Source organism: Sphaeramia orbicularis, chromosome 12 (assembly GCF_902148855.1).
Source record: "Sphaeramia orbicularis chromosome 12, fSphaOr1.1, whole genome shotgun sequence".
Lineage (NCBI taxonomy): Eukaryota > Metazoa > Chordata > Actinopteri > Kurtiformes > Apogonidae > Sphaeramia > Sphaeramia orbicularis.
The window spans coordinates 17499774-17562000 of record NC_043968.1 but is presented as its reverse complement, the minus strand read 5'-3'; the positions used below and the strand labels follow the sequence as shown (position 1 = coordinate 17562000).

Genomic DNA, 62227 nt, shown 5'->3' with positions numbered 1-62227 from the left:
TTCCCCTCAATCTCTTTGTCTAGACTCTGTACTACCAAACAATGCACATCAATAAGACTTCCACCTTTTGTTCAATGGCCACATGAATGTGTCACAGTACGGTTACAACTCTGCCATTTTGGACTGAAAGTGGTAGTTAAAGTGGAGTTATGCCTCTTTGCTTACACCCCTACAAATATTTACGTGGTAACTTCCAAATAAATATTTTTCTATATTTAATCTTTTATCATCATTTATTACAAAATTATCCTCTACATTTTGCATTTTTCATTGAAAATCAGGTATTATCCCATATTTAATTTACCAACCATGTAGATGTTAGTAAAAGCTCAGAGTAAATTCAAAGCTTATTATATCAAAACAGAGAAAATTTAAGAGAAAGTGACTTCTTCAGCTAAATATTTCATTGACTGAAAATAAAATAAGCATCCCCAACCGCTATCATTTATCAAACTACATGGCTCAGTGCTGCAGAACATGTAGGAGTTTCCGTGTTCACTACAGAGCCTCTGAACGCCCAAATAAGACATATACGATTAAAAAATGATAACATTTTAGATTAGTATGTGCCTTTGGTGATGATGATGTTTAGGTCTTTGAAGCTTAACCGTTAGCTTTTTCCTGTTAAAGTCTTTTTTATTCTTTGAATCAACTTTAACTGCAACAAAGCTGGCTACCAACAAGCACAAAGGGACATCAGGCTATAGTATTAAATTACGAGTTAATTCACAAGTTTATTGTACATAAAATGGACTTGACTTAAATGGACTTGACTTATTGATTTGCTTTGTTCATTCAATCACTTGGACACACATACACACAAACACTGTTTCACTATATACACAAGGGTGTTCACTGACACAGGTCATTCTTTAACCCCTAATAGTAAACTAATTCTAACCCTAAAACCACGTGGTAATCTACAAATAGCCTGCTCCGTCATTGGAGTCCCTGTGGGTCAGTGTGTATCCAGGTTAAAGAACCTACCAGGACATACAGATTACACTCAAATACCACATGTGAAATCTGCGCACCAGTTTTCATACATTGTTGTACAGTGACTCCTCTGGAGGACGTTCTGAATGTCGTTCTCATAATGTATGAATCTAAGTCATTTGATGTTGTATTGTGTCATTAATTAATGTGTGTCTCTGTGTTTTTGTCAATTGCTTTCTTTGTATTAGCACTTTCTTGCCCTCCATCCCTCATCACCACCTTGTTCCCCTCCTCCTTCACCACCATCATGAAGAATGGCTTCATGTGGACTACATAAATCAACAGCCACAGAAAAGCATGTACCTCCAAATGAGAAAGGTTTACAAAGACACAACTAAAGGTGAAAGAGATGAAAAAAAAGCTTTGGTTGTAATTGTTACTTTAGTGTTAACAGTGAGGCGTTTCGCCTGTTTTCACCTGACAGCGAAGTGCGACCAGTGCAAAAGATCTGGCTATGATCGTCTCTCTCCGGAGGTCTGCATCACACTGAGGAAAGGGAAGTGAATAGGCAGGCAATAAGAGGCTTCTTTTTGGGACCATTAGTCAAAGGCGGGGTCACTATCAAGGCTTTGATTACAATGGTGTGGAGTATTCCCTCGGGGTCTTCTCTACTTCATTCATATTCTGCTCCTTAAACATCCCATTCATCAATTACCACCTCTGCAGCCACGTGGTCGCTATTGTTCATGTGCATTTAGACTCCACACACACTAAGCAGAGTGCTGCTGTTTATGCAGGTATGTACCCAGCGTATATGTCCATAATTACACGCATGTACGCAAAAACATGCTGTATAAAACTGGAGCATTTATCTATTTGCTAGACGTGGATGCATTATGTTTGTGATGACAGGATTTTCTGTTCCTGGTGTCTGAGACTGGCTACTGTTTAAAAATGGAGGTAATGGAAATAATCCTATGCAGGAGTCTGTAAAGATGAGAGATGAGGTGAAACTCTGATTATCTGATTAATAAACAATCAATATAAATGACTTATTTAATATTTACATTTATTACTTACATCATATTTAGCGATATAATACTCAGGGCTTGTTTCTATTCAGAAAGCACCAAACTAAGTATCACTGAGTTACTGAGTTTTTAGCCAAGAGCTGTAAACACAACACCAACATTTCGTCATCTTATTAAACTGATAATGCAAATATAAGCAAGCATATTTATCCATTTCAACATCATGAATGTATGCCAAAAACACGTTCCAGTCTTCATTCTTATTTTGCCTTATGTTACTGCAGGTGTACATTCAGTTCATCAGAGCTTTAATACCATAAAAAGCTGAAAACAACACTGATGAAATAAAAATCAAAAGAAGAAAATGCAGATCCTAAGAGCTAAACAATGAAGTGAAAAACAGCATTGAGCTGAAGTAAAATGCTGAATGCAATTTGACATTTAAAGCTTCAGGGTGTAAAATGAATGTGACTGAATGTGGAAGTCTTTCTTTGGAGCCAATATTTGTTTTGTTCACTTTAGACTAGAGGAAATTCACTCTAGTCCACAATAAAACACAGTGGGTGACTGTAATGTACCTTAATGCTGGATGCCACCTACTATAAAACACAAAAAACTCCATTCAGCACTTTTGTAAAAACATGGAGGTAAAAGTACAGTAAATCAGTATATAAATAGACAAACCCTCTGTGACATCACACCTTGGTTTGTGAAATGCAATATGTGTGAAGCTGTCACTGGGCTGGTTTTATGGAAACATGAGGGTGGAGTTGGAGGAGATCGAGGGATGAAATGGAAGTCACTGAAAACACAAACCACATCCTCTATCAGTGTCATGATAAATTCAGAACAATTAATGTCAGCAGCTTAATTAATTCAAACACATATGTTGTGTTTGGTAACAGTAATGTCAAGGTCATGACATGGAAAAAGCCCACACTGATAATAACTAACTGAGCTAATTAGCAGGTTAGCTGGGGGACCATATAGGTCAATATGAATAAATGCTAACACCAGGGTGTCAACATATTTATATCTTCTGTTAAGTCGACTCTCTTTCTGATCCAAAGCCCCGTGGACATACAGGTTCCTGCAGATTTTGACACTTTCACACTGGCTTCACTTTTCAGGTCCAGAGGTTGAAACACAGTCATGAATGAAACCCTGCTCTGTGTCTATATATAAACAACTCACTCTGAGGTAACTAAAACATGATTCTCATCTTTTTCCATTATACATTAATGAAAACATAATCATGAATATTATATTCCATTTCTGCAATTAGATCCACCTAAATGGCCCTAAACCTCACATACTGGACCTTTAGTATCTTCAATATACATATAGCTATTTGAACATTTGTTTACATAAAACATGAAGTCTTAATGTTTAATATTCTGTTCCAATTTAGTCCAGTTTATTTATTCATGTATGATATGCCACCACAAGAACAATGTGACATATGTGCAATTAACATCTATGACTGTATGATGTATAATTGAAATTTGCATAACACCCTCACAGAGGTACAGTATCTTTCTATTCCTTTCATAGCTCACTCATCTCCACCATGTCTGCAGATGGCTAATGCCTTTCACTTGTGTGTGTTTAATTTGTTGGCAGGAGGATGCACACGCCACATACTCATTATAAATCGCCACATAAACAATCGGGTTCACCTGCTGAATGTAAACAGCAGAGCCTCAGAGAGCAGCACGACGTGGATTTCACAAAGGGATCCGCTCTCCTGTTCGCTCCATCAGAGGCAGCTTCAGAGTTCATTTGTCAGTTTACAGATCAGTAGCTTTTCTAAAAGACACAGAGGAACACAACCCCCAAATCTGGCACAAGACAACACAAAACCGGGCTGGGGGGTGGGAAAAATGGAGGAATGGAGTGTTTGTCTGTGGATGTGGAAATATATCCATAAATTCATATTTATCTGAGACGTTTAGAGAGCGTGAAGGAGGCAGAAAGATGAACAGCAGAAGAAAAAAGAGAATCATCAGCGCTGTATACAGCTTGAGTCCAGATGGGGAATAAAACATGCATGAGTAGCTAGCAGCTCAAGAAATAATTACAATGATTTAGTTCGGGGACGTATAGATTGCATCTGACCCAGTCATGAGCAAATAGGCGTGTACACACACAAATGGTGATATATTTAGTTCACATATATAATACACACGATGGGATTCATGTTCACTGCATACCAATGAATGAAAAGACAAAGACGACTACTACTACTGTGAGGAATAAACAGATGCCCTTATGGATCACAGGTCATACAGTTTTAAACACAACAGCCTTATTTACCCTTTTCCTCCACAGAAGGTTCTCATTAACACTATGTGTGCAGAACGTGACCTCCTACATAAAGTGGGACTGGAGAACTGAGTGGATGTTGAACCAATAAAACAATCTTCAAGACATTTATGAAGAGAAATTAGATACACCACCAGGAAATACAACCATACAATCAGATGCACTGTGTTGTTTTGATAATAGCTCAGTATGAAACAATATTTAATAGTGAATGTGCTCAGATATGATGGAAACGCTTTTTTTAATTTTGCATTTAAAAACTTAATATGTTGGAAGCCAAAATCTACATGCTATTTTAGTGCATTACTATTGTGATTTCATGATAATAATTCCCACTTTGTACTTTCAGCTTGCCACAATAAACAAAAAACAGATGTTTTTAAAAATGCAGTGTTTGACTTTTGGTGTTAGTATGCAAAAATTCAGTAATTACCTTTCCTCCCATTGCTCTGAGAGGGAACATGAATGAACAATACCATAAAATACACATTTAACATTTTAATTTGGCAACTTTAAAAAACATTTAGCAAATCAAGAAAATCTCAGTTGCAGAGACAGTTATTAAGTTTAAACTGTGACTGCCCCGTTTGTCTCAGATACTGTTCATGTAACCAACACAAGAACAACTTTCACCATGGTTGCATAGATACTAGACCTGTGACCAAGTGAAATCTTTGTACTGTGTTGATATTAGAATGATCAATACATTTCTGAAAGGTAGAATTCACTTGTAACTAATTGAGCCAGATAATAAATAGTATCAAACAATACACATCCAAGTTGGTTTAGTGCTATGAATTTTAACTGAATATTCATATTTCCTTTGGACAGAATTTCCCTTTCACACTGACACTTTTTGGAAAATAACTATTTTGATTTTCCAACCACTATAATGCAACTATTTGTTTATAATATTAATCATAGTTGTTCTATATTAACCCTTTCATGCATGACGTCAACATTTGTGGACACATAATTTAAGCTCATTTTCCAAAGGGTTATAAAGGTAATATTCTCCAAACCACATGGGTTTCCCCTCTATAGACCCTAAGCAATACTATGAAAAGAAGTGTCATCTTAGTTTTAGAATTTTGACTGCTCTGTGATCTCATAAAGTTATCCTCCTAAGACCCAGCTATTGGTTTTCTGTCCACGTTTGTAGACAGGAGTCATATCTTTATACAAAAACCCCCAAAAACAAACAAAACACAGCTGTCCACCACAAAGGACAGTCCATAAAATTTTTTTAAAAATGTGTCGGAAAAAAATATTGCATCATGATGTTTCCAATATAGGCAATTATTTAATTAAAAAAAGCCAAAACTCAAATATTAAATATCTTCTTAATAAAGCCATATTAAAAAGAAAAAAAAAGTTCAAAATGCATTTCAACTTTAGCCTAATTTTGACCAAAAAAAATCCATCTAAAAAAGAAATCTAGATCATTTTTTTCATAATTCATGCATGAAAGGGTTAAATGAAGATATTCTCAGAGACATTTTTACGCTATACATATTGGCCTACATTTGTTCATGTCATTCATTTATTCATAAGTTTCTTGGTTTGTGAATCTCAGGCTCATTGCAGGTTTTGTGATTCAGGGACTGTCTGCATCATGTCTGTTATTATACAAAAATAGTTCAATGTAACATACGTGTCCTGCCTGAACTCAAAGCAGTAGTAAGGGTTACTTTAATAGAAACTGTTACATTACTAGTACTTCTTAATAGGGTCAGTTACTTATCAAAAATATAACATACAAGTGAATACACAACCAAATATATCACCTTCAGTTTTTTTTTTCCCCCTTTATTTTAATTTCCCTCCAAGTACCAAAAATAATCAGTCACTCACATGTTGTAATATTTTCTCTTTCAAATTTACAGAATATGAGATGTTTGTTCTGAGTACATTATTTCCAGACCTACTGTGAAGGAGTAAAACAAGGACAGATTGCTCGGTTAATAAGAGACAGGAGGTGATTTCAGTCTGATTTACTCATTTTCCTGCTCAGTGCTCAGTGTCAGACATCATTGCGTAGATTGTTTTGACACCACAATAAGAAATTCAGGAGGAGGAGGACCTGCTCATGAAATTTGCACATCCTTACTGAATATAGGATAGATTCATAAAGGCTCCAGAGGGGGTGGGTTTGGGTTTTTTTTCTGCTGTCTTATAGGATTTTAAAGAGACAAGACAGGTTCATAGTTCACTTCACACGCTTCAATCTTTCTACTTTTTGGAAAACCTCATAAGGACTCTCCATAGATAAGAAGCTATTTCACATATTATATGGGCCTAAAAGCATTAATTCTTTATGTACATCATATTCATGTGTCCAAGACTAATTCAGCTTCATTTTAGCTCCATGTTGGTCTCCTTTCCCTGCACTTTAGCTGCTATATCGACTATTTTCATCAGCTTATCACGATTTGTTTACATGCTGTTTATGAGGTTTGAAGGTGTCGTATTTCAACTTTTGCTTTTTTATGGTAAAATTAACTATTTGATGCCTTTTTAATGCAGACTGGATGTAAATAAGACAGTATGAAAATAGGGTAACTGGAGGTTTTTGTGGTAAAATGAATTACTGTATCTGCTGTGATACTTACGAGTTAAATACAGCAGCAACAGGGAATAATAAAAAGTTGTGAGCTATAAAGAAAAAATCATATGATATATGCAAATGTTCCCTGTGGACTTATGGGAAAGTACAGAGATGGATGATAATGCAGCCAGTTTGTACCTTGAATCAGCCTCATATTATTACATGAAATATTAAAGGTGCAATGAGTAATAATTAGTAGCATCAATGGTTACGGATTGCAACCAACTGAATACAATTCACACCACAGTCCTCTACAGTGAAGCCCATTTAGTTTGATTTATTAAAGGTGCAATAGTCCATAGTTAGCAATAGTCCACAGTCAAACATAAAGGGTGACAGTAATGTATGTTAAGCTGGATGCCACCAAAGCTAAAGCAGAAAAAATACAAAGAGGAAAGCTGTGATTAGCCATTGTAGAAACAGGGCTGCACAACATGGAAATACAGGGTGACCCAAAAAAACGGGAATTTTTGAAGTGTGTATTGGCAGACATGAGCAAGTGGCAGCACTGCGAGACAGTGACCTTGAGCAAGTAAACACACCCCCATTTTAGTAACCATTGGCGGCTGTGCGAGAATTGTTCGGTAACCGTGTGATCTCAACATTCGGTAACGTTCCCTGGCCCCCTAGATCGCCAGATTTGTCCATTTGTGATTTTTTCTTGTGGGGCTAGCTCAAGAGTTAAGTGTACACGACTCGACCAAGAACTCTGGATGAGTTAAAACAGAGAATTCAGGATGAAATTCCCAGTATCCATCTGAGATGTTGCAGCGGTCAATGAGGAATCTCAACAGCAGATTTCAAGAATGCATTCGTACAGAAGCCATCTACAGGAAGTAATTTTTAAAAAACGAAAATTCCATCATTGTTTCTTAAATGGCATGTTTTAAGGTTTCAATTACTATGAATAAAATATTTTTCTTCCATCACTCTTGGTTTTATTGGATTGTTAAAAAGTTCCCGTTTTTTTGTGTCACCCTGTATATAAATAGCTCATTCTAAGACGCCGAAAACACAGTGATACTTATTCTTACTTTATTATACTAATGAAAATATAATTAGATCTTCTAAATCTTACATACTGACTATTTAATTATCAGAACTTTAAGGAAGATGGTATGTCCGACCTTAAATCAGAATATTTCCATCCATCCTAACCCTAGCTTTTGTATGTTTCAGTACTTTTAGTAGTACTTTACAAACATATGTATATTTAATATTTTATCATGTAGCTTTTTGGACATGCCTACATTTTTCAGTATTTTGTGTGATATTTTTAGAGAGACTTTTTTTTCACAAAGTATTTTTGCTGCTAAACAGAGCAGAGCTGCTAAAGTGATTGTCATTGTTCCTATGACAGTGACCATAAAGATCTATTCTATTCTATTCTATTCTATTCTATTCTATTCTATTCTATTCTATTCTATTCTATTCCATCCATCCATCCATCACATGCACCTTGTTTTCCTAATCTTACCTGTAAATATCAAATATTGGCTATATATATCCTCACTTGTACATATTTCTCATTTGTAGTATAGTTAGTTTTTGTACATGTCAGTTGTTTTAGTAGTACTTTACTAACATATGTATATTTAATGTTTTATCCTGTAGCTTTTTGCACATGCCTAAATTTTTCAGTATTTCTGTAATATTTTCTGGGATATTTTAGACAGTCTTTCTTTGCACCAAGTGTTTTTGCTGCTAAACACAATCATGCTGTTAAACTGATTTTCATTGTTCCTGTGATAGGAACAATAAAGGTCTATTCTATTCTATTCTATTCTATTCTATTCTATTCTATTCTATTCTATTCTATTCTATTCTATTCTATTCTATCCATCCATCCATCCATCCATCCTACTACCACAGTCATATACATTTTCCCTGACTGCACCATTGTGAGGAGGCCTTCGTTGAGCTCCACATCCTCCCAGTCTGTCATTGCTTCACCAACAACCTTTCATCCACTGTCTCCTTCATCTTTTCCCCATGTGCCTCATTCGCCCCTCCGCTCTCTTTGTTTACTTTCTCAGACATTCAGGTGGGCTGGACCTGGGCGAGCCTCAGCCTGCTCTGTGGAGGTTTGCCTGTGGAACAGAGATAAGGTTTGGGGTCACAACTAATTTAGAGCAATATTGCAGAGGCTACCTTTGAAATGGGGCGAGGGACTAAGCAATGTCGTTTGTGTGTTTTCAGTTTGTCAATCACACATACAGTGTCCCACAGTGTCCTAAACGTTAACTAGTTCACATGAATCCACAGATGAGTTAATATTTTTGCTTGCAGATTACATTAGCTAAAAACTGTTAAACTGTGTTATTTTAGCCACATGCAATTTATTACAAAGCTGAAACAAGGAAATGTGTATTATATTATCCATTTAATGTGTATATTCTTTAGACTCATGAGCTTATTGCTAAGAAAATGAGACAATGTATTACAGCATACACACTGCAATAAAAATATAAGAAACCTATCAAATATGTGGCACATCGATGCTCCCATCCACCAGATTTTTCTTTTGTGTCACTGATCCAGCCTCCAGGTTCACGTTAAGTGTCCGATCTCGAGAGGCTCCGGGGGTTGTGAATCACTCATGAGGCACAGTTTCATCTTTTGTCTTGCTGCTGTCACCTTTGACTTTGTCTCTGCCTTTAGTCCTCTACGTCTGACAAGCTGACACCAAAGCCTTGTTTCATCCCTGCTCCTCGAGTTACAGATGACACTTCAGGTAAAGAAGCATGAAGTGATTGACACATTACTGCTGATGCGCAAAGGAAGCCCATACGCATACATACAGTACATATATGAAAATATACCTGATATGTGTCATCCTGACAGGAGAGAGGGGGCTGAGCAGAGAAAAACAGATCAGAATGTGAAGACATAGAATGCAGACCTCAGCATGATGATCATGATACTATTTCAGGAAACTATTGCCTGTAAGAATATGTTCACTGTCTATTTTAAAGGTTCAGTGTGTAACATTTACTGAATTATCTAGTGGTGAAGTTGCAAATTGTGACCATGGCCCTCCATACTCACAGTGAAGGTTGCAAAAACACAGAAATCCCAAGTTAGAGACGGTGTTTGCTGGACATTAACTTTCACATTCAATACATAATAGGTGACACACCTTAACACTAGATATCACTCATCATAAAACAGAAAAAATAGGACCAATGGCCCTGTAGCTGATCTATCAAGAATCACTAACAAGTTGACATTGACCCAAGGAAGCTACAAACATATAATTAAAAAAAAAAAAAAAAGAATCTGACTGGCAGTTTCAGAGATGAAGATTGTTGAAATCTCGACATTGGTGACCTTGAGTTTGACCCTTCAAGGTCAGTCAAGGTCAAAGGTCATGGAACCAAATGAAAGTCAATCAAAAGACTATCAGTTCGATAGTTACTATGTGTAATATACATCAGTGTTCCTAATCTGCTTACTATCTGTTAATTACATTATCAGGACTCTAAACAGATGTAATCTTATCATTAAGGAAGCAAAAGTAATGTGTTATGTTGTATAAATGAGAGGTGGGGGCGGGGTTTAATAAGTTTTCTTCTTCCCACTCCTTTTTGAGCAATACATATTGAATATATTTTGTTCTTAGTAGTGTACATGGCAATTGCTATATTGTCTTGATCACCTCTATTTATTAATGTAAATGCAAATGCTTTATTTAATATTTCAAAAAACTAATCTAAAATCTAAAATTCTCTAAACTGTGAACCAGCTTTGTAGACATTGTCCCAAGGAAGCTGCATACAAAATTTGAAATGAATCCGACCAGTAGTTTCATCGTAGAAGATGTTTGAAGAAATTACTAACGAAGACGACAAAGACAATAATGACGAAGACAAGGGTGACAACGACGAGGATGACAAAGACAACGATGGCGAAGACGACGATGGCAAAGACGATGATGGCGAAGACAGTGATGGCGAAGATGATGATGAGGATAACGAAGACGGCAAATAGGACGATGACAACAATGACGAACATGACGATGACGAAGATGAAGATGAAGATGACGATGACGACGAAGACGACGAAGATGACGAAGATGACGAAGACGACGATGGCGAAGACAGCGATGGCGAAGACAGCGATGGCGAAGACAGTGATGGCGAAGACAATGATGGCGAAGATGAGGATGACAATGACAAAGACGGCGAAGACAACGATGACGACGATGACGATGATGAAGATGACGATAACGACCACAATGATGACGAACATGATGACAAACACACTGAAGATGATGCCGGACACAACGCCTTCACAACCGCTCATGGCCTATCAGCTGGTGAACTAAAAAAAGAAGATGATTCCCATTCTGAGCTACAGTCAAAATATTGGGGACTCTAAGAACGATGACTTGTTCCCTCTGTTTATCATCATTTTCATGTGGTGATTATGCACTTATAAAAACATAAATATGAATATTTTATTATACTTCTGCCGTTAGATTCTCCTAAATCCCTTGAATAGTGCATACTGTACCTTTAAATGTGTTATCCAGTGTGTCGTACTGATATTCTAAGCTACCCTAACCTGAATGCAGTCACAGATAACAAAACCAGGATGAGTTAACTCATTTACTCGTTTACTCTTTACAACTGTGTGAAGTTAAAATAACACTGTTGTTCCATAGTCTCACATAGATTACTGCATCAAGTGTTTTTAGACAGAAAGCAGCAGCAGTAACAACAGTAATCACATCTTTTTTTCTCAAATCATGTGGAAAATAGGTGTGATTTATATTTGTTGCATTAAAGATCTATTCAGAATTATATAAGGTCAGTACAGTCAAAGTTGCATCCGAACAGTGGATCAACAACAAAACATAGTAATTTCACCATCAAATTTGTTTTTTTGTACCTAAGGGCTGTGTCCTGGGACTCTGAAAGTTGACTCTAACTGTTTCTTATCCTCACCTTGTTCGTGGTGACAGTTTTCCTCACTGTGGGAGACCAGCAGAATGACTCACTACTCCCTCTAGTGGTCATATACATTCACAGTGGCTGTGCATAAGTTCAGTGCTTTTTCTGCAGTGAAACGCATTAAAGTCTTTGGCATAACCTCATAACCTTTCATTCTACAGACTCCACTTACACTTTAAGGTCATTTCTTAATACCACACATTTCTCCTTTAATACAACACAGCATTGAGAGCATTACTGGTCACTGTATTCTTTTATATAAGGGCCATGATCCCAGAGGTCACACTGGACCACTAACAGTGAATGTACGGATAAAAGCATGAAGAGAGCTTCATATTACTGTGCAAGTGAACTGGGAAAGCCTGATTGGTCCTTCACACTGTGTGGACGTGTTCCACCAGATCCTCCTGTGCACTGAAGAGGAAAATCACCTTTAACAGGTAATTACATGGTCAAACATTAGCACCTATCTTTAACAGCCCACCAAGTTAGAGATAGCAGATATGGTCTGATAAAACACATTAATTAACTGGCCCTCTCCCTTTAATACAATAAAAAGGTAATAGATACCCTCAGGTGAAATTCCTCTGCTTTAACAAAGGCATATAAATTAACTTCAATGAATTAATTCCCTTTTATTTCTTTTTTATCTATCGTAAATCTCACAGGAGGATTACTTTGCGCTGTTTCAAGCGGCGACGTGGAATTATTGCAGGGAGGTCGAACATTATCTAGAGGGGCAATTTTGATATTAAATTCAGGCTGCTTCTTTTCAGGTGGTAATGGGTTTGAGTGAAATGATCTCTTAATTTTATTGAAAGCTGCCTTTGAAAAGGCTTGTTAGGTAAGTGAATAAATGGTGACTATTAATCATTAGACAGGGATGATGTGGAGGACTCTGCTCAGGCGTAAGCTCTGAAGGTATTAATTAGTTTTTAATGATCAACCTGGCTATATATATCAATAAAGGCTTTCACATACTGTTAGCTGGAAACACCGATGACAAAGCAAAAAAACAGCTTCACTTCTAGGCATTGATTCTATGCTGCAGGGATGAACACAATTCAGCATACAACACACAACAAATTGTACAAACGTCTCAGTCAGCCTTTAGCTTTGTTATTTTTGTGGGTTTTTGATGGCCATGTGTCCTTATTATTACCAAGAAATATGCCAAAAATACATGCACAGTGTTAAAACACATGCACAAAGAAAAATAGGACCAATGGCCCTGTAGCTTACCGGCCAAATGAAAAGCTTTGGGAAGTGTATCCAGATGCCATTTATTATCACCCAGTTAAATGTATTTATTATATTACAGAAATAGCCCATGTTTTGGTCATATTCCAATCAGATCTGTAAAAAATTCAAATTCCAACTTGATATCATTGATTCTTACTGATTTATCGTATCAATCCACTTCCTATCTATTATAATGGGAAAATGTTTCAAAGTCACACCAAATCCAGAATCAGATCTGGATCAAAATAATGTCAATAGCTTGTGTTGACATCATCATACAGAAGCTGTATACCAAGTTTGAAGTCAATCAGAACTGTAATTTCGGAGAAGAAGACGATTGAAATTTTTTCCCCATAAGAGCCCATGTTAAATTTTCCGTAAGTTCCTGGATCCAGAAGAAGATCCTGATCAGCATGTGGCCATTATGTTTAGGTCATCTCCCCATCAGGGCTAGACTGTAGAAATTTACACTAGATATCATTTATATTTACCGAGTTATTGCATGGATCCACTTCCTATGTCACACCAAATCACACCATGTTCCTAAGTCACACCAAATCCAGAATCAGATCCGGATCCAAATAATTTCACTAACTTTTGTTGACATGACATGACCATGAACTTTGCACATATTTACTGTACATTCCTGTTGTACATACACTACCAGGCAAAAGTTTGGACTCACCTTCTTATTTAAATGGCATGAGATGGACCACAGATGGCCAACAAGTGCTCAGCATCATTTGGAACTCCTTCCAGACTTTTGGAAAACATTTCAGGTGACAACCTCATGAGGCTCATCGAGAGAATGCCAAGAATGCACAAAGCAGTAATAAAAGCAAAATGTGGCTATTTTGAAGAATCTAAAATATAAAACATGCTTTGAGTTTTGTCACACCTTTTTAAACTACATAATTCCATATGTGTTCATTCATAGTTTTGATGCCTTCAGTGAGAATTTACAATGGAAATAGTCATAAAAATAAAGAAAAACCAGGTGAGTCCAAACTTTTGCCTGGTAGTGTACATTACTACAAAGACAGAAATGCATATGTGTGTTCGTAGTCTTGCTGAAGCAACAAACCTCATGGTGGTCTAAGGCTCTGTCCTACAAAGATGGTTTCAGTCGTATCCGCAAAAGTTTTCTATCGGATAGGCCTTTCATCAACACGAAAATGCCATTTTCAGTCACTGAAACCGCAACTTTTTGAGTGGATACATTTGAAAACACCGGTTTCACGTCTTCATCTGTACGACCAAACCGCAACTTTTCTAACACAATGATGTCATAGCCCCGCCACTCAAGATGCCCCTTAACAACAACAACAATGTTGGACTACAGACTAGTGCTCATGAAACAACAGCCATTGAGCTTATTGGAAATATTGAATCAAAATCTTCGGCTCCTTTTTCATTACAACGAGCAACAAACAACCACAGCTAACAATATTCACTACATGCTCTTGGATCTACCGCAGAGAGGGGCAACCAGGAGGAAATGTTGGATCAGACCCGGTGGAACCAAGCAAAATTTATGTGTATGCTCCACGTCCTCTTCTCCGTTTTTTGCAAGAGCATTACAACGCCACATACAGGCCTGGCATTTGTACTACATCGTTTTCAGTGGTTTTCAGTGGTTTCGTGTGGACGCAGATATTTCCTGAAACAACACCGTGTTTACAGAGTACTTTTTTGAAAATGACAAAGGAAAAGATCGGATAGGAAAAGTTGCAGTTTCATGTTGACGTGGCCTACGACTCTCCCATTTGTTTAGATGATGTAGTGGAGGTGACTGTCAGTCTAAAACAGGGGGGGCAAACATGTGGCCCGAGGGCTCAAAACCGGCCCACCAAAGGGTCCAATCTGGGCCTTCAGTGCAAAAAAAATTACAGTGAGGATATTAACAGTCAAGGGTGTCAGACTCGATTTAGATCAGGTTTTCCTGTACAGACCAATATGATCTCAACTAAAATGATAACGTGATAACCTATCTTCTTGATTTATTGTGAAAAATATTACATTATGCCTATAAATAATGACAACTCCAAATTTCTTGCTTTGTTTTAGTGCAAAAAAACAACAACATTAAATTATGAAAATATTTATATTATCAAACTTTCTTTCAACAATAAAATGTGAATAACCTGAGCAAATATGAACAACCTGAAATGTCTAGAGAAAATTAAACACAATTTTAAGAATATTCTGCGTGTTACTAAATGTTTTGTGCCTTTGTAGATCTGATCCGTAATGCACATGATAAGTTGAAGCATTATGTTGTTAAAATTTCACTTATTATTCTTAAGAAATGGACATTTTCTCAGGTTATTCACATTGTTTTTATTTGTTTGTAAATGTTAATATTTTCATAATTCAGTATCATTTCTTTGCACTAAACAAAGAGAAAATATTTGAGTTATGATTTAAATGTTATTAGGTTTTCATTTTATTGATCCGGCCCACTTGAGATTAAACTGGACTGAATGTGGAATGTGAAAGGAAATGAGTGCGACATCCCTGGTCTAAAATATCCCAAAAGTCTATAGAACGAATAGGATTCACATCATCTTCATCAAACTATCCAGTCGACCCTTGTGTCCTTTGGCTGGAGACGTCATCATTCTGGAAGAAACCCCATCAGCATAAAAATGTTTAATCACACAACAAAGGTAATCACTCAACTTTGTACTGACTCTTCACCCTTAGTTGACTAATGAACCCAAACAAGTAGAACAGAAGCTACAGACTGAACTGTTCTTGTAACAAATGTAACACATACAATGGCCTACTTGTCAAGAATACGGTGATGGCTTTTGCGCTGCAGATATCGCTAACATAGGAGCATATGATACACAGCAGCCATCACCATGATAAATTACATATATATAATGGCATACAGAAGGACTTTAGTTCAGAATTCTTTACCTGTTGCAAGCACCTCGGAAGAAGGTGAAATCCGACCAGAACACTCTACTTAGGTACACCGTAAACCCCAATAAGTTAATTTAACTCAAAAAAAATAGTTGAAACTGATTACATCGAAATTTTTAAGTAATGCAACTCTAAACCCGTTGCCTTAAAAAATTTAAGTAATGAGTAATGAAAACTTGAGTGGATTAAACTTAAATGCTTGATTTGAATGGAATTGTTATTTTAAGTACAACACACTAAATGCCAAGTTAATTTAACTTAAAATTTGTTCCAATGTCAATTGCTTTGTATAATCTATAACTTAATACTATCAGGTCATTAGACTCAATTTCAAGCTGATTTAAATTAAAATCTTCTGCAATATAAATTGCTTTGCATAATTATTAAACTTAATCTACTGTGGCATAGATGGAAATTAGGCAGGGAGTTAGTTTAATATAATTTACCAGTACAGAAACTGCTTTTAATTCAGTAAAGCATAAAGATTTTCACAGTGCACAACCAATTCCAGATGAACAGTAAAACCATAGTTCTTCCTCTAGCTCTGACTCATGGTGCAGCTCTACAAAAATACAAAAAGAAACACAAAAAGGCCAATAAACACTGACATACACACATTCAGTCCAAATTAACACTAACACCACAACCCTGCTGAACCCATGCACAGAAAAAGAACACATTTACAACAACATGCCCAATACCCACAATGCAATGCACCGATAAAAAGGTGTGGTCACGACTAAAATTGAATGATTTAAATCCATTCAACTTAAATTGTTTTTGTACTTTTGACTACGTCTACAAATTAGTAGAATATACTGAACATTTTACAGTAATGTAATAAAACTTAAATCATTTAAGTACATTGTAATTAAATCATTTTAGTGAATACAAAGTCTGGGCTTACAGTGTACAGTATGTGTGAAACTGAAAACTGGCTAAATAAAACATATTTCATTATTTTTATCTTTTATTTATGATTTAAAAACAGACACAGCTGCTATTCTTGATACAAAACCTGATTAAAAAACCAGAAAGGAAACAAAACAAAGGATAGAAGATGACAGATGTAAAAGTATAAAGCCAAATGGACAGTGAACAGGTTCTACTTTTGCCTCCGAACACAGAATAAACACTTTGTTTTGTCTTGTCTTGTGCGGTGTCTTGGTGGAGTTTTTCTCCAGTTCAAATAAACCCCTTCTGTGTCAGATCAACTTTCCTCCACCATGCTTCAGGTGCTAAAATGACAGAAATATTGTCACAAACAGTGGTATTTGTGACATAGTGATATAAATAATAGAGCATAATATTAAGCAATGTGCATATTTCTATCTTCACACTAACACTATAACACATAGTCCTACTGTAGAAGCTATCGTGACAAGAACTGAATGCTGATGGTTCATTTCTTTGAAAGTGAATCATACACAAAGATTTTGGACAGAAAATGGATTTCAAAAAGCACCACAGATTTGTCTTTTACCACTGGTCTTGTCAAATAACTTCTATTCACAAGAAATGAAAGCTGAATTCTGTTTTCATAGTATCTCTAGAATGTAGCAGCAAGCTACACCTTCACTATGACGGACTGAAAGATGTTGTCAAAATAGCACAAAAAAAGCTGAATTTCACTTCTTTGCTTCCACATTTTTGGCCCTACTCCCATTCATGCATTTACCCTTGGAATGAAAGGGTTATTCTGTGCAGTTCTACAATAAAAACCTGCCGTATGTAACTGTGAATAGACTGTTTTTTCTGACAGTTTGATCGAATCCTTCACAGTCCTTACACAGCAGCCCTTCTTTAATCAAATGTGTGCTGGTGACCACAAATTCTGTGTATTGATGTCCTTCACATAGATGTAAATACAGTTGTCACTTTGATTAAAAAAAAAAAACCTGTTCCTATTGTGAACAAAATCTGAATCTACTGGAACTGCTCAGCATTTGTGTATGTGACATAGAGCACGATTCAATGTTTTTTTGTTTGGCTTTTTAGTATTTTTGCTTATTTATTTTCTTTCAGACAGGGGAGTGGGCGACATGTAAAGGGTACACACCTTAACGGAGGACTCAGACTCAGTTTTTATTGTCATTCCATCAATGGTACATGATAGAACGAAATTAGTTACCCAGGTCTCGGTTTGCAGCATAAGAAGATAAAGAATAAAATCTAAAATAGAATTTATAAACGGTAAGTAGGGTAGAATAAAACTACCATAAAAAAGATATGCAAAGAAAAAAAAATTAAAAGATAATGTATTTAATTTACATGAATTCATGCTAATGAATCACTTGTATACTGCTACAGTTTTCCTGAAATTAGTTTTAATAAATCACTGAATTGAACTCTAAGTTGTGTATTGTTTTTCTATATTAATACCAACACACAGTCCCAAAAGGTGGATGAGTCTCTACACTTTGTATTAATGCTGTTTGTGTGTTTGTATCAGTAGTTCCTGGTGTGTGCGAACCTCATATCCAGAGGCATTAACGTCCCTAATGTGAATTTTGTGCACAGTATGAAGTTCAAAGGCTAAAGGTAAATTTACTTTGTTATACTTGTAGGAAAATTCAGTCTCTGGATTTTATTCATCCTCATACACACAGAGTTCATAGCTTTAGAATTAAAAATTAGCATTAGCACATAGCGCACTTCAGGACCAGTGAGCTGCCATCGAAGGTGGTCTGGGTTCAACTCCAGATCTTCATCAGCACCGTGGTCAGAGGAGAATCAACCTATATGTACATGTTTTTGATTTTCCACAAAGGGAAAATATTATAATAGATAAACCACACTTGCTGTTGGTATTAACTTATTTTGTTGGTGAGATATTTAAATCAGTGGCATTAATATGTGAGAGGGCTCCCAGCACAGAGATGATACTTAAAACTGGGGCTAGAGACCCCCACTATCAGCAGCACTTGTTAATGCCAATCACCCACCAGCGGCCAGCCCTGTTGCTAGGAGACAGCAGAGGCTGTATCCAACCGGTCCAGAGAGACTCTGATTGGACTGTCATTACTGGTCCCTGGTGTAACTGACCATGAGTAATTATACTCATCCAGGAGCTCCAAGTGTTTTTCTCTTATCCATTTCAGAATCAAGCTAATTTCATTAATTGCATTAAGTGGTTAGGGGACTTGATCGAAAGTGGCACCAGTTTATGTAGCACACAAACATCCAAACATCATCCTCCAAACAAAATAAGCAGCAAACAAATGACTGGTTTAGATAAACAGCTGTACACCAAGGTAAAACGTTAAAACAAACATGCACTACTCAATCAAATGCAAATCCTCCACATTCCTGGGTGAATTACTGCACTGTTTCTGGTTCCCCCTCCCTGTGCTTCAATAAGGAGGATTTTGTTGTGCAGAGGTGGCCTTTCAGGAAATACCCTAATTGGTATTGGCAGTTTCATTCACTGTGACATTTATGAAAACTTTATGGACAGCAATCGCTCCAGCTTGTGACATTTTGGATTCCCTTTAAAGCTGTGAATATGAGGGTTTTCTGCTTTATGGGCCACAGAACCCAGAGTGAAAACGACAACAGCTCCCACACTGAGACTTGTTGGCACAGATGAAAGCATGATGAGAAAAAAGAGAGTCTGATGGTGTTCATCCTGTGAGAAAAGGTCATAAATATGATGCATTTTGACAGAGACAAAGGTCTTTAATGTGAATTGTGTAATTCTTCGCATGTTGTTGAACCCTGCAGGTAATTGAATTGATGAAATGATACATCGATGTTTCATCTCTGGCAAAGACGCACAGGCCAGTGAAGTGTGATAATACTTGGCTTATGCTTGTTTTGGACATGTGATGAGGCACTGGCGCTGGTTCACTGGGTCCAGTTGGACAGCCTTCATTGGCAAACCCAAACCAGGACATTTGGGCGAAAGCAAGCCAATGTTATATTTCACCACAGCTTAGTAACAGGCCTCTTCATCCACACCAGACAAGACAGACTTGTATGAGACACTCCAACAAAAAATGAACAGAATAACAGAAAAAAAAAAAAAAAAAGCCATTTTGTCTTATATTTTGTCAAACATCTTTCAGCCTGTTCTTAAAGTCTTTTTACACAACAAAACTGAAATCTACAACCATGTCGCAGTGTTAAAAAATACGCCATACACTGAAAAAAAAAAAAGAATTGTTGAGTTTTCTTGATTTTATTGTGGACATCAGTCCCACACGATCAGAATGAGGAGATCTGACACACTTTTTCCATTTTGTTTCTATGAACTAGTGCATGTAAAGTCAGTGCATTTAATTCCAATCAGAATGCTTGAAAGAATCATGTTAATGCAACACATAATTTCCCAGTTACCCTCATATGAATTTATCGTATTGTGTGATAGTATTTCAATCACGCCCAGGGCATACTTAAGTCCATTTATGGCAGCAAAGACATGCATGAACATTAATTAAAATGTGTATTTAAAGGTAAATGTTAAATAATATCCGAATTCATTTCACAAGAAAAGTAGGTTCTTTCTGATGTAGTGAGATTTGTTGAATATTTCACAAAAATAACTTAGATTCCAGATCTACTATAATTAAAATTTTACTACATTTACTTAAATAATTTTAAATTTTAATAACATTTTTCAAGAAATTAAAGTCATTCATACATTTTCCATAGTTGCTTAACCCTCTGGAGGGTTGTGGGGGGGCTGGAGTATTTTCCAGGGCTGACAGATGATCAATCATTCACTGTCATATTCACACCTACAGGAGGTTTAGAGTTTAACTATGAAGATGCATGTCTTCAGGCAGTGTGAGGAGTATCCAGAGACAACCCAGAGAACATGTTACATCCACAAAGAAAGGCTGCACCGACCAGCACAGGCTTTGAACCAAGACCTATTTTTTGTATTATTGAAATTTTAAAAATTAATAATATTCAGTGTCACAGCCAAAAATTCTATATGTAATTTATATGTTCTCCCCGTGCCTGCGAGTTTTCCCTCCTGGTACATCAGCTTCCTCCTACCATCCAAAGACATGCACCTTAATAGGTGAACTGGTCCGTCTAAATCACCAGTAGGTGTAAATATGAGAGTGAATGGTTGTTTGTCTGTACGTCTGTCCTGTGATGAACTAGTGGCCTGTTCATGGTGTTTCACCATCTGAGATCGACTCAAACACTGTGAAAACTGATGCTGATGTATAAAAACAGTGTAGGAAACAGTAAGGAAATGCATGATATTGTATTCATTGCCTTGGGTTTTGACCCTTAACTGCATTTTTTTTTTCCCCTTATGGTCGTCGTCTAATGTTAGAAACGTTTTCTTACATATTTTTTACATTCATCCCATTCTATACAACATGTACAAATATATGTAATCATTACTAAATGTCATTTTAACTTTTATTTGAAAGTAACCCCTGACAAATTAAAGGATGCTGTCCCATCTTTCTCTTAAATTCCCAGTGACAGACAGAAGAAAGCTCCAGTCTGATGAAAGGCTCTTTGAACGATAGTCATTTTCTGTTACTGTAAAAATCACCACAGGGATGACAAAAATGGAGGAAAACAGTTAGTATTCATTATGAAGCAGCACTGAACATGAGGTAATGTCTTTAAAAAGGAATATTAGAGGTTGCCTGTGTGGACTAAGCTGATGGTTTCCACTGTAACGATATTCTCCATTCTACTATATTCATTTAATAGAGAGAATGAGAGAACATATGCTTTGCACTTCATTTTACATTTTCAGGTGAAATACAGGAAATTTGCAATTTCTGGAAATGCCATTACTGTGAGATCAAAAGCTTTAGACAATGTGTCAGAGATTGATTCGCAGTGGTTGAATAATATCCTCAGGCAGGACCCGCTCATGTGCTGCACCTGTCACAGGAGGCTGACACCTGAGGGGAGATTTGAGCCAGACTGGCCTTTCTCAGAGCCTGTAGAAAAACTGAATACGATCCAGCCAGTAAATGCAAGCCAAGTTCCTAAAATATATAGATTTAGAGACGATAAGTAGATGATTTAATTATCATGATGATGTATATATTTCTAGTGGAGTGGGTTAAGCAGATTTACTGGCGCCACTGGAGGCAAAAGAATCACAAAAAATGTCTTCTAAGCACAATGTTCACGAGGATTTTCAGTCAGTGATTGTGTGTGTAGTCTGGTTATTTACTATTTATAGGGATGTAAATCTGTTTTCATGTCACTTACAGGGACTTGGCTTCTTTATTGGACAAAATGCAGACCCTGTTGACATAAATCATTAAATTTGAGGGTTCTTTAAAGGTTATGTTAGAGAGTCAAGGATGCTGCCATCATGGTAAGGCTCCAGGAAATGAATGTAAGTCAATATATTGTCCTATAAACACATGGAAACCCAATGTGTGTGTGCATGCGTACGTGTGTTGACATGGTTTACCAATGCTGGGCACTCCTTTAATTACCTACTGTATGTTGGCATGACAGTCATGGTGCATTAAATCAATGGGATTGTGCACAGACCAACATATTGCTCCCAGCTCTGACATGGATTAGACATAAAGCTGCAACATTTCACCGTTCAGCTGCAAACAGTGTGCTGACGGACATGATGCGAACACATGCTGGTTAAGCTTCAACTGCAGTAATTTGACTATACAAACAGTGTTAGTAAATGCCTTCATCACAATCGTCCCACTTTGCATGCCTCTCGGCTTTGTTGACTGTAATCTGACTGCAGACCTGTAGTTTGGGGCTGCTTGTGTTGCAGGGCAGGTGGCCTGTTTTCCCTGCAGTCACCCCCACTGTGTCTTCATTTGCATACTGGATCAGATTATCATTACATTATGTATTCCAAGGACAGGCTTGAGCTTGATGGATGATTGGTGCAGTCTAACAGGCTTCACCAAGGTGCTTTGTCCAACCTCATATTTCTGCCTCTGATCAAACAGCAGTGATCTACTGCTCCGCTGCTCCAGGGTTAGACTTTCCACAGCACAGGGGCACACTTCCACAGACTCTGAAATGTCAGCTACTGTTTTTAATTGTGTTTTTAGATTACTGTTTGCAGTCTTGTCCATAGAAACAGTGGAAAATAAGTATTTAAAGTCCGAAAAAAAAAACCACAAACACTGTAAAATTCATGGGATGGTGGAGTTAAATACAACAGATTTCTCAAAGACAAAAGAAAAAAGACAGCATAAATAATCAGAAATACAACCTAAAATTAAAACAAAGTGTTGTAAGACTAGTTTAAGATGGTTTTGATGCATGTCTTTGAGGAAAATCAGTAGTTTTCATCACAAATATGTTACATTTCACTAAGCATTTAGTTTGATTTAGTTTTTTCCATCTAATATAAAACTGTCGAAGGATTGAAAAATAGCTACTACCATATTGTTAGTGGATCCCATAAAATAATTAAAATCAATAATGTGTTTTCATCTTAAAGCTGAGCAAATTAGGTCTTTAAAATCTTCAAAATATATACACAGTATTAAAAAATACATGGGTATTTTAATTTTTGGCAAAAAGCAGGAAAGCGTAGTCTTTAAGGTTAGTGTTTAAGTGAATTACAAAATTATGTCAAATTAGAAAATGGAACAATAAACAAGCATAAAACTCAATTCGAACATACTTATCTGACTGACTCATCAGCCTGTCTTCACTGTGACATGGTGTGAAACATCATCGCTGTAGTTCCCATCACACATACATTGATGCAGCAGAGTCAGTGGCTCTACTACATGGCAGTAGGAGTGGAATAACAGGCTGGGCCACACAGAGTATGTGTGATTAAGGGTGATAAGATTTAACTGTGGTGCCAGTTACACAGATGGGGTTACAGAAATAAACTGCTGCCTGGTTACAGGACATGCTCTGATTGACGTACACCAGAGTGATCTGTTGAACGGAGGCCCAAAAAAATAGCCTCAAGTAGCAATGGTAAGCATGGTTCGATACACGGAGGTACAACACAATAAACATGTTTCTGGGTGGATGTGTGTGGCTTACAACTGGACACCAGGGAGATTTGGGTAACATAATTGTAAGTAGATTTTTAAAATGAGAACAGTGTGATTTATTATTCATGAAAATAATTAGTTTAGTTTCAGACCATTACACAGGAACGTTTGACTCTTATCTTGGTAATTCTTGTTTTGTATCTCACATAACTACTAAATGTTTAAGAAAATAAATGTTGCACAACCTTTCAAACGGGTTATTATGCACAAAAAGTAGCCTATAAGGCCTGTAGAGGCATTACTGAGCCTGAGATACATAGAGATTATAGATTATGTAGATTATATAGAGCCTGAGCATGTATCGGGGGCAATTATTTCTTCTGATGTCCTCTGTCCATGCAATGTTACATTAAATAGGTTTATGTATGTACACACACACACACACACACACACACACACACACACACACACACACACACACACACATATATATATATATATATATATATATATGTATATATATATATATATACACACATTTAGTTTTTGCCAATATATTTGCATTGATTTTATGCAAATAGATTGCCTAGCTAAAAGAAGTCGACCTCTGGACCACCTCTAGGTTTGATTATAACATGTATTGTATTTGCTGTAGAATCATTTTAATAAGCTTATGCAATGTCACAACAGGGGCTTTTTAAAAATTATTTTAATCATTTTTTGGACATTTAACATTACTGAACCTAAACCTGACCAACTAAACCAACCCTGGATCATAACACTGGCCCCACAGGCTTATACCGTAGGCACTAGGTATGATGGGTAATCACTTCATCCACCTCTCTTCTCACTCTGATGCGTCCATCACTCTAGAACAGGGTCAATCTGGACTCATCAGACCATATGACCTTTTGCCAGAGACACAGTCCAATCTTTATCCTCTATATCAAACTGATGGATGTTGAAGAAATGAGAAGCTACTCACTTCATCAGTGAGAGTTAAAGAACTTTCAGATGAAACATATTAATCACTGTAGTTATTATCAAATGGAAGGATCTAAACCATTGATTTAGTTAAATCCAGATGGGGACTTTCTTGGCTGGACAGAGCATATACAGTGTATGTGCAATGTTATCACAATATATTAAACATGGTTTTTATTGTTGGATAAAAGGTGCATATGTCTCTCATCAACTCTGGTAGAGGTCAAAAAGACAAAGACATTATCCACAATGTTTCATACTATGTCTTATACAGACAGTAATGCCTCTTTCTGATGGCTAAGACACACACTGTACATTTTTATCAGTTAATGAGAAAATATCCACGCTTTAATGTAACTTAAAGACAATGACAGTCACAAGCTCTGGAGAAATATGAATAGTTATCATAATCAATTTATGATTTTATCATCCATCAATCCAATATTCTAATTTATGATCATGACATCATATGTGTTCTGACACGAGATAATTCAGTAATTATGTCTTCATTTTGACTTAATATAGTTAGGAGCAATCACAGCTGCAATTTACTTATCAGTATAAAGCAATCACAGCTTAGACAAGCAGCATGCTAGAGAAATACAACATAGAAAACTTCCTCCAACTTTAAATGACATTTTCATTATTTAATGGTCCTCTGTTTCCTCCACAAAACGTTATTCTTTCAAGAGCTTCCTGCTCATACAGGGCTCTGGCTGCAGTTGACAAGGGACGGGAAGTAGGATAAGGAATGCTTACAATTCCAAAATTATCCTTGAAGGAAGTAAAATAAGCTCAAGAGAAATTATGACTTCCCCCTTGAGGATATTAATCTGCATGTCATCTGTTCTGGTGTGTGTAACCTTTCACCTTCAAGAAAAATGAAAATAAATGCCTGAACTGATGTGACATGATGACAGGACAGCTACAGCTGACACAAAATCCAATTAAGGATTTCTAAAACAACTGAATGAAGAGATAAAATTGTGTTAAGAAGAGTTTCCATTCATCTTACAGGCTTCTGTGAAGTGTAGCCCTTTACACATGAATAAATAAAAATGCCTGCAGTCATCCCCTCACACATATCACAAGTCAAGTCCTTCCTGCACTATTTTCACAAAATCTACTCTATGCATCGGGGTTCTCTCTTAGAAAGAGCTCCCACTTTTACAGTATCAAAATAATTTAAAACAGTTCACAGCTAGTGTAGGTCCTGGGTTCAGATCAATCATGCAGTAAAGGGTGTCCTCCATAAAGATACTGGATCACTGCCAATTCATAAGGAAAAGATTCTGCAGCAGAGTACCAGATTTAACGTGGCAGGGGATCAATACCTCCTCATCAATAAATACATTCACAAATATAGTTTATAAAAAATTGAGTAGGGATCAACACACCTTATAAACTGCGGAGCAGATGTGAACTGAGGCTTTTTTTAAATAATGTTTTCACCCCTAACATTTCTTTAGATTAGATACAACCTGAAAAAGATGTAAAACCTTGGGAAATAAACTAATAAACACTGAATAAGTAAAGCTATCTACCACACCAAAATCACTGACAGCATCAGCTCAGAAGGAGTCAAAGCTCATTGATCAGGCATGAAAGTGCTAAAAAGGGACGTTCACACCTGACAGGAGAAACTCCCACTTGTGCTATGGAAAACCATGAAATATGACTTTTGTAAAAACTGAAGAAGTGCAGAAGTTTATCAGTAGTATTATGTTTGTGAAATTAACATTGAAATGATTTAACTTCATTTGTTTCTTTGTTTGTAAACAAGAGACCTGTAGATAATATGTGAACTTGAAAGTATAGATGGAATATACTGAGACCTGAAGGTTTACAAATGCATGTATTTAGACTTTAGTGTTGGTATATTTGTAACCTCTTCTGCATTTGTCATTCAATGATTTGTCTTTGTTCTTGTACTTTTTTCTTCTCATCCCTTGTTCTTCATTTGAATAATATGTACTAAAAATATACAGATTCTTTTTTTTTCTGTGAACATGACATTTTATTTTAGTTACCCATTGCTCAGCTTAAGCTTAATCATTTACCCTTCACTCATCTAGGAGTAATTTTGGTTTTCAATGATACGGAATATGATAGAAAAGGTGTATAAAAAGACAAGAATGCATCCTCTTGACTTAGAAAGACGCTTAAGTAATTATAAAGACTGTCCTCTCAAAAAAGTAATTTAATCAAAACAAAATGATTCATTAACAAGTTTATAAAACAGTGATTTAGTTACATAAATAAATCGATCAGTGTATAAATCTTCATGAGCATGTCGACATGGTTTTACAATCATTTACCTACATAATAAATAAAAACGGAGCATTTTTTTCTAAAAAAAAAAGAAAAGAAAAAAAAACAGGAGCTAACAACAGACCTCTAATGAGGGAGGGAACAAGAGACAACAAAGATTGTTTTCACTGAAAAACAGATGAAAGAAGCTTTTAAAGCACGGAGTACACGGGCGCTGAGCTAGAAAATGAAAGACACTAAGGTTGTAACCAAAGTGAGTTGGCTTATGAAATAAAGTTTGGTAGTTTGAACTCCCATTTGGTTGTTTTAAAGCATTAAGACAAGGCAAGAAAGAAGGCTGTTCTCGTGTGAGGAAGTCTAGAGAGGAATAAAAACAAATCAGTTACAGAGGAAGGAGAATCTTAAATAAAAACACAGGAGGCGTAAAAAAGTGGAACAGTCAAAACCTACAGTATAGGGCAACTTTCTGTCCTGCAAAAAAGTCGAGATGTCAGAAGAAGAGGCGTGGACGCTAGGCATAAAACAGAGCTTTTTCTAGTCACTGAGGAGGCGTGGGGCCGTGTTTCACACTGCTGGATATCGCAGCCGGTGGCAAAGTCACACTCGTGTTGTAAAACAGTGTGAAACATACAGGCGTCTCTTTTCTGACATTTACCGCCCTCAATGCACTACTATGTTCGGGAGAATACACACTTTGCACGTCCACTTCCCCTCTTGAAAGTGGCCGGTTTGTGCGATGCAGTCCATTACATGTCTGCAGAGCTGAACCGGCTCACACTGTTTCAACTGGCCCCTGATGCAATGCAAGGCCAATGCTTTGAAGTCCTTCTGATATGTTTTTTCTTGTTTGTTTCAAGAACCAAAGTACTGCAGCTTCAAGTATTGTGCCTTACATAGAATATTCTGTCATAAATTAGTTAACATATACATTTTTTCAGACATATACTTTCATATATACAGGACAATAAAATGCTTTTGTTTTTTTTCTTTTTTGTCTGCTTTTTCTTTAGAGAAATCCCTGAGAATGTATGTTGACAGTTGCCATGTTTCCACAAGGTCAAGCACTGTGACAGTTTATTTTTGTGTTTCCGAGACAGATTTGTCTGTAAAATAAGGATACTGAACAGTCTTTGTGAACAACACTGCAAAGCCAAACTAATCAGCCCAAAGATGACAGAAACAAATGTCGAACCAGTGAATGGATTCTGGAGTTTCTCCTTAATTCAGACGTGCAGTTTTACTACACTGAGCAGATGGGAGAGTAAAGCTGGATCCTTTAAAAGAGGTACTTGTCACTTCAGATGGAGTTGCTCCATTTGGTTTAAAGCCATTTCTCTTCTCTTTGAGGCTGTGAACATTAGCTGAGGAAAGTAGGAGGAGTGCAAGGTGGACATTTTGCCACTGGACAATACAGTATATTTTCAGTGTAAAACTCTTATTCTCTCACTTTCATACATATAAAGGGAAACACGAGCTTTCACAAATTGACAGTTCTCTTCTTCTGCAACAGTTTCATACACAGCAATACCAGGTGTTGCTTTTATGGTTTATAGTCCTTTTAGTTTTTCTTCTTCATCTTCATACTTGTCACTTTTTTGAGTTTGAGTTTTTTTTAAGTTTACCCTAAAAAGGTTTTATATCTAATTTCTTACATGTTTGACAGTATGAGCATTCTGAATTGTCCACCAAGAATCTGTCAACACTTGGTTGAGCTCTCACAGACTTTTCACATTACAGTCTAAATTCAACATGTTTGCCCCTGTTTATAATTACATTTGACCCAGCGGTCAGAAATAATAGGAGACATATTTTTATGAAGCCCCAAAGTGTTCAATATTAAACATGAAACACTCACCTCAAAAATACAATAGTAGTAATATGTATTATTTGAGAACTCAATTCAATAATAATATTGAATTTTAAAATTCCCATTTTCAATTTTTTTTTTGGTTTTAAAATGATATTCATGGTACGGCTGCTTATGGCTATCTGTTCAGTGTAGTAACTTTAATTTGAATTAAAATTTGGTGACGCTGTAAATTAAAACAGTGCATGTACTTTTCCTTTTTCATGAACAAAAAGCCACCCACGCTAGATATAACTTAGCAGTATGGAGGATAGGTTGGAAGCTTGGCCTAGCTACTTAGCTAACTACATTGTTAGCTAACAAACTAGGCTGGTTGTGAAAAATAAATGTTAACAACAGCAATTAAGTGATAAATGCAGAGCTGTAGCTTTTTTTTTTTTTTTTTTTTAAATCATATTTATCAGTTTATTTTCAAGAAATACTGAAATCCAAATTCTTTTCCTGTGTTGATCTTGCATGAGCTACTGTAGCCTGTTAGGAAAAAATACATGAAATAAAAGATAAATGCAGTAACTAATAAAATAAAAAAACTGTTTTATTTAAAATGAATATAATAAAAAACTACTTTATATTAATGGTGTGAGTTTTAATAATGGTTTTCATTATTTAGCAAATTACCGTTTCTATATTTACACAGTTCTGTCATTGATATATTTTATGTTGTCTCATCATGTCTTGATTATTTAACATGTAACACTTTGGGGCTTCATATGTTTTTACTTCAAGTTACAAAGGATAAAAAAGAAGACTCAAGTAAAGCTGATTTGGTTGTTGATGCTCTTTTAACCAAATCTCTCCCGAACAAGCATCATGAGTTTCTTCTTGCCCTTGTATATCTGTTTCAGGTTGTCTATGAATTGTGTGAACTGGATGTGTCCGTCATGTGCCATGAGAAATGTCTCTCTGGCTTTACTTAGGAACTCGATGAACTCACTATAGTGCCTTGGGCTGATGTGAGTCAGCCGTGAGTGCGTCGTGTTAATGTAAGCCCCAATCGTGGCGTCCAGTAGCTGCCTGAGCGGAGCCTTGTCCAGAGACATCAGCTTCCCAGAGTTTCTTCGGCTATGCAGTGCCACCATCCCTGGTGTCGTCAACGTGCATCGCCGCAAAATGTCTGAAAGGACAGTGGCACATTTAACGCTCTTCACCACCAGGGGAATAACAGCTGCTAGTTCATTTTTCCCCAGTGAGTGACTTAGAGCGCATGCCCAGAGGACATCGTTGATCGCCGGGTGTGTGTCTTGGTTATAGCTGAGGTTGAGGTGAGTCAAGGCTAACGTTGCTAGTTTGTACGCCCTCATAGGATAACCACGGTGCTCCATGTAACGTGCTATTGTAAACAGCTGTGTGTAATTCATTCCTGTGGCGGCTGCATCCAGTACAATCTGATAGGCTGTCTCGAAGGCAATGTGGTCCTTCTCGCAGAGCGTCAGAGCTGAGAGGGCACAGTTTTGGGGGTCCTTCATGGCACACTGCAGGGCCAGGGTCCGAGCAGAGTTGGCCAAGTTCTCCTGCTGATGGCAGTCCAAATGAAGACGGACAATGGTGCTGTTGGACATGACTGTGCTTGCAACAACGCTGGTGGCCTCTGTAGGTGTGAAGAGCGTGAACCAGTTCTGCATGATGCTGTCCAATGCAAAAACACCTAAACAGAGAAGGAAAATAAAAATTAGGTGTGCCTCAGGGATTAGTCTTAGAGCCTCAGATGAGGGCTCTATTTTGGTCTGCTTTTTTATTTTAGCTCCACCTTTCTCGTCACACAGTCATTTGATCTTTGGATAATACATTAAACCTAATACTACTATTTCATAACAGGGTATTGCAGCAATTTTAAACCAACAAACTTTGCAATGTCAACTACAACTTCAGCGAATCACTGATACGTTCTTGCTTGTATTTATAGATATAAATCCACATTAAATCATCATCACTTCATATGTGCTGTTCTTTGGTTTTTATTATTTCTAGTACTTGCATATTTTGTTCCCCTTCATGCATAGCATGTTCTGCAACGATACCAAAACTTTCCTACTTTTAAAATGGCAGTCACAAATAAATATTTACCTATAGCTCACAAAAACAAAATGCTTCATTTACACTCTATGTATGTTAAAAGTCAACTTTTGCATATAGGACTACTATCTGCCAGTATCCCACTATTTGAACAAAGTATAAAACATCCAAAACAGTGTACATGAGGATGCTTCTCTTCAGCAGCAGCACCAGGACTCAAGTAAAATAAACCATCACTAGTTCTACAATGGCATTTTACCATCTAACTGCATATTCTGTTTAAAATTCTTTAACATTATGTCATCCTGCTCTACTGGCCTCTTCTCAATGAATCCATTCAAACTCTGCTCACAGAAACAGGGACTCCTTGTCGTTCCCTACATTCATAAGAAATCATCTGGGAGGAGAGTTTTCCCCTACAGAGCTTCGTCCCTCTGGACTCTGCTTCCTGTCCACTTCAGGGAAATCAGGTTTCAGTCGAGTCTAAACATCAGGCCCACTTAATCAACATAGCCCACAATCTTCCATAATTACTACCCTGCCAGTCATTCCTTCCCCCCCTTCAATTGCTCCTGCTGGGAGCTCTCTGGAATCCATGTTAGAAGGCCTTGTGAAGTGTGCTATGCTATTTCTTGAAAATCTGTCACATGCTTCAGCATGCAAAGGCACCTTGAAAGAAAAAGCAGCAGCAAAACTTACCAACTTCCGTAGCACACGTTACTAGCCACCGCACCATCTCTCTCCTCCGCCAGTTCAAGGTGGACAGCGTCATTCTCATCACCTGTAAGAAACATTAAATCAGCTCTTTCTGCATGACATGAATATTTGGTAGTTTGTGCGCATGTTTATGTGTGCACATGTATGTTACCTGAAGGCCAAGCTCCAGGGAAACTTTGAGCAGTGTGATGTCTGGCAGAGTGTCCATGAGCGTGGCAATTTTAAAGGCATCCTGGGCCAGTTTGAAGATATGGGATGAGGAGTGGATGTTCTTCTGGATAGATTCTAATACTGTTTCTAGCTTACGAGCATCACCTAGTGAGACAATAACAAAAACAGGGGCACATAAGTAATTTTCATTCTAAAATGTAGCCAGACAACTCATCTTCTTATCCTAATTTCCAAAGTTTTTAGATGTTTCTGATATTTCTTTTGATATTTCCTTCTAGGGCATTATTTATGTAGTATCCACTATATTAAATGGGACTTAAATTAATCAAGATAAGCCTGATATACGTTTCCACCTTCACAAGATTTGAAAGCAACCCAAATTAAAAGCTGTGCTATTGTGGATTTATCAAACTATTCTGACATATCTGCAATTATAATGAAAAGTGAAACAAGTGCATTTTTTTGGGTTTTTTTTTTTATGCTGATACACATATACTGTTGTGTTTATTGAAGAGACACAACACCAGCAAAACAAGAACATAATCTGTTTTACTCATCTAATACTTCCCACTGATAACACAATAAGACCTTCTTCTACTATCTCTCTCCTAACTTGTGAAAATATTTAATTCCTTTACACTGCTCTTGTCACAGTGTCTAGCCACAAGTGCATGTTTTAAATGTAAAAACTGCTCTTCACTGTTTTGGATGCACTTTTTATACTGGTTCCCTTCCCATTGCAAAATCCAAGTATTATGTTGCAGTAACGAAATAAAAACATCATTAGCATAATTATAGCCAAAGCTGAAGATGAAACCTGAATCTGTTGAAGTGTTTAAATTAGCCATTTAAGTAGGGAAAAAAAAGGAATTTAAAAAACAACACTGGATCAGTACCTGTATCACATAAAGCATTAATGTGTCCCTGGAGTCTAACCAACAATAATGAGATGCTTGTTTTAAGAAGCAAAGAGATAATGAGGGAATGCAAGACTCATTATGAACCTAAAGTATGAATACAAACAGTAGAACTACACTGGGTACCTTTAGCAGCAGTGAGCATGGTGGAGGCCAGTTCACACTGTTGGGACTCTATGTGGCTGAGAGTGAACCAGCGAGGGTAGCGGTTGGACACCACTGACACTATGTGGTGGGGCCTGGACAGGTCACCGGAGGGGCCCATGGACTCTAGGACCGGCAACCTGAACACAAAGAAAAAGAAATGAGTTCATACAGACATATTGTACACTTATAAGCACATGTCATAGAGGAAAAGAGGTTATCAGAGGACAATAAACCTTTTATAGAAAAAGAAAAAAAAAAATCAATAGTTTTCCTTTGCGTGCTCCCACAGCTAAACTCCGGTGGATCTTTGCCTGAAGCCATAAACACTGAAAATAAAGATGGGTGTAAAAATAACAGCTCACTTTTATTTTCCCCTCCTTCCCATGCTCGTGAAGCGTGTGTGAGGTGCTTTTTATTCTTCACAAGTAATGATTTTTTTTTTAAAGTAGAGATTTACATATAATGAAAATCAAAGGGGTTCAATTTGGGTGAGTGGAAATAAAGTTTTAAAACACCCGTGGCGGTCAGGGAAAAAAAAAAAACCAACAGCATATATTTATTATTCACATATTTTATAAAACTCATTTTCAGCAACATTGAATTATTTAGTGAATATTCCAGCAAAAGGAGGCTTTGTCATTAAACAGTGCCCCAGATAGCCTTAAATCTGTCTCTGTTATTGCTTGTTCCATTTCTGTTTCCCCTCACACTCTTTCCCACAAACAAAAAGAGACTTAAAGAAGGCAGAGATGCTGGTTACACTTAATGGCTGTGTCCAATCAAAAGGAAATGACTGCTCGACTTCCCCTGCATTTTTTTTTTTTTTTTGGTTTTGTTTTGTTTTTTGTTCCCCTTCTCATTATTAAGTTCCTCTTGGACCGACAGGAAGGAAAGGACGCTTTAAATAGGGTAACGGGGTACTCACCTCATGGCCCTCAGTGCAATTTTGTACGCCAGGTCGGCATCGTGAGGTAGCAGCGACGTGAAGAGATACTTGGCAAAAGTGTGCATGGGGACGCTTTCTCTGTACAGTAACTCCCCCAGGCCACTGTAAGGACCAGCTGCACAGAAAATACAAGTTCAGTCAGTTTAGTCTGCCCAGAGTAAACTTCAAAACACAGCAAAGGAAACACAGCGTTCCATGCAGCATAATAGTTCACTTATGATGAGCCGGTGCGACCTTGTGTATGAGATTATTTCCCAGCACGACACTTTAAACAAGTCTGATACTGCTGATTAAACTCAGAGGCCACTGTGTGGTATGACTCAACTGTGTATCCCAATAACGATAAGCTTGTTACTCAAACACTACAAATGTACAGACGCTTTTTTGTTTTCGCCTCAGTGCAGAGACTTCTCATTTTAGACGGCATTGAAACACATCCTGAGATATTATGTGAGCACGAATCACATGCAGTGCAAGGGGAAATTACAAAAGTAACAAAAAAATAAATAAATAAATAAAATACAGACACATGAGGTTAGGTATTTGGTTATTTAAACACAGTGAAAGTTACAAGGAAAAGCTGTTAAACTGATCCACCCCTCTCTTCTTAAATGTTTTGTTTGGTTGGTGAAAGTAATATTAGTGTGCCTATAAGTGTAGCAGCATAAAGAGATGAATAAAAGTACTTTCATTAGATAATTATTACTTCCCTCTGAACAGATCATTAAGTTTATTTGCTTTCGTGTGAGCGTGGGGGTTGATTTACTCTCCTCTGTCAGTTATATATGAAGCTAGTTGAACGTTAGCTTAGCTGGCATAAAGACAAGTAGCAAGTATCAGCAAGCTTAGAGAGCAAACTAACTGCCTCATTTTTTGTGTAGACAGACAACTGTGACTTAAGATGCTAATGACTGGGCTTTAGAGCTGCTGATAAGTGCATTTTTTTAATGAGCCGTGTCACCCATTTCCGCCTTTTTTCAGTCTTTGCTAGGCTAAGCTAACTGATTAACTTACTGTAGCTAAAGCTTAGCTAGCAAACAATTTACTTAGCTTGTCAGTTTATTTAACACTATAAATTACCAAGAAAAAAAAAAGTGTTATCTGAAAATGTATATTAACCAGATAAAATATTGCTTTCCATATTTTCTGTAGTACAACATTTACTTTAAATTATGGAGAATTATATAGAATTAAGCCTATATTGTTATTCTGGCAATTTGCTTTGGGCATTTGCTTTTGTAATTTGCAATAGTGTCACTTGCTGTGTGTTTAAATGGTTTTTAGATCATAACAGAGCTTTCTTGCACAGAGGAAAACACTATATTGGACTTTGGATACACAGATAATGAAAGCGGGATCAATTCAGTGTTGTCATGTCCCCTAAAGGATTCTATGAGAATGCAGTTACATAATGTCCTTCATTTGCTCGACTTTAATAAGACGAAAACAACGGACAAACATAATTAGCTGTCGTGCATCTGACTGGCTCTGTCATTAGAGGGTCTGAAGTGAAAAAGGCCTTGAACCATGACCAGCCACATCTTACACACATAGGCTTATTATACCCCTCAGTACACACATGCATTCACACAATGTCAGCAAGTAGACTTAACAATGCAAACAACACGCTCACACTACTGTTACACACAAGGACAAACATTCAAAGTGTAAATGCACACATAAGGCACAGAACACACAATTAAGTACACAGTTAGCACATCAGTGCATTCACTTAACATAACAGACAAAGTTAAACACAAAGAGCTGGTTGTGTTTCTGGGTGTGAAATGGGACTCTTCCTGTGTGTGGATAACGTGTTATTCTTTGGGAAGGTGGGGGTTGAGGACACGAGCCTCCCAGTTTAGACGTCAACTTCTTGTGTCTCCTGTCGACAATCAGTCATTTTCTTACATATTTATGTGCATATGCTCTTACTGTATTGTATTGTGGTTATAGAACAATAAATACTGATAAGCTGTGACTAATTCCAGTTACAATGTCACAGTCAAAATTACTCAAACTACAGGGTGTCCCATAAGTCTCCATACATAGGAAAAATAAACGTTTCTTGACATAAACCATTTTTATTTATATAATATGCTCTATATGACTGCCATTTTGTCAGGAACACATTTCAATGCATGTCCTCCACTGCTGAAGAACTATAAAGAAGAAATATAAAGAAATACATGTTAGAACCATATATGTATGGAATGTATTATGTCTCCTATGTATGGAGACTTATGGGACACCCTGTATAATGATTTCAATTGAACAAAACATGCAGAATATGATGGTACATAAATAGCTGATGTCTGAGTGCCTTGGATACTTCCAGACACAAAACTGTGTGCATTTGTATGTCCATGTGTGCACAGCATACTCACCCTCTAGCAAAATAACAGCTTGCTTCCGGAAGATCTTCACTAGCGTTTCATCTAACTCCACTTCCTGAAGCCTGGCCAATAGCTGCTCTTCGTTACGACACACTTTCTCTTGGGCGTAAAGTCCATCTGGCATCACCCTCTGCTGCCCTAAGCCAATCAGAGCCGTCTCTACAGCCAGTGACACAAATGTCTCGCCTTCTTCTAAAAAGCGGTGCACTGAGAAAACATGATGCTCCGACCTTCTGCCTGAACCCAGTGATCCTAAGGGGTGAAATGAAGGGAGGAGACAGGGTGAGAGATGACTAAGGAGGAAAACTGTCCCTTTGGGCTGTGGATTGACTCGAGTATTGATAAATGTATTGATCTACTTGTTCATTCTGGTGTTCTTTTTCAGAGTGTCAACTCTCCTGAGGATGGTAATCATGTGTTTTAATGGCTTAATGATGTCTTGGCAGAGCTCACAGTTCATCCCAGGAGCATTGATGGTCCCTAATGAATAAACACCACATACACACTCAGATATAAATAGCCTGATGCTACAAGTCTTAATTGAAAACTTTCGCAACTTTAACATGCGGCTGATATGCGATTACCTCACCTGCTTATGAAAAGTAACTACAAGTGTTGGCTGATGTGTCTCTCCTTTCTGACTACAGTATGTTAAATTCATCAAGTTGAGCTCCCTGCATAATTAATGCATTTTAATTGGAGTGTTTTTCCTGCTGCATTTCTTATTCATGAGCTGTTATTGGAGAATGACTCGAGGCCAATCACCATGTCTGTGTCATCACTGCTGATTGGAGGCTGCAGGCTCACCACTCTGACAGGAAGAAACAATCACTGCAGTGTAGGTGTTTGAGGCCGAAGCTCACTCAGTGAAAGGTGTGTGTGTGTATATATGTGTGTTCTCGTACCTGGGAAGTCATGTAGGGCTGCGGAACTCTCTTCACCGCCTCGTCCCGTCTCTATGAGGGTGCTGAACAGTGTACCAATGGGGTCCAGAGGATGGCCCACCCACCCCTCCAGGTTGGTGACTGATGTGACGCCTTTATGGAGCAGCTCTGTAGTAACACATACGGACACTCTTATGACACTGTACACTGAAATAGCCTACTGATGGGGTGTCAAACATACGTCCTGTGGGCCAAAACTGACCCACCATCCCATGGGATGAATCTGTGAAGTGCAAAAATTACACTGAAGATATTAAGAATCAAGGGTTTTTTTTTTTCTTTTTTTTCCTTCTTAATGTCATGTGTACAGCACTTGAAGAATAGACTATGAGGACTATGTTATTTAAGTATAAGCAATTGACTGTTACTCACAAAGTCATAATCCATAATAAAAAAAAACAAAACAAAAAAAAAAACAAATGGCAAATGGAACTGTACATGTTTTACATCTCTCCAGTGACTGATGGATGTGTGTTTATATGTGTATGTCAAATAAAAAATCAGTTCAAAAAAAAAAAACAGGGTGTCATCAGGGGTGTCAAAGTCATTTCAGTTCAGGTGCCACATAAAGACCGGTTCAATTTCAAGTCGATCAGACCAGTGAAATACTATCATAACAACCTATAAACTACAGGCACTCAGACCTCCGCCAAGGCAGATCAGTGCGCCCCCCGTGCCCCCCCCTCCCGATCACCACCAAAATTTAATCATTTGCTCCTTGTGCCAGTATCAACATTTCCTGAAATTTTCATCAAAATCCATCTGCAACTTTTTGAGTTATCTTGCACACAGACAGACAGACAGACAAACCAACACCGGCAAAAACATAACCTCCTTGGCAGAGGTAATAATGACACCTCCAAACTGTTCTCTTTGCTTTAGTATTTGCAAACTATCCTTTCACAAAAAAATATGAATAACCTGAACAAGTATGAACAACCTGAAATGTCTTATGAGATTTAAGTGCAATTTTAACAATATTAAATGTTTTGTGTATTTGTGAATCCACTTGGATCTATAAGTTCTAATTCAAATGTGTACAAGATAAGCTGAGGCATACTATTGTTAAATTGCACTTTCAGGTTGTTCATGGTATTGACATTTTTAAAGGATAGTTTGCAAGTGAAAACATTTTCATAATGTAATTTTACTTTTTCACACAAAAAAAGAGAAAAGTTTGGAGATGATATTATTTACAGATATTATTGTTAGAATTTTCCTGCTCCAGTCCACTTGAGGTTATATGGGGCTGAATGTGGCCCCTGAACTAAAATGAGTTTGACACCCCTGGTCTACTGTGATCTAAAATGGAAAATACCAAAAAAATCACAGTGTTTACATGGTATGCATGTGTGATATAATTACAATACTTCAATTAAACAATACATTTAATGACTGCTCAATCAGTAGACAGCCTAAAAAGCTGTGTATAATGTTGTTGTACCTAAAACCAATGTAGATGTGTGATTCAATTTGTGTCAAACAATAAAAGATTATGAAAAGCTGACAGAGTTTTGGGCTATAGTATGAAGAGAGTGAACTTAAAAGAAGCAAATTTAGACTATATAAAACTGTAAATTTATGTAGTGATATGGGTGAGCTATCTAAATGATGCAGACCCACAAATATGTATGTAGTAGCATTAATTAGCTAATTAATCATTCGTCTAATGACAAATGATGTAGCTGCTAAAACACATCAGTGCCACAGTGGCATCTTCAGTGATTGACATTGGTCATAAATAACAAAATATATTCAAAAACTTCTTTGTGAGACTGACTGGTAATGACTGGCTCTAAAGTCTTTACACACCACACTCCTGGATTTCATCCACCAAATCATATTCATTATTGGTCTAACAGTCATTTTTAATATGCTTTTCAACATTAGTTAATAAATTGACATGTACAACTGACCTTTTTTGTGAGTGCGGAAAAACTCCAGCTGTTTCTGCTGTTGCCTCCGCAGAGTGTTGACTATTGCAATGGCCAGCCTGAGTGCTTCCTTGGGGTAACCATGTGATCGCAGGGCGTCTACTCGTGCGCACGCCGTTGGAACATGCTCTGCAGAGAACACAAAAAAAGACGTTTCAATTTGTCCGTCTGTTTGTGCTATTCATTTCATATGTCCCTCTTCTAACCACACATTCTCTGTCTCTCACCATGCCACAGGGGCCACCCTCGGGCGTCAAAGAGGGAGCTGTTGAGGTTGTCATGGTAACAGTAGTTGGTGTAGTGGTCTTCAGTGATGATGTGCTGCAGGTGGGGGTCTTGCCAGTGCAGGTCACAGGCCTCGATGGCCCTTGTGAACACTGTCCGGTGAGGCCGAGTCAATGAATCTACCAGAAAACAGATGTTAGACGTTGAGAACTGTCAGTAACAGAATAATACAGCGGTTACTGACAAAACCCACGGCAGTAAGGCAGTGATACCATTCTTCAATGCTGCTCATGTGTGTGTATTTTCTCTGCAATTTAGTGGAAGCACACACAGGAAAAGAGGCCAGAAGAAGCTGTAGGACGTCAACTGTGTTATTAGGCTCATTCTATTAGCCACACTAAAAAGGTAATAAGGCTCGCAGGCACAGAGATTGAAGTAAAGAGACTTGATTAAAAAGAGAGGGGGGATGGTGAAGACAGACGACTTAACAGCAGAGCAGAAGTGGAAACGCTGCAGGAGAAATGGAAAGAAATGAAGAATGAAAAGATGTAATGCCAGAGAAGATTCAGGCAATGTTTGGAAATTTAATAAAAGGGGAGGTGGTGTCTCTGCTTTGGCTGGGTGTCATCTCACCTGGATTGCCAGGGGGGCCCTGGGGCAGAGCATTGGTCAGATTGGTCAGCTCGCTGCCATGGTTACCATCCTCCAAGGGGCAGACGTCCACACTGTTCCACCTGCGAAGCTGTCGAAGCCAGAAACTCTTCTGCTCAGGTTTACAGTGGGGGTTCAGCACGATGCACATCCACAGGGCCCCTGAAACACACGCAGGACACAGAGAACCTTTACATGTTCTGCTCTGCTTTGGTTTAGTACTGTAGTAAGGCTAAAACATTTTTACATCATCACCCCCTTAAAGTAGATGTAAAGTAAAAGTAAATTACACTCGATTATGTAGTAGTCATTTGTAGGAGAGGTCTTGACTAGCTGAAATAAAAGCTAATATATTTTACATAAAATATAGTATTATCTTAAATAATCATCCATTATTAGTACGGTATTAAGCCATGCTAACTACTATGTGAAAACGTACTAGCCACTTAATGCTAATGATGTTCCCTTCATCATCAGATACCAGTCTCTAAGATTGCTAAGGTGATATTTAAGTAAAAAATTTTCAAGTGACACAGCTTTAAAAATGTTTATTCAATATGTTATAGAGCCATATAAAAGGCTATTTAAAATGGACATGACAACAGGAAATGGTTTCACCATAGCCTATTATTATATTCAGGACAGTGGCGCAGATCTGCAAATTAATCCAGCATTTACTGTTGGTCTTCGAATAAAAGACAGCTGCGATTACCTGCATAAAATGTGAAGAAATTGGATACAGATTGGAGGAGAAATAGAGAAAAGACAGAATGTGGGAGGCAGGGGAACAATGAACAATGAATTGGGATAAATAAAGGATGACAGATGACAAAATGAAACAGGAGAAGGGAGAAAGGAGGTGAAGTGAGGAAAACGAGGAAGACGAGGGGGGAGAGGTGAGACGAGGGAAGGAGTAAGTAAAGGCGAGAGGATGGGGGAGGGGACAGGAGGAGGAGGAGGAGAGAGGCTTTATCCTTGGTCTCTTTGTTAGGGCTGCACTGAGGGCAACAACGAGGAGGAGAGGAAAAACAGTCGAAGAGAGTGATATCAGACATGAGTGACGAAATGCAGAGCAAGAATTTTCATCATGGAGGAAAAACAAAAGCAAAAGGGCACAGAAAGAGCAACGAAAGAAGAGGATTTGAGAAGCTACCCTGTTATTTCAATGTGCAATCAATAATAAACAAGCTTTTATGATAGATTTAACTGTACTTAGAAAAAACAAATTACTATACAGCAGTGGGATCCTGGATTTTCAATTGTTTCCATTTTGTTCATTTTCCATCACAAGAAAAAAAGCTAATTTCCTCCCATGATTTATTGGGTTGACAAACAAAAAACCTCTATGGGAAGGAGAGAAAACAAACAAATAAAACACAGCAAAACTGTGGAGTTCTGCACTGCCTGGAACACCAGTCTGCCTTTTTACAGATCTGGATTTTACTTCTTCTACATCTTGAATCAAATTATTATTGTTTTGCACAGCTATTTTTTGTCTCTAAAAATTGTATTTAATGTTTTAAAAGAAGCTTTTAAGGTAACACAAAGAAAAGGAAAAGGCTGTACCTGATAAATAATAACTATTATTTCATTAGCATCGGAGGGGGAGGTGTTCCCTTTTGAAGCAGCTGTCTTTGTTCAAGGAGAAAAACAGCTGACGGTGAATTAATCCTACACTGTTCTCCTGAAATAAAGCCGATTTGCAATTGTTAATGTAGCTGCAACAATTATTTATACTTAAATGAATAATTATTCCTGTAAATTTAAGTATACTCTACACACTATACTTCCTGATGTTTTACTTGGTAGATGAGATTAAAAATAGTGAAACCTGTAAATAAATGTTTACATTCAGTGAGTGTATGTACTGTAAAAAACATGCAGCACCGTAGCAGTGTGTGTTTGGAGCAACAAAATATGATGGTGAAATCTAAAGCCTTTGTGTGTCAAACAGTACCTAGTTCATCCCATAACTGTCTGTACTTGTCAGTCATGGTGGTCCCCTGTTGCCTCCACAGTGCCAGTCTGGGGTCACCCATGAACTGCTCTGTGATCAGCGTTAACATACGAGCTCCATTGGAGTCCCTCATCTTCAGCATCTCTCTCACCTGCAGAAAAAGAGCATTTGGAGTAAACTTTTGTGGAAATGGTTTGCGCAAGATTCTGCAGATCTGAAGGATTAGCATGTTTAAAGCTAATGCTTAATGATTAGAGGAAGGTTACCTTGCTGAACAGTAAGTTGAGCTGCTTCCCCGAGCCATGGTACCCGCCCTGGGAGAGAAAGAGCTTGACCTGTTCCTGAACTTGTTCCTCATCCAGATGCCAGCAGTTCTCATCGTCCACGCTGGCCCCTGCCGTCGGATCTGGAGCTCCTGCACCGAACCGAGCAAATCATTTTACAACCGAATCAATACATTTTCATTTGCTGGTTTTAAACTGTAATTAAGTAAAAGACAAGTGAATAAAATCACTGTCTTCTCAGAGAAGCGCATTAGGCCTAATTATGCCTGCATCAGCGTAAAATGTAATTCACTGTTTGCTGAATATGCATTTATGCAGTGCTGGTTAAGCTTAAACACTGATCAATACCATAAACTTCACAATCTCAACACTTAAAATGTATCACTGGGGAGGATAAAAATCTATAGGACTGATGCAAAATAGGGCCAAACAAAAGCATGAACATACAGTCTGCTCAGTACAGAATGTGCTGGAGTTTAATCAGAAGTATAATGCAAGCACCACATTCCTACCTCATTATAATGAATAATAATAATAATAATAATAATAATATAAATATAGAGTATATAATTATTGGATATAAGAAAATGAAACACTCAACAGTAATACAAAAAAGGCAAACAAGCAGGAAATGCTTCACTTCAGCTGTTCATCTACACATTATTAGCACACTGATGCAGACAATTCCATGGTGAACAAAAACACAGTGTACCATGGTGGATACAAAATGTCATACATTATATCCAAATGTATTGATTATATCTGCTGTAAGATGCAACACAGACTAAAACAATTATAACCACAGGAGCACAGCATGAGCCTCCAGCTACAATATACAACCTAAAAATATCACTAAACTTGTTTCTTTAATATGAAATTAAGTGGCACAAAACATCCCTGGTAGATAAAAGCTCCACTGCTTACACGTTGTTCTTTAAGTGAGTTTATGGTGTCACTTTTCACATGTGGTACTTAACGAAATGTAATACTCTTCCTTTTACTACGTGGTACAAAATGTTTCTCTCCCACAGCGGTAATGACTCAAACACACAACACAAGTGCCTTCATGAAGTTTTTCCTACTTCATGCATTCCTGTTATGCGTTCAAGTCAGTCTTGACCTGATTTTAGTGTGTGTGTGTGTGTGTGTGTGTGTGTACAGCTTGATCAAAGTGTTTCCCTTCTAAACAGCTTGTTTTTTTCAGCATCTTCTCCTTGCATGGCAGCCTCCAGCTGGACTTCCACTGGTGCGAGACGAAGGAAATCTAACACAGGTACTGGCGTTTGCTTGTGTGTTTGTGTGTGTGTGTACGTGTGTTTTGGTGCATTTGTTCACGCCTCAACTGCATGTGCATGCACGTTTAAAGGCTATGCTTGTTTTTTGCCCAGCACATATCTAATGGCAGTTGCTCCGATTATTTCCCTCCTGTTTGCCTTCACTCACCGTGGACCTGGTTGATCTCAGAGTTCTGCGACAGTATTTCATCGGCAAGTTTCTGCGCTGTTGGGAGCACCTCTGTGTGATGGACTGTGATCAGGTACTGAACAAACTTCTGTAGCTGGTCTCTGTTCATCTGGAATAGAGTCTCTGAAATGGGCAGGCGCAGTTTGACCAGCTCCGGCTTCCGTACCCGGTACAACGACAGCGCCACAACATGAGCGCAGTAGAAGATATCCTTGTTGCCGCAGCTGCATGTTACTGCTGTGATTTTGCAGCGGTCAAAGCTGACACTCACATTGCAGACCAGCTCCGGCTCTGAGGATGTGGCCGGTTCTCTTACTGTGCCACTGAGGTGAAACCCTGCAGAGAAACAGATAAAATAATAGCTGTCAGTTATCTGAAATGAACAAGAAGGGAAAATACTTAACTACAGATTAAAGAAATAACTGAGGAGAAAAAAAACGGAACCGGTGAGACAACCACGGAGGTGAACCCAAAGACCCAAATATTCATTTCCTTTTCATTTCCTTTCCAAAACCACTCCAGTGCTTACCTTACCCTAAACACCTCCTGTGTCTATCAAAACTGACCAGATCATTTCACCCCTGGCAGAAAGACCTGCTATTGTACAGTGAACCTATGGCCCACTGGTGAGCTAACAAGAATATATATTTTTGTTAGTTTACAGTCTCTCCGAGTGTAGGTTTTAGATTCGTCTTGGCTCCACAGTGAACAGACTTGAGAGTTTAAAAGTTATATCAGTCCACAGCTGACATAGCAACTGGACATACTGGCTAGAAAATCAGTGCCACAATTTTTATCAACAGATTTTTGTGTAATGACACGATAGACATAGTGTGACTGAGTATGAACATGTATCTGACAAAGTAAGTTAGCAGCCAAAACAGATGGTGTCAAAAAAGTTTGTTCAAAGTAAAATGGATACATTCAGTAAGATATAATCAAGTACAAGTACATGTAGGAGTGTGAATGGGTGTGCTACTGGGTGTTAGCACATACCGCACACTCCACTAACAAAAAAGATATGTGCACCTTGTTAAACAGAGCAATTGAGTGGCAAAAGACACATAAACAAGTGTAAAAACAGTTTAATTTGGGGCTGTGTGCGCGTACAGTTGTAGCGACACTCAAAGAGAATGATTTACATCTTGCATCATACTGTCATGCAAAGTGAGAAACATGTTACATAGCCAAGTGTGAGGCTGACAGCCTACAATGCCAGACGGTGACAGATAACAGCTAACATTTGCAAATGTTAGAAGGAAAAAAAATAATGCTGAGACTTTGGAAGTTAAATACCCAATTCACTGATGAACAACATATATAATAATACTAAATGTGACAGTGGTACAGGAAAAAAATGAGGCAGTAATGATCAACTTATAACTAGATTTAGCCAAAGTTAGCTATCACGAGTTACCTTTTTTTAGATAATATAAGATATAAGAGCAGACCTGAATGTATAGCTAAGACGGACTGTGTTTTACTACTTATGAGTACAAGTTTGACAATTTTATCCCAATATTAATAGTTTGAGTCAGAAATAAAAAAAATGACAATGCAGAATGCTAATAATGTTGCCAGTTTAGATAGGCTAAATTTATCTCCATCAATTAAAGCTGGTGTTGCACTCAAATCTGTGACCAGGCAGATTCTGTCACAGCGGAGATTCAGCAACGGAAAAAAAAAAAAAAAACTGATGACTTGGCCATATGAGGTGTTCATGCTGTACAGACAGATCTGTGCGCTAATGGCGACGGGTTTCTGCTAACACAGCTATCAAGATTTGTGATCCTGTCTAGAGCACATACTATACATTTGGTCACATTTTCACAGCTACTACAGTGTCATGGCAGAAGAGCTGAAGTTCCTCATGGCATCCAAGTGACAGAATGAGTGAAATTATTTTTAAACTATTTTTTTCTGTTCTGTGTTTGCTGTTAGTCCAAATGTGGAGACACACAGAGGAACAAAATACATTCAGTGCTATTCACCGTGGAACATTATCTGGGAGATTTAATTTCCACTTTGCTCAAATGTTCTCATACATGTGACACACACCACATAGCTGACACATATCACCCCCGCTGTGTGGAAGAGCATTGTTAACAGAGTAGGTGTTTGTCTGCATATGTGGTGTGTTGGACTATGTGAGACACAACTGAGACATAACAAAAGAGTAAAGAAGAACATCTGAGAGTGAAACACATATAGAGAAAGACAAACAGCGTCTCATTTCTCAGTGCAGCTTCTCTGCTGAATACACACGGCATAAAAACACACAGGAATCACACTTTACACAACCACAAGCCCATATCCTGTCTTTATATACACAGACATGGAGAGAAAAGCGTGGTGCTGTCTCCATTAGACAGCCCTGGCCCAGTCATGCCTGGCCCACAGCTGAACTACTGACGTAACAGAAACAGAGAGTGACTCGGGAGGAGGAGGCCGCTGTGCTGCTGGAAAAATCGGTATGCCCTCAGCTGAGTGTGTGAGTGTGTGTGTGTGCACATGTAGGAGTGTATGCTTGGCGGTAAGCCAAAGCCCTGAGCTCAGCATTCTGTAATGCACTTCCTCTGTGTGTGTGTGTCTATGCTTCACAGCTTGCATAATACAGCTCAGTGCACTGCATAGCAACCAAACTTAACTCCTTCACTCCCAGCACAGCACGGAACACTTGCCTGAAAGCTGAGGTTTAACATCACTGCCAATTAGGCCAAAGGAAGTCAACTTAAGCAGTCTCTATAGGATTCAGACAGGAGGACGTCTTGGTGAAGGGAAAAACAGAGGAGTGTTTTTGTGGGGTGTAGGCCTGTATAAGAGCAGGTCCCTACAGAGATCAGTCTGGGGAGACCGTCCTACCAGAGGCTGTGTAACACTGCCCACCGAGGCTGTGGCTGCAGGGGGTCGTTCTCAGCTATGTGGCCAAAGTCTTCATTTGACAGGGCTCTCAGTTCACAAAAGCCATACCAGAAACCCCCCAGTCTATTACACAGAGGCATACACACCAGTCAACCATTCAACCAGCCAAGGCTCATCAGTCAGGCGGAAGTGAGAGCTTCTCAGCCAAGGTGTGTTTTGTGTTAGTGAGTGTGTGCGCACAATGTGTGTGTACTTCTGGTGACAATAGGGAACCTAATCTCTCACCCATGGAGATGCAGAGGCACCTCTGGGGCTGTAGGAAAGAAAAGCAAACAACCAATCAATAGTCACGGTGTGCTGATTACCATCTGTCCTTAATGACTGGTTTCAGATCAGCTTCCCTGGGCACTTATACAGGTTTATGGTGTAGCTGCTAGAGGTAACTGCTTCCTGTAGTACTGTAGCAATCAAAACAGACAGGAAACAATCTGAAAAATATTTCTAGCTTGTGATTAGATCGCCCGTTACTATGGTAACTGATACCAATTATGATGAAATCCACTGGGCCCGTGAGCTGCAGATAACAAGGTAACACAAGGGAAAGGGGCACTCTAAGTGTGTGGGCCTGTTTTTCTACGTTCATGGGGTCTGACTACTTTGTGGGGATCGAAGTGCTGAAAACCAACACGTTTTGACGGTTAACACTTGGTTCTTGGGTTAGGATCTGGTTATGATTTTGGTATGGGCAAGGGAACACATTATACAATGCCCCCACAAATATAGAAAGACAAGGCTGTGTGTGTGTGTACTGGAGGATGCACCTCAAGCTCAAAATGAGGTCAATGAGGATTTGAGTTAACTGGGTCAATCTGTGTCCTTCTTAAGCACTCACCAAGAATGCCTACTTACAGTATGAACAGGCAAATCAGAGCTCTGTGTGTGTCTGTGTACATGATGACAAAAAATTATATATTTGGCACTATTTCCAGAGCCAATTTCAGTCCTGTTGTGGCTGTAAGATGTTTTTGTTTTTACTTATTTCTCTTTTTATTTTATTTAACTGGTCATCAGGTGTTCTCTTTCAGCCCGATCTCTCATTTCTGAAACAGAGCCCTTGAAATAGCAGACTGCACTGAAATACTACAAGCAGGAAGCAGTCCTCCTTGACCAAGTGGACAGAAATTCCTCAGCTCTGTCAGAAAAACAAGACGCTGCTTTTACAACACATGAGAAATCGCAAAGGGTCTCGTCAGTCAGACAAGAAAATGACTCCTCCGGCGAGCGCCATTGAAACAGTTGTTTTATGGTGTCCATTTCGCTGTCCAATACAAAGGGACCTCGGCTGAAATTTGTGTCTAATTGCTGCCATTCAGGCTTCAACGAGGTCTGTCTGGCCTGTAGTGTGCACCGGGAGCAAACCGGCCCCTTCGTGACAAAAAGGCACAGCACTCAAAGAACAACTCAATCTGCTGGTGAGTGACACAGAGATGGGCCTTTTACCAGAGCAAACACACCCATATAAAACTCTCAGTGGTTTTTAATCGGAGCAGATAGTGGTGTCAGCGACTGAATCGATTGCTTTTGCATCTATCAAAGCACTCTACCTACACACTGATTCAGTCGGATGTAAGGCAGGTGTCACATGAGGTAGAGTCTTACTCTACAAAGTGACATGAACTGAACGAATATGACATCTACATTAAATTACACTAGCGCCTTGACCCATGGGGATCCACGGGTTCTAGATGTGGTAGTTTTTATGCTGTTGTGGAATCATGCATTCAGTACCGCATTTGTCCAGCAGTCATCGCCAAAGCGTTCTGGGCCTAACAACGTGACCGTAAGGCTATATACTCCAAAATTACTAATATCTCCCAACATATTGGTCCTGTCAACTTGCCATTTTTGCTACTGTCTTCCTTGACCAAAAATACTTAAGTATGCCAAACTGCAGCTGTCAGCTCTGTCTGGATTTTATGTGATTCCTGAGACACACACACACACACACACACACACACACACAGACATACACTGTGTATGTGTAGAGCTGTGTATTGTTGCAGAGTTGTATAAAAGCAGGAGTTTGAACACATCAGGCAGCATCCTGCAGTTCACCTCAGATGACTGCAGCATCACAAGATCATTATTATTTGATTCAAATGTTTTAAGTGGTTATACAGAATCATATTCCTGATTGATTTAATTTAGTTCACACTCTTTTATATTTTGCACTTGTATGCTATATGCCTTTTTTCCCCACATATATTCAATAATATATTTCAATCAACTATAAAAAAGTTGCATTTTCTAGCTTTTAAGCACCTGAGACCCAGGAAAGTAAAAGTTTTGACTTTTTTTTACATTAAATAATTGTCCCGATTGGAAACAGCATAATGCAATGGTTTTTTCAGATACTTTTTTAATGGAATGTCCTTCGCGATGAACAGTGTTTTTGTTTTGTTTTTTAAGTAAAGCTGTGAAACTCTTGTCCCCTACAGAGGACACAAAGGCATTGCTAGGTCTCAAGAGATAGAGTTAATCTGCAATACAAGTGGATCTAACTGATAACATAACTTCTTGCAGTAGAATAAAAAAGTATTCACCTTGGCAGATTGTCTGATTGTTTTTGCCATTTGACCCCCATTGCTTATATTGTATACACAATGCAAGAAATGTTCATCAGTTTGATCTGATCTCTAATGTTTACAGTGACTCTGAGAGGAAAAATCTTAGAGATCAGCACCTGAGTCCTCCATGGAGGATCAGAGACAGACAAACACATTAATTTTTACATGACTGTGTCTTTGCTAAGATGAAGAACGGCCATCAGAGGTTTAGCAGCAAGCTTCTAAAAGGACAGAAAAGGATTTTCCCCTCCCTGTCTTTCTCCTTTTAAAAGCATTTGTTTGAGTGCCGTCTCGTCCTGATGTGCTCGGTGAAAGTCATTTGTTTAGCCTCTGAGGACCATCAGCAGGCCAACCAATGCCTCTCCTCATCCAAATGCATTTGTTTCCACTCCAGAGATCTGCACGGTCTCCACAGAAATCCTCACAAGCTGCAGTGGTTCTGCTGCTGCTAATGAGCGCAGGAATTCCATACAGACATAAAGAAAATCAAATAAACCCTTTTAGGCTCTGCTTACATGTTGATCTGATTTCGTTTATTAAATCTTATTCTTAAAGCTGTGAGTGGTGTCAGCTACAAATTACGTGAATAATCTCTGAATAAGTAAAAATCACTGCCAAAGTGTCTTTCAAATCCTACAGCATCTACAGAAGCTGAACAAAAAGGGCAATAAATATGAAGGTGGATACAGTCTCCTCAAGTATTGTGTCTTTGATCACATCCGTCCAGACAACGAGGGAGACTATGAGCAAAAAGGAAGAAGTCAAAACTGTAGGATGTGGGAACAACCAGCTCCTGAGTAAAGCAGGCCAATAAAATGCTGAGGGGAGAAACATACTCAGAGCGTTCACACACTGTGGGAACCAAAGCACGCACAGGGAAACGTTGTTGAGTGGATAAAGTTAACTTGGACGTAACCTGAATGCTGCTTCCTCTCCTGTGGGAGTGTTGTGGTGAAACTCCAGCTGTCTCTGCATTTTGCTTTCCCTCAATGTCACCATTTCACTCCACTGGGTCCACACTCACTATCTCCTGAGATTATATTCCTAGCCATGTTTTCCAAGCATGTAGTCACTACCCTGCCATAGTCCCACTAGAGCATTTAGTGAAACAGAAAACCCTAAAACACTTCATATCACTGAACATTTTTGTTAAACTAACTAAGCATGAGCTGGACAATGTTTTTGTTAAAATGTACTTAATTTTTATTAGTTAGTTATTTTGGTAGCTACAGGAGGACGATTTCTAAAACTTTCCTTAATGATACATTCAAGGACAGTGCGTAATCTGACATTAGATGCTGACAAGCAGAAATGGAAGATGCCAAAAAGAGTTCTCATATATAGCTGTTACATTCATTAGAACGAACATGTTGCAAATTTCATATATATATGGGAAACTTTTTTTCTAATCCTGCAACTTCATTACCATGCTTTGATAAAGTCAATAACAGTTGCCAAGAACTCCACTGAATGCTAAAATGATTACGGTAGTTGAAGCTCCAGTTCGGAGCTAAATTTCAATGTCAAACAAGACATTATATTATGAACATGAAATGTAGATAATACTGATTTTCAAAAAAAATCTCCCTTTATTCATTCAACACTCTGTAACAGCGTAATTGAGTTGAAACTTGAGTGTGCTGTTCTGCATCTGTACAAACAAACACACAAATCCACACACTCCTACACACTGACACACACCTGCTGTGGCCTGCAGCACGAGCCAACAATGACCTTTGGCCTCTAAACCGCCAACAGTTGCTTCTTTGAGGTTACAAACAGGCTGAAAACAGCAGTGTGTGGTGTGTTTGGATTTTAGGACGGCACGTTCATGTGTGTGATTTGATCCACTGCAGCAGCAAAATTGCGAGAGCAGATTAATATATATTTTTCTTCAAATGTCGTGGACATGAAGTCACATAGTGCTGTGGTCTAATGGACTTTACAGCAGTTACAACATTAAAACCCAGACAGATGTGACCTGTTCCAGTAAGTGGATTTCCCTATCTTTACAGTCACACACTGACTTTGCATGCAGAGAAATAAAAGCTCCATAAAGAGAGAAGCGAAAGGGTACACTTCCTTAATGTTGTTATAGAAGAGTTAAAGATGACTCAGAGGATCAAGAGTGTTTTAATCAGGTTTGCATGTGTATACGTGAATATGGAACAACCAATCCAACAACATACCCTGGCTTGTCTTTGTCTCCGGCTCCCTGAGAGCAACCGTTTAACTGTCAACGTAACGTCATAACGGCATGGCTGCAAGGGGAAAGAATACTTTCCTACAGCGTCACCGGAGAGGAGGGGCCCCGCTGTCAAAACAGGATGCAGGTCACACCTTATCATGGCAGAGCATCAAACCAGATTTACACACCCTCCACCTCCTGTTCTGTTTGGACGAAATGGACAATATAGCTTGTTCAACATTTCTGGAGGAGGAATGCTTAAACAGCAGGTGTGACTGGGCCAGAAGACAAACACAACTACAATCACGTTGTTTAGCAGCAAACTCTTCTCCCTGATCAATCTGCCCATTCTTGTTTGCAGACATTGTTATTCTGGTTTCTGTCCATCCCACATTATAATTTTGTTTCCGTACAAACTCCTGTAACCAACTCTCTGCTTCTCATTTACCAGCTGGAGCCGTTTCCTGTTCAGCTGTGATGTGATTCGTCATGTCACCCCCCATCCTCACTGCGACCTGTGAACGAGATTTAACCGGCTGCGTGCTCAGACTTTTCTCTCTCTGGTGGCGTGCAAAGACAGTAACTGTCCGAGGGCAGAGGCCGCTCTCTCATCCCACCTTACTTTGCACTGTGAAACTTCATCTATCCTCAGCATTTCCACAACCCTTCATTTAACTCTACACTCACACACACTCATCTGATCATCCACCTTTAAGCATCCATCCATTCCTCTCACGGCCCCTCCCAGCTTTAAACTGCATTAAAGCCCAGTCGATACGGTTTTGAAATACATTCCGTTTCCACCACATGTCCTGACATTATTCATCTTTCACAGATGAAAACAATGACTCAACTTGTAGGCGCATGCCAGGCATACCCCTTTTTGTGCAGGAACACACCGGATGAATGTGCAGGGCTTGTGAGAGCTTGTGTCATCCCTGAGTGTGAACACTTTGTAGAGCTACAGGTTTTAAATCACCATGAATCAGTCATAATTAGTTCCAGTATCTACCAATGTCGTGATTAATGCTCAGTAAAAACAAAAATAAATAAATAAATAAATAAATAGGCATCAACAGGGTTATGTTGAGTGAAGCATAAATCTTTTACATATTACATGAGGTGGCAGTATTAAGTATACTTCTAATAAGAAAATGTGTAGAAAGTGAGGATATTTGTGCTCCTCCGTCTTTGAAGTGATCCTTTAGTTTTTAAATTGCCAGTACTTTAACTAAACAGAGGTAAAAAATTATATACATACATATATACATATATATATATATATATATATATATATATATATATATATATATATATATATATATATATATACACACACACATATGTACACACACACACAACTGACTAATGTAATCTTTTACATAGATCACAAATCCATTCGATTTCCCAAAGTCTATCCCTTTCGTTTGACTAACAGTCTAAATTACAACAATGCTTTGCTTATTGCTGCAAATGAAATGAGAACAACAGCAAATGGTAAATTAAAAGAAGCTTAAAACAGCAAAAAGGTGCTATTTTCATTTAAAATTTATCAGTATTTATTGTTACTACATTTCCTGAGTGGTGTCACCTGATCACATGCTTTACTTTATTGTCTAATTTTTCAGCTGTACGACTTTCACTCAACCCTCTTAATTGTTTTTCAAGCTAATTCAGACAGAAATTTAATTTTGTTCTGGGGGTAAACACTCCTGATTTTTTTCCAATCTGGCAATGCACTTGAGCAACAGTTTGCCTGGAAGTGTTTTTTTTAAACAATGGATACATATTAAAATATTTTCTACATGAGCTTTAAAACCAGTCGTCTCATTTCAACATGCTTTACCTGTTGAAGTTAAACACCCCAAAACAATAATGTTTCAGTGAGTCAGCGGAGCTGAAGGCAGGGAAATGCCCACAGTTGGACCAGGAGAACAAGATCATTTGTTTGTTATTATAAATGAAGAAATGCAAAGGCGGAGCATGAAGACAAGAGTGTGCAATAAAGTAAAGCTGGATAGACAGGAGAATCCAGAGTCAAAGCAGGAGGAAGAAAGTGAATGGTAAAAGGTCTTTTGACTATATAGAGGTGGGAAATCAGGAGGTTTATCGTATGTGAGCACTTTGTAAATTTGGATATCCAAACACTGAAGATTTGTCTCCGTTGGTCTAATAAATCCATTCATGGACTCTGAGAGTAGTTGTCAGCAGCAGGTTCAAGTGAGACAAGTTCAGCTCCTATGATGTTTGTGTCAGATTCCTGTTCCTGTATGATCTGATGCACATGCAGTTATTTCTGGAGAGGAGAGGACAATTGAGAGGTGGACGATCAGTCTTCATTAAGCGTTAAGCATTAAGCTCTGGCTGTGAGCTGAGGTAACAGCCTCTGATGGATGACACCTTTAAGTTCCCATTAAAAAGTAAGCATTGCTCATAAGCAGCTTCTGATTAACACCAGGAGAGGTGAGCTGCCTACTCTACAGAGACGAAACACCCAGGCTTCTCTCTCAGCCTGCAATACGCACCACAGGCCCAAAGGCAAACTTTTATTTTCATTTCCTTTCACTGTGTATCTTTTACATGAAGGTCTTAAAGAACAAAAAGACAAAGAACGGGCCATTTGGCAGCGGTGACCTCAGAAAATCTGAGTCGTGCTAAATGCTCAGAACAGTTCACCTTTTATTTACTGAGCGACTCTGTTTGTAGAGCTGCTGAGGTCTGAAGGGCGCTCCTCCTTGGAGACCACCCCACGGGGCCCAGGGTTCCCATGAGGCGAGGACGGCGGCAGGCTTTGACTTGCTGAGACAGTGTGGGAATGGATAAAACTCCCTGGACAACCCAAAGAAAAAAACGACAACTCCACTGGTTTCCAGCTCTGCAAAACAGAGGTTCATCTTCCATCTGACACTAGATGTTCATATTAGCACCAGCATTACCTGTGGTCTCCACGAGGTAGTTAGATTGGCTGTGTCTATGCACTGATGAGAACAAAACGGGATTTATCGAGCCAATCGAGGGCAGATGGAGGTAAACTAGTTACTCCCCTCCTCCATCCGCCTCTCTGCTCTGCCGCCTCTCCTCTCCCTTGAGTTGAAGGTTAATGATGAAAGAATACGGCAGAGGAATACAGATCAGGGAGACATGGATGGAGGTGGAGAGACTCTTAAATCCTTGTAGAGGAGTTGTGGCCAGAGGTTATGAGAAAAACAAAAACATGAGCTAACCAAAGCCTTAAAACTGCTTCTGAAAAACATTCTAAATGGCATATGCCAAGACAACTTTACACATCCATGTGCATTAATGTGTTCATGTTGCATCTTCCACTCATGTGGAAGCAGAAATGAAAAATTTAGCTACATTCCTCACAGTATCTGACACTGACCTGGAAAATACCTGGGCACAACGCCAAGACTTCAACCAGCAACAACAGGAAAACGAAGACTGACTCAGTTTTAGGACATCTGCTGCCACAATATTATTCAATAATACAATAATATTTGATTTGCCTCTGACATTCAATATAATTGGATTTCTTTATTTTATACAAGTATGATAGCTGCAGTGCCATGACATTCTCCAAAATGGCAGGTTTTGCCAGCAATTGCTGCTGCACATGACTTCAAGCAGCCTGTGAAATCCCGCAAAGTATCAGCTTCGAAGCATGCACTCGATGTAGCTCCAATAAAAATCGATCTTCCAGAGCAAAAGCATATTGAGGTGCTATGCATACACTATTAATGCTGATCAACAAGCTAAAAGCTTGAGCATGCTTTATGCATGTGTATGCGCACACTCTCAGAGCATACTTGCATAGCCTTGCATCATTCATCGGTCTGTGCCAATTTCATTGATTCATCATAAAATTGGAGATGAGGAAGCTAGCTGGTGGTAATCAGCATCTAAACACACCTGAGACTCCATGTATGCATCAAAGAACACAGATTAATACTTTGATATGCTTGGTGATATTAGGATTATTTACTATAGAAGTGAATTTTACACATAGGAAAGCACACGTTTATTACTATATCAGAGATGAGGCAAACACATGTGTAGACTATCCTCATTGAATTTCTGAACAGGCACAAAAGCAAGATATTAAATGTAAATCTCAAGTAACACAAAGAAATCAGCTTCACTGTTATGCAAAGTTCTCCATTACAAAAAGCATTCTCCATGTCAGTTACAGCTGAAGTGTCTTCTCTGCTTACTTGACTCTACTGTCAAGAGCTCTCTGAGTGAAGCGCCTCCCGGACGAGCTTATCACAGATCAGGAGTACGTAATGATGACAGCAGAAGGAGTAACACTTGTCTCAGGACACTACGCTTCACTGGATACTCATTGGACCCTCACTGAGTCAGAACGTCCTAGACGATGCAGTTGAGGGCAGCACAGAGAACGTCTGGACACATGTGACACAGAAACTGCACAACAAAGTCCAACCAAATGTCTGAGCATGAAAAACAGATAACTGTCCTTCTGTGATATCACATAATGAAATGTAAGGAAAACTACAAACACAAGAATCCTGAGCCTGCGATGCCAGCACTCGATCACTCCCTATTAGCCCTCTGTCTATGAAGCAACAGGCCTGTGGCAGACTTGAGGGCTGACTCTCAAATACTGCACTTCAGTGAGCAAATGACAGTAATGTGGATCTATTTGCCGTTATGATGATTTCCAAAGCAGCTGAGTTTTGATCTAGTCGTGCAAACACACATACACACACACAGTTAGTCTGTCTCTAAGAGAAACACAGAAGATCCATTTAGTAGCCGTTCTGGAGCTTTCATTAGCATCACATGAGCTTCCACAGTACATTAGGTTTGCTCAGATGTCATCTCATGTTCATTTTACTGAGGACTTAAAGCACTTCTCTCAAGTTGAGACTGAAAGTTAATTCATTAACTTGAAAAACATTTTCTAAAATATCCCCACAAGGTAAATTTAGTAGCTGTTCTATTCCTCCTCAGCACAGCAGATTAGGGTTTAAAAGCATTTAAATTTCCATTTTGCTGAGCAGATACATTCTGTTTTTGACAACGCAGTTCATTCCTTCTTCACTGCAGTCTCTTCTTTATGTTTTCTGGCTGAGCAGGTGAGTAAGTAAGTAGTTGAAAGACTGGGGAGTGATTCCCGTTTTCACATGAAAAACAAACACAGCATACTAACTGCATTGATGCCTCAGTGACCTTTGACCTCATACAGCAGAGGCTGATGGAAGTAAATCAACAGGGGATCAGACGAAGACAGACAGGGAAAGTCTTTAAAGTGACCTTGACCTGCTGTAAAAAGTACTAACAGCTTAAATAACGGGTTAACGCAGGTGATTACATCTGTAGGTAACAAACATATGACGGCATATGTTTTCCCTCCTCTTCTAAATATAACAGCGTACGTTTGCGTACATGTTTGATTTCATTTTCCTCCAATTTGAGGTTGTTTTGACAGAACAGGCCCGGATTCTCCTTCTAAAATAACAATCCTCAGTGTTCATATAAACACTGCAGCCTATACTTCAACGTACCACCAAAACCTATACTTCAGCTCAAACCTATACTTCAGCGTCCTGATGCATCGAAGCATGAGAGGAGAGCTGGGCTGTTTAACATCCACGTCATGTTTATGATGAACACTCACAGATATAGACTCTTGTGATGGCTCTAACATGACAATGGAAGAGGTGCTTTTAAATCTTGAGCACTATTTACAGGACGTCACAAGTAAGTCAAGACCACACTAACTGAAATCAATAACAAAATGAATCATTATCCAAAGCTTGTTATTTTTTTTTCCTCTAACATCTAAAACCCTTGATGGAGGTTATTGTTTTTTTCAGCACACGGGAACCATTTCTCCTTTCTGATCCCACAGCACAAACTGAAATAGACAAAAGGCTTTCATGTACTCGGCTGCCTCTCTGCATGAAGCTCATTGCCAAATGACTTCACACTCGAAGAGTTAGTCCTCCTCTGTGAGTTTACAAAGACACTGGAGCATGTTGAATGAAACTCAGTGAGAGGGTTTGTCACTGTGAAAAAACAAAACAAAACAACTCTTCTATCACTGATCTCAATGTTTTGTTAGCTATTGTATGTTACTAAATAGGCATTGAGATTTTCTGAATATGCTCAAGTCTTTCAATTTTACGTTTGAGAGCTCTGACTTTGACTTTCCCACTTCCAATCAGAAACTCAGTGAAATGTTTCAACCAATTAAGCTGCTGATGGCGAGCGTAGCAACAATGAATGACCAATTATGAGGAGTAATGAGCGTATTGACAGTGTGGCAAAAGTTTGAAGTGTAAAACCCTGCATTTATATTTTCATTTTTGACTGCCTGTACATTACAGGGAGCCTGAAAAAGTGAAGGAAATTTTAGAGTTGATATTAAATTGCCTACGGTCTACTATGTTCACTTGAGTGTATTTGTAGCAGCGCTCTTCAGATATTCTTCAGTCCAGCTCATGGCTCAATAACATCACTGCAAACTACGATACAGGCTGCAATCGGGGAATACTACAGGGGCGCTCAAGTCTGACCTGGAGAAGCTGCTGCATTTGCTCTTATATGAAAAAATAACTTCTTCTATCTTTGCACTGATTAACAGCGAGGGTTTGTTGTGGAGTATGGGAGTCTACAGCGAATGTGTGCCAATTCATTTCCTCAAGGTCTGCTGCGAGAAACCTCCCTCCTCTCAAACAGCCCACACGTGGAGAGATTACATCTTTTATTTATCACTTCTTGGCTCTATTTTTCCAGCAAATTCCAGGCTGGGGTGCAATCAGCCAAGAAACCCTCCCCGTGTGTGTGTGTGTGTGTGTGTGTGTGTGTGTGTGTGTGTGTGCACTACTGTTATTTCTCTTTGTAAGCATGTAGATCGAACCCCCCTCTTTCACTCTCTGGAATAACAACCGAGATTCAGTTTCTTCCCTACAGAAACATTCTCCAATATCTGGGAATATATAGGCCTCTGGTTTTGGCAGGACAGAGGCTGGTGTGTGAGAGTGAGTGTGTATTCCCAGTGGCCCTTCAATGAGTACACAAAGCCCACATGAACGGCCTGCATTTAAGAGTGGAGGAAGAGGGGGGACAGGTCATGCAGAAGCTGAAGCATTCAGATTGCATTACAATTAAAATTAACCATGCAGAGTAATGGGATTACAGTCCTCGGTGCTCAGCAAAGGTGTCCCACATCCACTGAGCTCACAGGTGACACACTACAACACAGTCTAAGACTCTCCTGCGACGGTGATGGCACTAAAACCAAAGTGTCTTCATTAAACTGAGCGATCTCTTCAATTCAACACACCGTCTGCTTCTCCACAGTCAAGCGTCTTTTTGATTACAGATACAAACAACAACACAAACCTGAACCAATTGGCTGTAGACTGGTGTGAATCATGGCCCTTTTAAAGGAATGGCTGTGCTCAATACGCTTCCTCCTTCCAAATCTCTTCTATTTAACAAGGGAGTGAAAAGATGCTTTTGTTTGCTTTCCTATTGGAGGCGACAGGAAGCTTGAAAGACACAAATGAACATGAAAAAAGGAACAAAGTGCCAAAATCACAATAGGAATACTGGGGATTTGATATGTGTGCTGGGTAATTAAAATCTCAAAGAGGGTCTTGCTTTAAGAGCATGAAAAACAGCAAGAAATATACTAAAATTTAATTGTAGTGAGTCACCAGTTTGTGTTGTTGATAGAGAAAAGTTGCATGTGAGCAACTATCAGTGCAGCACACAGGTGTCTGCCCCTGTTTCACTCAAAATAAAATCCACAGTGCCTTTCAGTGGGTCATAAACAAGTTGATGTGTAATAATCGAGGGTCTTTGTCATTTTTGTCATTAGGAAAAACAGGTAGCCTATCCAAACTATGTGAATATAATTCAACTGCTTTAGTAGTTAGAGATCTGATATAGAAAAAAAGCTGTCTGTGAGGCAAAGTGAAGCTAAATACAACTTTTAGTGAAGTAGAAGTGAAGACCAATGTGAAGTGTTTCAGTTCAGACCCAGCCCAGGACTGCTGTAAGCTTCCTTTATTGCCCAATAGTTTCATGTAATCATTAAAAAAAATTCAGAAATTTCACCAGATAATCAAGACTGTGAGAGATAAAAAGACATTCTGAGAATTTAAGTCAGTTTGATGACATGTTACAGACACTTGTAGGTGTTTTCTAAAGTTACCAGCAGACTGTCAGTACCATGACCTGACCTGAAAACAGCTGTGGGACTTTCTAAAACACACACTGACATAGTTGGGTCTTATACTGCTGTTCACATCAGTCCCATGTGTGGGCTCCTCTAGACCTGCTGCTACTGAGACACAGATGTGCGTCTGTTAAAGTTTCTCAGTGAAAACAGGTGTCGTTGAGAATTCAATGCCATTTGTGTATTTTATTTCAGGGGTTTATGTCCTACATTCATATTCAAACGGCCCCAAGCAAAACAGGACTGAAATACCCCAGTCAGTCACACATCTCCATTCATACCATGCAGATTTAAAGCCCCATTGTACTAAAGCCTGTGTGTGTGCGTGTGTGTGTGTGTGTGTGTGTGTGTGTGTGTGTGTCCTCTCCAGCCTTTGTTATCAATCCCCGTTCCTTCACCACCCTCTTCTCTGATCATCTGTTAAACTGGTCATACTGTTTAATGAGTGATCATCTGCCGCGGGTTCCGTATTTTTCCGTACTTCTGGTTTTACTGGTCCTGTCACTCACCCACTTGCAGTACGTTGTCCACGCAGCCGCTCTCCAGCAGAGCGATGCCCCGTCGGAAAGGCAGCCGCGTCTCGTCGCCGTTCTCCCCGCTACTTCCCATATCCTCCCCGCCGGTGTTGAACGACGAGTACATGCAGATCTCCCGTTCGCTCCTCGGGAAAGACCAGTAGACGATCCGTCTCTGGACGGGCTCCGGGATCCGCTCGAAGCGCTCCTCCACCCGCTGGAACGGCCACTTCTCCGCGACTTTCCTCGCCGCGATGTCCAGGAGGGTCTCCGGGCTCTGGGTTTTGCTAGATTCGCCCTGCGCGGCAGCAGAGCCGCCACACGGCGCCCCCGCGGCCCGCTGGCCTGGTCTACATGTTGCACTGTAGCCCGGTCTACAGCAGAGCCGCTTGGCCGGGGGCTGCTGTACGCGCTCCGCCATGATCGCTCTGCTTTAACGCCGACGGAGGAAGTCAACGCACCATATGAAGGGGATGGGGAAGGGAAAGGTTAGCCTCGGTCTGACTGTTGGCCAAAACATCCTTTTAAGGAAACATGGGGGCTGGGCTTCCGCGCGCTTGTCAAACCCCTTTGTTGACAAATGAGAGGGGGGCGGGGCCTGTCCGGCTCTGGAGCTCAATGAGGACCGGAGGGCGGAATTCCCGCACGGCCGCTAATCCTTTGTGAGAGGAGAATAAAAAGCTCTGAAAAGGAGGTCGTTTTAATAACGCCTGTCTCTCCTCCTGGGCTGGGGCTTCACTGGAGGGCGTTAACGCACATTACACACAGGGACAGGCGGGCGGCTTTGTCTGGCCGTGGACGGGCAGAGTGTGACTGAAGGCTGGGCTCCGAGGGGCGGTGATAGGCCTGTCAACACCACGGCCTCGTGGTTTGGGGGGAGGGGGCAGTGGACGCAGCACCGCCCCCCGCCGTGACGTTTAAAGGTCCACAGGAATGTGGGTGCTTTAAAGAAAAAAGCGTGTTGTGGGAAATATGACTTCTGAGTTTATGAGAGTACATTTACAGGAAAGGCACACTTTTCTGAAACACTGAATCAGCGGGGATAGTAACACACAGTTACACATTATAAACTAACCCTAATAAATACACTCATCCACTCTGCCGGTAATCAATATTTCCCTACAACATTTATTTTTACTTTTTTTTCGTTAATGTGCAATGGACAAAGAATATATGAACTAGTTTTAAAGATTCCTCATGTTATTTTATCGGGTCATGTACGACCATTATGACCTGATAACAGAAATTGCAGATTACATTCTAAGATGTGTGTTTTCCATCCAAAGACTCATTTTGAGTCCAGTATTCCCATTTACATATCTTTTTGTAGCTTCATGCAGGTTAGATATCTTGGCTTATTAAACATCCCACATAAATTCATTTAGAGCTTTATCTTTTTGTAAATATTATGCCTGCATACTACAGTCAGCATATGTTTTCTGTTTATTGATCAAAAGGTTCAGTGGGTGATATTTAACAACATCTAGTGGTGAAGTTACACAATGCAACCGACTGAAACTTTCGCCTATGGTCGCCACAAGAAAGAGGAAGTCCCTCATTACAGCCAGTGTTTGGTGTGTTCTGGGATTTTTAGTGAAGGGAATATAAACTCTGGTCTACACAAACATAGAAGGTGGCGTATCACTGTGTAATACTATAAGAAAGAAAAAAGGAGCTAGAAACACAGCGTTGCATTCGGATGGTTCCACAGAGGCAATCCTCTCCATCCGTAGATGTAGATGACTCATTGTAAGGTAACAAAAGCACAGTGATTCTCATTTTAATACAATTATACATGAATGAAAACATAGTTATGAGCATTTTATTTCATTTCAGCAACTAGACCCTTGTAAATCTTACACTCAGCACTTTCAAAACATAGACTAAGTGTATGAATGTGTTTCAAATCATTACTGACAATAAAAACAAATCATTAAATTACATTTTAAGTTCAAATTAGGCATAAATCTGTGGTG

General features: G+C 38.8%; 1 protein-coding gene across 1 annotated transcript; it reads right to left on the bottom strand.

The window, feature by feature from the left end:
- Nucleotides 1-28184: 28184 nt before the first annotated feature.
- zswim6 (zinc finger, SWIM-type containing 6) lies at nucleotides 28185-61045 on the bottom strand. The gene is made up of 14 exons (XM_030148515.1): nucleotides 60246-61045; nucleotides 43827-44183; nucleotides 42366-42514; nucleotides 42100-42250; nucleotides 40125-40304; nucleotides 39494-39670; nucleotides 39249-39395; nucleotides 37294-37440; nucleotides 36380-36640; nucleotides 33972-34107; nucleotides 33026-33183; nucleotides 31963-32126; nucleotides 31794-31875; nucleotides 28185-30726 (listed from the first exon to the last, which is right to left on the bottom strand). Exons 1-14 carry the CDS (start codon nucleotides 60670-60672, stop codon nucleotides 29864-29866), a joined length of 3399 nt encoding a protein of 1132 aa, XP_030004375.1. The 5' UTR covers nucleotides 60673-61045; the 3' UTR covers nucleotides 28185-29863.
- Between the last annotated feature and the right edge of the window lie 1182 nt (nucleotides 61046-62227).

Bases quoted from the DNA above. Each gene is read 5' to 3' on its own strand.
- zswim6 (XM_030148515.1), bottom strand. From the start codon at position 60,672: ATGGCGGAGCGCGTACAGCAGCCCCCGGCCAAGCGGCTCTGCTGTAGA. The intron at 44,184-60,245 runs GTGAGTGACAGG...GTTTCTCTGCAG, and splicing joins GGACAACGTACTGCAAGTGG to GGTTTCACCTCAGTGGCACA. The intron at 31,876-31,962 runs GTAACATACATG...TGTTTCTTACAG, and splicing joins CCCTGGAGCTTGGCCTTCAG to GTGATGAGAATGACGCTGTC.